Genomic DNA, 51,024 nt, shown 5'->3' with positions numbered 1-51,024 from the left:
ACGGACTGGGAATCTGTGTACCCCAGGTCCTTGGTTGGTGGGACGGACTGGGAGTCTGTACAGCCCAGGTCCTTGGTGGGTGGGACGGACTGGGAATCTGTGTACGCCAGGTCCTTGGTGAGTGGGACGGACTGGGAATCTGTGTACCCCAGGTCCTTGGCGGGTGGGATGGAATGGGAATCTGTGTACCCCAGGTCCTTGGTTGGTGGGACGGAATGGGAATCTGTGTACCCCAGGTCCTTGGTGGGTGGGATGGACTGGGAATCTGTGTACCCCAGGTCCTTGGTTGGTGGGACGGACTGGGAATCTATGTAGCCCAGGTCCTTGGCGGGTGGGACGGACTGGGAATCTGTGTACCTCAGGTCCTAGGTTGGTGGGACGGACTGGGAATCTGTGTCGCCCAGGTCCTTGGTGGGCGGGACGGACTGGGAATCTGTGTACCTCAGGTCCTAGGTTGGTGGGACGGACTGGGAATCTGTGTAGCCCAGGTCCTTGGTGGGTGGGATGGACTGGGAATCTGTGTAGCCCAGGTCCTTGGTGGGCGGGACGGACTGGGAATCTGTGTACGCCAGGTCCTTGGTGAGTGGGACGGACTGGGAATCTGTGTACCCCAGGTCCTTGGTTGGTGGGACGGACTGGGAATCTGTGTACCCCAGGTCCTAGGTTGGTGGGACGGACTGGGAATCTGTGTACCCCAGGTCCTTGGTGGGTGGGATGTGTACCCCAGGTCCTTGGTGGGTGGGATGGACTGGGAATCTGTGTACCCCAGGTCCTTCTCTGACATGTAAGCTCTGCGTTACATACCACTGAACTAGGTTACTTCCTACTCACCCGACCTCCGCAAAAATCGATCTTTGTAATGGGGCCTCGCTAGGCGATCTCCATGCAGTCTGGGCAGATCTCCACCTCTCCAGGGTTGTCTATCTCTGCATCGAGGCGACTGGACTACAGGTCACAAACGTGAAAAAAACAAAAAAAAAAAAACCCACAAAAAAAAAACAAAAAAAAAAAAAAACACAAAAAACCATAAAAACAAGAAAACCACAAAAACAAAAATCCACAAAAACAAAAAACCACAAAAACAAAAAAACACAAAAACAAAAAACCACAGCGTTGGTGGAATTAATTTAAGTCACACAAGTTTAATACTCGCAGAACATGAAAAAATAAAACCTGAAATGGGACTCGCGGTATTTCCGGGCGGGACACAAAATGGAGTCACAGTAGTCAAGACAAAACAAGAATCATCTTTGCATCGGCACAACCGGCCTGCAGATGGCGCTCCCCGCAGACCGTCCTCCCCCTAGACAGCCGCTCCCCGCAGACCGCCCTCCCCCTAGACAGCTGCTCCCCGCAGACCGCCCTCCCCCTAGACAGCCGCTCCCCGCAGACCGCCCTCCCCGCATGCTCCACCTCCTCAGGATTGATGTTGCAGAAGACCTAGCCGGGTAATCTACGTAAAAGTTCGTTCCCCTACAGCCGACCGATGTTACAGAAGCCCCTCCATCTCTTTCATGAACGCTTCGTACATATCGTCCTTGGTTTGTATCGCCACCGGAGCCCCGAGCTTGGGTCCGGCTTTGGTCACCGACCGCGTCACCACTTCCTCCTCGGGTTTCTTCAGGGCCTGGCCGGTCGTCGTGGGTTTGTTCTCCCTGCGAACGCGGAGGGCGGTGGGTACGAAACGCGTAACTTCGGCTTTGGGGTTGGTGATCTGGGGTTTGGCGCTGATGGTCGCGGTGGCCTTCTTCTCGATGGTGGCCCCGCTTTCGTCCGATTTGGGTCTCTGTATCAAGCTGGGGGGCGCACTCAGCACGCCTGGGTTTGCCAGCGGGGTTGGTGGGTAGATGCCGGGGGGAGCGGTGCCGGGTGGGGGAACCATTGGGGGTCGCATCATGGGCCGAGGAAGAGGGGGCATTCCTGCGGGAGAAACAGGACAAAGGGACATTAATAACAGTTAAAAATGTTAAAGCTGAAGGCTTGCCTTTAATCCCGATCCCCCCCCCGACACATGTACCAAAGTCCTCCCTTGTGCTGAAACCGGATACTCCATTCCATGTAAACGAGCTACGGTGGCCTCCCTCCCACAGCTATTATCATTTTTGGGCTGGCAACAGTCACTGTACTGCTGTTCCCAAGCATCGTATGAAAGAACATATCCTGAGCATCCCTTTAGACATGCATAATTCCAATTAGCTGTGTAATCTGCTCATCAGTTGCTTGGTTACAAAGCAACTGATCAGCAGATTGCACAGCTACAGCCTGCAGCACCCAGTGGGCAGCGAGGAGGAGCGTGCACGTCTAAATGGAGGCCGTCTTCTTCCGTATAAGGCTCCCTTATGGGGAAGTGCAATTACAAGCACAGGCCAAACCAGTTGCTGAAAAGGCCTGTGTGCTTGTAATCACGCTTGAAGAAGTAACATTCAAGGTCCATTCCGATGCTTGATGAAGGGGGCGTTTTTTTGGAGCCCCCAAAATGCGTTGTCTGCTCTCTGGATTGTCCCCAAGTTTCATTGGAAAAAAATGGTATCTGGACCTTTTAGCAGCGGTGTGGCACTCTTCAATTTCCATTTTTGGCTCCAAGACCTTGCCCCTCCTCTCCCAGTCTGAGCTCTGCTGTGCAGGGGTTGCAAGAGACTGACACCACATAAATTCAGGTACTTGCACTGCTTGTAGGGATGCACGAAAATTTTGGTGGCCGAAACGGTTTGGCCAAAATGAAAAAAAAAACAGGTGCCAAAAAAACCCCGCCCCTCGCCAGTTCTCAGCCTTACCTGAGAAACCATCGATCCCAGCGCTGGGCATAGAGATGGAGGGATATGGGGTCAATCCGGAGGACACAGTGGAACACCGAGCGCTGTACGGGACCTCTGTGTGAGGTCCCGATCATGTGATCACTGACTGGCCAATCAGTGATCACATGAAGGGTAGTAAGCAAGATGTCACTTCTGACATCATCGCTTACTACGTGTGAAATCTGTGAATGATCACAGAGATCACATGGTACAGAGCTATACACAACAGCCTTGTACCATGTGACAAGCTGTGACCAACCAAGAATGCAGCCAGAGAAAAGGAGAAATGATTGCTTTACAGCCTTAATGGGTGTAAAAGCAATCAGTGTAAAAAAAAAAAAAAAATCTTCATCACCCCCCACAAGTACAGTGTCACCATGGTGACCCTACTGCTAGGGTGTCAGTATGTAAAAAAAAACAAATAATAATATAGAAAAATAAAATAAAAATTTAAAAATATTTTTTTTTAAATTATAACTTTTGGTTATAAACTAATTTGTTTTTGTTTTTGTTTTTTTTACTAAAAAGATATCTGAATAAATTTTGGCCAAGATTTATGATGAAAGATTATTTATTTGCAAAATTTTATAAGGAAAAACACTTTTTTTTACCTGGAGGTGCCGGTGGAGGCAGGCGGGGTGGGGGTCCACGTGGAGGAGGACCTGGTGGTAAGCCTGGAGGTGGCCCTGGGGGAGGGCCAGGAGGTCGGCCCGGTGGAGGTCCTGGCGGTAAGAGACGTGGTGGGGGGCCGCGAAGACCCGGTGGTCTCAAGAACGGAGGCGCTCCTAAAACACAAATATGGTGTTCAGCGGAAGATCCAAACAATGAGCAACAGCTGTGAGAACAGATTATTCCATATAGAAGAAAAGGGCAGAAAATATACAAAACATTTATGATCATTCAATTCATTTCTTGACAGGCTGTCCCTTCACTCTATATATTCCAGTAATTGCTGATTGTGGCTATGGAATGAACTGCTCACAGCCCCTACCCAACCAAAATGACCCCGAACCCAACCAAAATGACCTCCACTCAACCAAAATGACCCCCTACTCAACCAAAATGACCTCGAACCCAACCAAAATGGCCTCGAACCCAACCAAAATGACCTCGAACCCAACCAAAATGACCTCGAACCCAACCAAAATGACCTCCACCCAACCAAAATGACCTCCACCCAACCAAAATGACCTCCACTCAACCAAAATGACCTCCACTCAACCAAAATGACCCCCTACCCAACCAAAATGGCCCCCTACCCAACCAAAATGACCCCGAACCCAAACAAAGTGACCCTGAACCCAACCAAAGTGACCCCGAACCCAACCAAAATGACCCCCTACTCAACCAAAATGACCTCCACCCAACCAAAATGACCTCGAACCCAACCAAAATGGCCTCGAACCCAACCAAAATGACCTCGAACCCAACCAAAATGACCTCCACCCAACCAAAATGACCTCCACTCAACCAAAATGACCTCCACTCAACCAAAATGACCCCGTACCCAACCAAAATGACCTCCACTCAACCAAAATGACCCCGTACCCAACCAAAATGACCTCCACTCAACCAAAATGACCCCCTACCCAACCAAAATGGCCCCCTACCCAACCAAAATGGCCCCCTACCCAACCAAAATGACCCCCTAACTCAACCAAAATGACCTCCACCCAACCAAAATGACCTTGAACCCAACCAAAATGACCTTGAACCCAACCAAAATGACCTTGAACCCAACCAAAATGACCTTGAACCCAACCAAAATGACCTTGAACCCAACCAAAATGACCTCCACTCAACCAAAATGACCTCCACCCAACCAAAATGACCTCCACCCAGCCAAAATGACCTCCACCCAACCAAAATTACCTTCTACTCAACCAAAATGACCTCCACTCAACCAAAATGACCCCCTACCCAACCAAAATGACCTCCACTCAACCAAAATGATCCCATACCCAACAAAAATGACCTCCACTCAACCAAAATGACCTCCACCCAACCAAAATGACCCCGTACCCAACCAAAATGACCCCGTACCCAACCAAAATGACCTCCACTCAACCAAAATGACCCCCTACCCAACCAAAATGACCCCCTACCCAACCAAAATGACCCCCTACTCAACCAAAATGACCTCCACCCAACCAAAATGACCTCCACCCAACCAAAATGACCTCCACCCAACCAAAATGACCTCCACTCAACCAAAATGACCTCCACCCAACCAAAATGACCTCCACCCAACCAAAATGACCTCCACTCAACCAAAATGACCTTCTACTCAACCAAAATGACCTCCACTCAACCAAAATGACCTTCTACTCAACCAAAATGACCTCCACTCAACCAAAATTACCCCCTACCCAACCAAAATGACCTCCACTCAACCAAAATGATCCCATACCCAACAAAAATGACCTCCACTCAACCAAAATGACCTCCACCCAACCAAAATGACCCCGTACCCAACCAAAATGACCTCCACTCAACCAAAATGACCCCGTACCCAACCAATATGACCCCGTACCCAACCAAAATGACCCCCTACCCAACCAAAATGACCTCCACTCAACCAAAATTACCCCGTACCCAACCAAAACGATCAATACACAACCAGAATGATCAATAACCAACCAATGCATTTCTTGATGAGCTGTTAATCTATGGAATAAACCATTCACAACCCCCACTCAATCTGAATGACCCTTACCCAGCCAAAATTGCCTTTACTCAACCAGAATGGGCTTTTCCCAACCAGAATGACCCCTACCCAACCAGAATGACCCCTACCCAACCAGAATGACCCCTACCCAACCAGAATGGCCCCTAACCAACCAGAATGGCCTTTACCCAACCAGAATGGCACCCATCCAACCAGAATGGCCTTTACCCAACCAGAATGGCACCTATCCAACCAGAATGGCACCCATCCAACCAGAATGGCCTTTACCCAACCAGAATGGCACCTATCCAACCAATTCTTTTCTTGGCGGGCTGCACATTCACTTCTTTATTTTCAAGCAACTGCTATGTTGACTTATAGAATAAACCATTCCCAACCACAATGACCCCGATTCCCATCCAACCAATTATTTTCTTGGTGGACTGTACCTCCACTTCTTTATATTCAAGCAACTGCTAAGTTAACCTATGGAATAAACTGTTACCAACCCCTACCCAACCGGAATGACTTGTACCCAACCAGAATGACCTCTACCCAACCAGAATGGCCACCATCCAACCGGAATGACCCCTACCCAACTGGAATGAACCCAACCAAAATGTCCACCATCCAAACAGAATGACCCCTGCCAAACCAATATAGCCCCCTATCCAACCACAATGACCCCCCTAACCAACCAAAATTACCTTTTTCCAACCAGAATGGCCCCCTCTCCAACCAGAATGGCCCCCTCTCCAACCAGAATGACCACCTATCCAACCAGAATCCACACGCTCCACTGTACTTTGGATCATGGTAACTTTGGATCAATAGCAAGGTAGAGTGAGCCATAGACACAGCAATTTTTCAATATGATTTGAAGCATTGAAGTACACAAGGGTTGGCAAGGCTACAGAGGATAGATGGACCTGCAGATCTTTGCTACCACTAATGATGTAGAGAAAGGCGCTATCCTGATAAACGGTTAGCATCATGAAAATTCAGTTAACCAAGAGGCACACAATGGCTTACTGCTTTGTAAACAGGACACTCACCTCCTACCTCCCTAACCTCCTTCACAGTATTACATTCCACTGACTGCAGTACAGGTGCCCTTTAATAGAGGAGAGACCTATGACCTGTCCTTACAATTACCAGACCAAACATATTACCTGGAGGAGGTCCAGGCGGCATTCCAGTAGGTGGTCCAGGAGGCCGTAGTGGCGGAACAGGCGGCGGGCCAAGAGGAGGAGGTCCCGTCATTATTGATGGCGGCATCTGCAGCGGTGGGGGTGGAACAGTAACAGGAGGCGGAGCCGACACCTGTGTAGAGGAGGAGCCGGATTCTGTGCTCTCTCCCTTTGACTCTTCAGTCCGCTGCTCATTCTCCGGCTCAGACTCGTCCTCGGATGATGAGGGAGACGAATAGTCTTCAGCTTCATGTTCATCGTCCTCCTCCGTCATCTCCTGACCTGCAAGAGTGAGAGACCCCGGTCACATGACCTGCCCAAGTAACTGGCTGTCCTGGCCGTTCAATGCGGTCAGAGTATATCGGACACTGACAACCCTTGTAAATGGTGCAGGAGGAATCCTCCTCCTATGGATATCATCGAATTACAATCCCCCTGTTGTGCTCATAGCTGGAACTAACGGTAAGTAGCAGGGTGACCTACCTGCCATTCGTAACATCATGGCTTGAAGGGGCGTAATGTCCTTCACTGGCTTCTTCTTCTTCTTATGGGATTTCTCTGAAGATTCAGCGAAGCGGACGCTGTGCCCTGAGGAGACGAAGACAGAGCTGAAACCACAGATGAGGAGAGATCTTTATATAAAAAAAGAAGATGGCGGGTCCCCTCACCTCCTTTCTTTTCACCGCCGCCTTTTTTGTCCTCGTCCCGCTGTGCGTACTCCCCTTCGTCACTGTCCCGGACATCCGACTGAATGCTGTCGCTGTCCTCGTCGCTGCTCCCCTCCTCCTCCTTATCTTGCTCCATCTCGTTGGGGTAGCCCTCGTCCTCGCTGGAACTGGAGGCGTCATGGCGACCTCTGTCACCTGCAGGGAACACAGAAGATGAAGAATGGCGGAATTTAGATACGCTTGAGACAAACATGGATCTACTCTCAGACAAACAGATTACCAGTTCAGGCATTTTAAAACAACATGCACCTATGCTTTTTGCCCCCTTCCCCTGACCTGACCTAACCACCATCCCACCCTTCCCCTGACCTAACCTCCATCCCACCCTTCCCCTGACCTAACCTCCATCCCACCCTTCCCCTGACCTAACCTCCATCCCACCCTTCCCCTGACCTAACCACCATCCCACCCTTCCCCTGACCTAACCACCATCCCACCCTTCCCCTGACCTAACCACCATCCCACCCTTCCCCTGACCTAACCTCCATCCCACCCTTCCCCTGACCTAACCGCCGTCCCACCCTTCCCCTGACCTAACCGCCGTCCCACCCTTCCCCTGACCTGACCTAACCACCATCCCACCCTTCCCCTGACCTGACCTAACCACCGTCCCACCTTTCCCCTGACCTGACCTAACCACCGTCCCACCTTTCCCCTGACCTGACCTAACCACCGTCCCACCCTTCCCCTGACCTGACCTAACCACCGTCCCACCTTTCCCCTGACCTGACCTAACCACCATCCCACCTTTCCCCTGACCTGACCTAACCACCATCCCACCCTTCCCCTGACCTAACCACCGTCCCACCCTTCCCCTGACCTGACCTAACCGCCGTCCCACCCTTCCCCTGACCTAACCGCCGTCCCACCCTTCCCCTGACCTAACCGCCGTCCCACCCTTCCCCTGACCTAACCGCCGTCCCACCCTTCCCCTGACCTAACCACCGTCCCACCCTTCCCCTGACCTAACCGCCATCCCACCCTTCCCCTGACCTAACCACCATCCCACCCTTCCCCTGACCTAACCGCCATCCCACCCTTCCCCTGACCTAACCGCCATCCCACCCTTCCCCTGACCTAACCGCCGTCCCACCCTTCCCCTGACCTAACCTATTCACCATCCCACCCTTCCCCTGACCTAACCGCCATCCCACCCTTCCCCTGACCTGACCTATTCACCATCCCACCCTTCCCCTGACCTGACCTAACCGCCATCCCACCCTTCCCCTGACCTAACCGCCATCCCACCCTTCCCCTGACCTAACCGCCATCCCACCCTTCTCCTGACCTAACCGCCATCCCACCCTTCCCCTGACCTAACCGCCGTCCCACCCTTCCCCTGACCTAACCACCATCCCACCCTTCCCCTGACCTAACCTATTCACCATCCCACCCTTCCCCTGACCTGACCTAACCACCATCCCACCCTTCCCCTGACCTAACCACCATCCCACCCTTCCCCTGACCTAACCACCATCCCACCCTTCCCCTGACCTGACCTAACCACCTTCCCACCCTTCCCCTGACCTGACCTAACCACCATCCCACCCTTCCCCTGACCTGACCTAACCACCATCCCACCCTTCCCCTGACCTGACCTAACCGCCATCCCACCTTTCCCCTGACCTAACCTACCCGCCATCCCACCCTTTCCCTGACCTAACCTACCCGCCATCCCACCCTTCCCCTGACCTACCCATCATCCCACCCTTCCCCTGACCTAACCACCATCCCACCCTTCCCCTGACCTAACCTACCCGCCATCCCACCCTTCCCCTGACCTAACCTACCCACCATCCCACCCTTCCCCTGACCTAACCTATCCGCCATCCCACCCTACCCCTGACCTAACCGCCATCCCACCCTTCCCCTGACCTAACCGCCATCCCACCCTTTCCCTGACCTGACCTAACCGCCATCCCACCCTTCCCCTGACCTAACCGCCATCCCACCCTTCCCCTGACCTAACCGCCATCCCACCCTTCCCCTGACCTAACCACCATCCCACCCTTCCCCTGACCTAACCACCATCCCACCCTTCCCCTGACCTACCTAACCACCATCCCACCCTTCCCCTGACCTGACCTAACCACCATCCCACCCTTCCCCTGACCTGACCTAACCGCCATCCCACCCTTCCCCTGACCTGACCGCCATCCCACCCTTCCCCTGACCTGACCTAACCGCCATCCCACCTTTCCCCTGACCTAACCTACCCGCCATCCCACCCTTTCCCTGACCTAACCTACCCGCCATCCCACCCTTTCCCTGACCTAACCTACCCGCCATCCCACCCTTCCCCTGACCTACCCATCATCTCACCCTTCCCCTGACCTAACCTCCATCCCACCCTTCCCCTGACCTAACCACCATCCCACCCTTCCCCTGACCTAACCACCATCCCACCCTTCCCCTGACCTAACCACCATCCCACCCTTCCCCTGACCTAACCACCATCCCACCCTTCCCCTGACCTAACCTCCATCCCACCCTTCCCCTGACCTAACCGCCGTCCCACCCTTCCCCTGACCTAACCGCCGTCCCACCCTTCCCCTGACCTAACCGCCGTCCCACCTTTCCCCTGACCTGACCTAACCACCATCCCACCCTTCCCCTGACCTGACCTAACCACCGTCCCACCTTTCCCCTGACCTGACCTAACCACCGTCCCACCCTTCCCCTGACCTGACCTAACCACCGTCCCACCTTTCCCCTGACCTGACCTAACCACCATCCCACCTTTCCCCTGACCTGACCTAACCACCATCCCACCCTTCCCCTGACCTAACCACCGTCCCACCCTTCCCCTGACCTGACCTAACCGCCGTCCCACCCTTCCCCTGACCTAACCGCCGTCCCACCCTTCCCCTGACCTAACCGCCGTCCCACCCTTCCCCTGACCTAACCGCCGTCCCACCCTTCCCCTGACCTAACCACCGTCCCACCCTTCCCCTGACCTAACCGCCATCCCACCCTTCCCCTGACCTAACCACCATCCCACCCTTCCCCTGACCTAACCGCCATCCCACCCTTCCCCTGACCTAACCGCCATCCCACCCTTCCCCTGACCTAACCGCCGTCCCACCCTTCCCCTGACCTAACCTATTCACCATCCCACCCTTCCCCTGACCTAACCGCCATCCCACCCTTCCCCTGACCTGACCTATTCACCATCCCACCCTTCCCCTGACCTGACCTAACCGCCATCCCACCCTTCCCCTGACCTAACCGCCATCCCACCCTTCCCCTGACCTAACCGCCATCCCACCCTTCTCCTGACCTAACCGCCATCCCACCCTTCCCCTGACCTAACCGCCGTCCCACCCTTCCCCTGACCTAACCGCCATCCCACCCTTCCCCTGACCTAACCTATTCACCATCCCACCCTTCCCCTGACCTGACCTAACCACCATCCCACCCTTCCCCTGACCTAACCTATTCACCATCCCACCCTTCCCCTGACCTGACCTAACCACCATCCCACCCTTCCCCTGACCTAACCACCATCCCACCCTTCCCCTGACCTAACCACCATCCCACCCTTCCCCTGACCTGACCTAACCACCTTCCCACCCTTCCCCTGACCTGACCTAACCACCATCCCACCCTACCCCTGACCTGACCTAACCACCATCCCACCCTTCCCCTGACCTGACCTAACCACCATCCCACCCTTCCCCTGACCTGACCTAACCGCCATCCCACCTTTCCCCTGACCTAACCTACCCGCCATCCCACCCTTTCCCTGACCTAACCTACCCGCCATCCCACCCTTCCCCTGACCTACCCATCATCCCACCCTTCCCCTGACCTAACCACCATCCCACCCTTCCCCTGACCTAACCTACCCGCCATCCCACCCTTCCCCTGACCTAACCTACCCACCATCCCACCCTTCCCCTGACCTAACCTACCCGCCATCCCACCCTACCCCTGACCTAACCGCCATCCCACCCTTCCCCTGACCTAACCGCCATCCCACCCTTTCCCTGACCTGACCTACCCGCCATCCCACCCTTCCCCTGACCTAACCGCCATCCCACCCTTCCCCTGACCTAACCACCATCCCACCCTTCCCCTGACCTAACCACCATCCCACCCTTCCCCTGACCTACCTAACCACCATCCCACCCTTCCCCTGACCTGACCTAACCACCATCCCACCCTTCCCCTGACCTGACCTAACCGCCATCCCACCCTTCCCCTGACCTGACCGCCATCCCACCCTTCCCCTGACCTGACCTAACCGCCATCCCACCTTTCCCCTGACCTAACCTACCCGCCATCCCACCCTTTCCCTGACCTAACCTACCCGCCATCCCACCCTTCCCCTGACCTACCCATCATCTCACCCTTCCCCTGACCTAACCTACCCACCATCCCACCCTTCCCCTGACCTAACCTACCCGCCATCCCACCCTACCCCTGACCTGACCTAACCACCATCCCACCCTTCCCCTGACCTGACCTAACCACCATCCCACCCTTCCCCTGACCTGACCTAACCGCCATCCCACCTTTCCCCTGACCTAACCTACCCGCCATCCCACCCTTTCCCTGACCTAACCTACCCGCCATCCCACCCTTCCCCTGACCTACCCATCATCCCACCCTTCCCCTGACCTAACCACCATCCCACCCTTCCCCTGACCTAACCTACCCACCATCCCACCCTTCCCCTGACCTAACCTACCCACCATCCCACCCTACCCCTGACCTAACCGCCATCCCACCCTTCCCCTGACCTAACCGCCATCCCACCCTTTCCCTGACCTAACCACCGTCCCACCCTTCCCCTGACCTAACCTAACCGCCATCCTACCCTTCCCCTGACCTAACCACCGTCCCACCCTTCCCCGGACCTAACCGCCATCCCACCCTTCCCCTGACCTAACCACCGTCCCACCCTTCCCCTGACCTAACCGCTGTCCCACCCTTCCCCTGACCTGACCTAACCGCCATCCCACCCTTCCCCTGACCTAACCGCCGTCCCACCCTTCCCTGACCTAACCACCGTCCCACCCTTCCCCTGACCTAACCACCGTCCCACCCTTCCCCTGACCTGACCTAACCACCATCCCACCCTTCCCCTGACCTAACCGCTGTCCCACCTGTCCCCTGACCTAACCGCCATCCCACCCTTCCCCAGACCTAACCTAACCGCCTTCCCACCCTTCCCCTGACCTAACCGCCATCCCACCCTTCCCCTGACCTAACCGCCATCCCACCCTTCCCCTGACCTAACCGCCATCCCACCCTTCCCCTGACCTAACCTACATCCTACCCTTCCCCTGACCTAACCTAACCGCCATCCCACCCTTCCACTGACCTAACCACCGTCCCACTCTTCCACCGACCTAACCTACCTGCCATCCAACCCTTCCCCTGACCTAACCGCCATCCCACCCTTCCCCTGACCTAACCGCCATCCCACCCTTCCCCTGACCGAACCTACATCCTACCCTTCCCCTGACCTAACCTAACCGCCTTCCCACCCTTCCCCTGACCTAACCGCCATCCCACCCTTCCCCTGACCTAACCGCCATCCCACTCTTCCACCGACCTAACCTACCTGCCATCCAACCCTTCCCCTGACCTACCCATCATCCCACCCTTCCCCTGACCTAACCGCCATCCCACCCTTTCCCTGACCTGACCTACCTACCTGCCCTCCCACCCTTCCCCTGACCTGACCTACCTACCTGCCCTCCCACCCTTCCCCTGACCTGACCTACCTACCTGCCCTCCCACCCTTCCCCTGATCTGACCTACCTGCCGTCCCACCCTTCCCCTGACCTAACCTACCTGCCGTCCCACCCGGCTAGACCCAGTGATCGACAGCTGTAGCCGCCAATGGCAGCACAGGTAGTGCGGCACACACGTGTCCCTACACAGTGATACAAAATCATGTATGATCGTCTGTCAGCTTTCCCAGACGATCACTGGGTGCCGGCGGACCCGATGATTGACATCCCTAGCTGCCAATAGCGGAGCAGGTACGGTGGCGCTCTTGCGACGCACGATTTCCTCTCAAGCAGAACACGACACCCTCACCTCTATCAGGGCTGTATCTCACGTCGTCATCCTTCTTCCTCATAATGTTGTCCAAAGCAAAGCCGACTTTCCGGCCGTACATCTGTAGAACCTGGGGTGGGGGTGGACCTGAGGGCGGCCCGGGCGGTTTCTTGCCGGGTGGTAAGCGAGGAACACCGTGCCCCGGGGGATAGGTCACAGATACTCCACGCCCCTGAGGTCTGGAAAAAAAAAATTTAAAGATTCGTCTATGATCTTCGAAAGCACACCTGTTTCCTTTATTACTATATTTTTAGATAGCAAGTACCTGGTTTATCCTGTCATCTTCCTCTGCTTCCTTATCCACAGGGGCAACACTATGCCAGCTAATCCCATTTTCTGTGTTGGTACTGTCATACGCATGCTCCAGGTTTCCCCCGGAAGAAGCCATGCTCTAACAGTTTTATGAAAGAACATAACCCTGGCATCCCTTTAGACATGCATGTTTCTCCCTGCTGGCTGTTGCAGACATTAGCTGTGCAATTTGTTCCAGAAGCAGGTCTGATAGATTGTAATCAAGCAGCTGATCAGCAGATTGCACCGCTAAGATATACACCACCCAGTGGCCAGCAGGGAGAAGTATGCATATCTAAGGGGATGCCAGGAATGTGTTTTTTTTTTACTTAATGTTTGTACATAGAGCTTCACTACAAGCTGCCTGAATTCTTCTTTGCTGGAGTACAGAATTTCACCTTTTGTCCTCATCTCTAACATAAAGTGGAAGTCCAATCAAATCCTAACTATACATAAACCTGCCACAACCCCCATTCTATGCCCATTCTAACTACCCTGCAAAAGGGAAGATGTCTATACCTGTTGAGGGCGCTCCGCTCCTCTAGTCACATGATCTCTCCAGCAGCGGGCTTCAATGAAGAGGAGTGACGGCTGCAAAGCCTATGCGGTGATATCACCCATAGGCTTACTATGGGGTATACAGTCAGCTGTCCAACTGAAGCCGGTTCTGGGAGCCAATCGTGACCGGACCAGAGCGCCCTCAAAGCATGTCATACTTACCTACTCTGTGCAATGGTTTTGTGCAAAGCATCCCCGATCCTCCTCTTCTGGGGTCCCCTGGCTCTCCTGGCTTCTCCTCTTTGGTGAGTTCCCCCCAAAGAAAACCGCTTTCTATGGGGGCACTCGTGCAGGCTCGATCCTGAGCCACCCTGTCTGTGTCTATATACAGGGAGTGCGGCTCAGCTCTGCCCCCACCTCACAGACAGCAGTGGGAGCCAATAACTCTCGCTGCCATCAATCTGCCCTGTGAGGAGAAAGATGCGGCTCCTGGGCACAGCACTGGATCTATATCAGGCTCAGGTAAGTGTAAGGGGGGGGGGGGGAGGGGGAGATCCAGTAGCACATACAATGCATTAAGGTAAAATAAAACCTTAAAAGGAGAAGTATAGCCATAGCCTTGGCCCTACTATAATGGATCGTTCTGCAGTTCCTTCTGCACCCTTGTACCCCGTTTTCAGCCAGCAGCTGGCTAGAGCCCACTGTTGGCTGACTTCACAGACCCAGTCCAGGCTTTAACCACTTCAAGTCCGGACACTCCCCCCCCTTCCAGTCCGGACACTTCCCCCCCCCCCCCCTTCCAGTCCGGACACTTCCCCCCCCTTCCTGTCCAGGCCAATTTGCATCTTTCAGCCCCTTCCAGTCCGGACACTTTCCCCCCTTCCAGTCCGGACACTTTCCCCCCCTTCCAGTCCGGACACTTTCCCCCCCTTCCAGTCCGGACACTTTCCCCCCCTTCCAGTCCGGACACTTTCCCCCCCTTCCAGTCCGGACACTTTCCCCCCCTTCCAGTCCGGACATTTTCCCCCCCTTCCAGTCCGGACACTTTCCCCCCCTTCCAGTCCAGACACTTTCCCCCCCTTCCAGTCCTGACACTTTCACCCCCTTCCAGTCCGGACACTTTCCCCCCCTTCCAGTCCGGACATTTTCCCCCCCTTCCAGTCCTGACACTTTCACCCCCTTCCAGTCCGGACACTTTCCCCCCCTTCCAGTCCGGACACTTTCCCCCCCTTCCAGTCCTGACACTTTCACCCCCTTCCAGTCCGGACACTTCCCCCCCCTTCCAGTCCGGACACTTTCCCCCCTTCCAGTCCGGACACTTTCCCCCCCTTCCAGTCCGGACACTTTCCCCCCCTTCCAGTCCGGACACTTTCCCCCCCTTCCAGTCCGGACACTTTCCCCCCCTTCCAGTCCGGACACTTTCCCCCCTTCCAGTCCGGACACTTTCCCCCCTTCCAGTCCGGACACTTTCACCCAATTCCAGTCCTGACATTTTCCCCCCCTTCCAGTCCTGACACTTTCACCCCCTTCCAGTCCGGACACTTCCCCCCCCTTCCAGTCCGGACACTTTCCCCCCTTCCAGTCCGGACACTTTCACCCCCTTCCAGTCCGGACACTTTCCCCCCCTTCCAGTCCTGACACTTTCACCCCCTTCCAGTCCGGACACTTCCCCCCCCTTCCAGTCCGGACACTTTCCCCCCTTCCAGTCCGGACACTTTCACCCCCTTCCAGTCCGGACACTTTCACCCCCTTCCAGTCCGGACACTTTCACCCCCTTCCAGTCCGGACACTTTCCCCCCCCCTTCCTGCCCAGGCCAATTTTCAGCTGTCAGCGCTATCACACTTTGAATGACAATTGCGCGGTCATGCAACACTGTAACCATATGAATTTTTTTGCATTTTTTGAGACAGATAAAGCTTTATTTTGGTGGTATTTATTCACCGCTGGGATTTTTATTTTTTTTTGCTATATAAATGAAAAAGTCCAAAAATTTTGAAAAAAAGTGTTTGTCTTAGAAAATTTTGCAAATAAATAACATTTTATCATAAATCTTGCCCAAAATGTATCCAGTTATCTTTTTAGTAAAAAAAAAAATAACCCAAATTAGTTTATGACACTGTACTACTTGTGGGGTGATGAAGATTTTTCTTTTTTTTTTTACACTGATTGCTTTTACACCCATAAAGGCTGTACAATCATTTCTCCTTCTCTCTGGCTGCATTCTTGCAGCCATTGAGAAATACTGTAAGAGCTGTGATTGGTCACAGCTTGTCACATGGTACAAGGCTGTTGTGAATGGCCCTGTACCATGTGATCTCTGTGATCATTCACAGATTTCACACATAGTAAGCAATGATGTCAAAAGTGACATCTTGCTTACTACTCTGTATGTGATCACTGATTGGCCAATCAGCGATCACATGATCGGGACCTCGCACAGAGGTCCCGTCTGACGATCAGTATCCCACTGTGTCTGAAAGACACGGCGGGCAACGGATCGCGATGCTGCGCTCCCAGGGAGCGTGCACAAGCAAAGGGTGGGGAGGCCATTTATAAACGTCCACCCGACCCTGCACTGCCACCCTCCGGCCCTTTATATACATGAGCGGATGGGAAGTGGTTAAAAGGATCCCGACCATATGGTCAGGATCCCCTGAAAAGCCTGGACTGGCAGGTGGCTCAGCCCCTTGGCAATCCGCTGAGAGCCCGAACCAGCTGCTCCCGCCCCCTCCCCAGGCAAGTGCTCCAGTGAGCACTGGAGGGGCAGAGGCTGAAGACGGAGAGCTGAGCCACCAGCCATCCTTGATCGTTCAGGTCTTCATGGCGGCGGGGGTTGGGGGGCACTGCAGATGGGACCGGTGCTGCAGCCATCTAGGCAAGCATGATTGTTTTCTAATCCCAAACTTCTCTTTTTCAGGCTTCAGGACCATTTTCAGTTCGGCAGAGAAGGGATAACATGGGGACGGCGTGTGTATTATAGAGGCTCATCTTACCCATAAGCGGAGGTCTTCTTAAGAATGGAGGGTGGCTGAGTCCCGGGCAGAGGAATGTCTTGAATGAGAATGTTAGAAGGAGCGTGAGGAAGGTCCGGCAGCGGAATGCTCTCCACCTCCACATGCTGAGCGTTCTGCACAGATAACAGAAATCACATTACCATCCGGGCAGTGCAGGGCAGCTAGCCAACATCATGAGCAGGTCCATGACAGAGCTCAGGGTGGAGATCACTGGAGATGGATGAGAAGGCAAGAGACAGGGCCATGGGTGACGTCCACATAGCTGCCAGGTTTAGAAAATGTTGTCACCCTCTTAGTACTGTGCATCACGCCCGGGGGTGTCCGTGTGACTGGACCAGAGCGCCCTCATTAGGTCATACTAACCTGTTCTGTGCCATGGTTTTGTGGAAAGCATCCCCAATCCTCCTCTTCTGGGGTCCCCCGGAGCTCCTGGCTTCTCCTCTTTGGCCAGTTACCTGTAATAAAACCGCTGTCTATGGGGGCGGCGACACCCCCTGGCAGAAGGGACATCGTGGGTGTCAGCTGGGGGAAGATGTCAGGGGGTGTGGGCGGTATACAGCCATGCCAAGCCGACACACAAGTAGGAGCGACCCAGGGGACCAGCTGCAGAGGAGGGCGGAGTAGTGGGTGGATCCCCGAGGGCCGAGCCCCACTGTCAGTGTGCTATGGGCTGTGCGAGGTGGACACCATCTGGAGGAGCCACTGCTGGACAGGTAAGAGCTTGGAGGGAGGACTGGTGCTTCCCCCCTCCTGTCACACTACCCCTACCCCCCCCCCCGCACCCAATCACACTGTGCCCCACCCCCCCTTCCCACTGCCCCCTCCTATCCCACTGCCCCTACTGCCACCCCCCCATCATGCTGCCCCACTCCAGTCCCACTTCCCCTTGTCATGTTGACCCCCCCCAATCATGCTGCCCCGCTCCTGTTCCGCTTCCCCCTCCTGCCCCCCCATCATGCTGCCCCACTTCCCCTTGTCATGTTGACCCCCCCCCCCAATCATGCTGCCCCCCCTCATGTTAAGCTTCCCCGTCATTTTGCCCCCCCCATCATGGTGACCCCCTCCTGTCTCGCTTCCCCCTCCTGTCCCCCCGCCCATCATGCTGCCCCCCTCCTGTCCTGCCCCCCCGCCCATCATGCTGCCCCCCTCCTGTCCTGCTTCCCCTTGTCATATTGACCCCCCATCATGCTGCCCCCCTCCTGTCCCGCTTCCCTGTCATGTTGACCCGCCTCCCTCCTGTCCCCCCCATCATGCTGCCCCCTCCTGTCCCACTTCCCCTTGTCATGTTGACCCCCCCCATCATGCTGCCCCCCTCTTGTCCCGCTTCCCCCTCCTGTCCCCCCCCCCCCATCATGCTGCCCCCCTCCTGTCCCGCTTCCCCCTCCTGCCCCCCCCCCCATCATGCTACCCCCTCCTGTCCAGCTTCCCCGTCATGTTGACCCGCCTCCTCCTGTCCCCCCCCATCATGCTGCCCCCCTCCTGTCCCCCCCCATCATGCTGCCCCCCCTCCTGTGCCGCATCCCCGCCATGTTGACCCACCCCCCTCCTGCCCCCCACCCCATCATGCTGCCCCCTCCTATCCCGCTTCCCCTTGTCATGTTGACCCCCCCATCATGCTGCCCCCCCTCCTGTCCTGCTTCCCCCTCCTGTCCCCCCCCATCATGCTGCCCCCCTCCTGTCCCCCCCCCCCATCATGCTGCCCCCCTCCTGTCCCGCTTCCCTCTGTCATGCTGACCCCCTATCACGCTGCCCCCCTCCTGTCCTGAAGGGGTGGATCTTATACAGCAAGGGGTAGGACAAATTTAGATGGGGGGGGGGCATATTTTAGCCTTGCCTAGGGCAGCACAGAACCAACACACACCGCTGGTCATACCATCTCCTATATCTGCAGTTTTCATGTTGATGATTGGCTGGAGTTTTGCTGGATCTCACCTTCACGGCATCGAAGTATTGGCTGAGCTGGGACCTCTTGTGTTCGTACTCCAGCTCGATCTTGCGCAGCTCTTTGTAGGTCTCGGGGTTCTCCTTCTCGTAAAGACGCAGAATGCGCTCGAAGGTCTCCCGCAGCTTCTTCCGCTTGTCTTTCAGGACTTTCTCATTGAGCTGCGGCTGCTGGACTGGGTTGAATTCTGCGGAAAGTTCGAGTTGATAGATTTCATTCTACACACAACTATGACATCACAAGAGTTACAACGCAATGAAGAAACACCACCATGGCCACCGGACTCCCATACCAGGCCCCCTCAGGGCAGCAGGGGGCCCCTTGCCTGGCACAGTGCAGGATCCACAGCTCGGTGTGGGAACGCCTGCCCTCGGGAGTTGGGGCCCGAGCCGGCTCCACCTTACATTGGTGTCACTCCTCAGTGACCACCGGGCTGTTGGTCAATGGCGTGACTTCAGTGTGGAAAAATCCCGACTGCCAGTTCATATGACTGGTGGCATTCCTCCACTACGCGCTTCAGGGCTCGCCACAAGGACAGCAGCTTCACCATGTCCAAAGCTTGGGGATCCCTGCCAGGTAGGCTGTGCGGGGCCCCAGGATTCCCAATGGTGGCCCCTGTGTGCCACACAAACAATTCTGCAGCCACCGGGGGACTTATGAATTCTGCAAAAGTAAAAAGTTGTCACTGCAGAGCTGTGTAATGCAGATGAAGGAATCAAGTGATTTCCCTCATTCAGACAATTCTCTCTCCCCGAGTTCACTGATGGTGCGACCTGCAGGGGACGTCATTGTCGTGTTGCAGCAGGACGTCATTGTCGTGTTGCAGCAGGACGTCATTGTCGTGTTGCAGCAGGACGTCACTCTCCTAATCGGCGTGGACCAATCCTCACCCTGCTTGCCTTAGTAATCAGAGAGGAAAGTATTAGATTTACTGGGTTTGAACTTTTTGTTTACATTTCTCCAGTTACTTTCTGGTTTCCATGTCTAGGCAAATGATGTCGTCATCCCAGAAGTCTTCAGGAGAAGAGGCGGGGCTTTATCAGCTAAACACACCCTCCTGCCTGCATACCTGAGCTAAGGACAGCCGAATTCCAAGAAGTAAATGCTACGAGTCATTGGCCCTTACTCAAGAAATGCTAGGGGGGCGATTTCCTAGCAAAATAGAGCATGGAGACATGAATGGAAGAATGGAGATATGGATGGATGGAGATATGGATGAATGAATGGAGACATGGATGGATTGATAGATGAATGGATGGAGACATGGATTGAGGAATGGAGCTATGGATGGATGGATGCCTGAATGGATGGAAGGATGAGGCATGAATGGATGGATGGAGACATGGATGGATGGAGACATGGATCGATGAATGGAGCTATGGATGGAGGCATGAATACATGGATGGATGGAGGCATGAATGGATAGATGGAGGCATGAATGGATAGATGGATGGAGGCATGAATGGATAGATGGAAGGAGGCATGAATGGATAGATGGAAGGAGGCATGAATGGATAGATGGAAGGAGGCATGAATGGATAGATGGATGGAGGCATGAATGGATAGATGGATGGAGGCATGAATGGATAGATGGATGGAGGCATGAATGGATAGATGGATGGAGGCATGAATGGATAGATGGATGGAGGCATGAATGGATAGATGGATGGAGGCATGAATGGATAGATGGATGGAGGCATGAATGGATAGATGGATGGAGGAATGAATGGATAGAGTAATGGAGACATGAATGGATAGATGGATGGAGGCATAAATGGATAGATGGATGGAGACATGAATGGATAGATGGATGGAGACATGGATGGATAGATGGATGGAGACATGAATGGATAGATGGATGGAGACATGAATGGATAGATGGATGGAGACATGAATGGATAGATGGATGGAGACATGAATGGATAGATGGATGGAGACATGAATGGATAGATGGATGGAGACATGGATGGATAGATGGATGGAGACATGAATGGATAGATGGATGGAGACATGGATGGATAGATGGATGGAGACATGAATGGATAGATGGATGGAGGCATGAATGGATAGATGGAGGCATGAATGGATAGATGGATGGAGGCATGAATGGATAGATGGAAGGAGGCATGAATGGATAGATGGAAGGAGGCATGAATGGATAGATGGAAGGAGGCATGAATGGATAGATGGATGGAGGCATGAATGGATAGATGGATGGAGGCATGAATGGATAGATGGATGGAGGCATGAATGGATAGATGGATGGAGGCATGAATGGATAGATGGATGGAGGCATGAATGGATAGATGGATGGAGGCATGAATGGATAGATGGATGGAGGAATGAATGGATAGAGTAATGGAGACATGAATGGATAGATGGATGGAGACATGAATGGATAGATGGATGGAGACATGGATGGATAGATGGATGGAGACATGAATGGATAGATGGATGGAGGCATGAATGGATAGATGGATGGAGGAATGAATGGATGGAGGAATGAATGGATAGAGGAATGGAGACATGAATGGATAGATGGATGGAGGCATGAATGGATAGATGGATGGAGGCATAAATGGATAGATGGATGGAGGCATGAATGGATAGATGGAAACAAACGGATGGAAGAATGATTGAAGACATGGACGGATGAAGACACGGATGGATGGATGGGGGAGTTTGCGTTCAATACTAACAATGAGCTGTCTGCTCTCCTGACATGGAGGTGGGAAGAGGCGGACTATTTCAGAGACAAGGAATGTCATCGTTGTGAGGAGACACAACAAATGGATTCTGCATGGGCTCCGGGATCCCGGGTGCAGCAGACATGTTTGTGTGTTGGCTCAGCTCACCCATCTCATCCAGCTTCTCCATGTCCCGGATGATCTGCTTGGGATCCTTCATCTTCAGCACGGCCGCCCTCACCATCATCCGCTGCTTCTTGTTCTGGAACACATTTGACAAACACGGTCAACAAGGCAGAACACAGAAACCTTCCCCTGACCCCGCAACCAGTCATGATCTGCACCTTCATCAGGACAGCTGGCTGTATAAAGACGGGTTGGGTTACAGGACAGCTCCCCAGGGCAGGGCCCTACAAATCCCAGGCGTCAGGTTGCCATGGCGACTAGCCGTTGTGTCCTAGCTCCTGGGCATTTGTCAGCCGTCCGCTTCATTACTGCGCAGTGGCATAGTGTGTGTGTGAACGCACGCCCCGGGCACAACATATAGAAGGGTGCAGACCGTACCAAATCTGTTCATCCCCGCTTCTCCCTCAGCACAGACCGGGGCCACACATCCCACGCGTCTCCCCGACACACTGCAGCAACAGTCGCAAGCACCCTGGAAACGCAAGTCCCGCCCTCAACCCAGAGTCGGCTGGAGAGAACGGTCGGTGGGCAGGGTTCGCTTGTGAGACTCTGTGTCAGGATTGGCCGCAGCTGTAGTCATTTGGCGTGGAACTGGTCGTGCCAGGAGGTTGAAGTAGAGTACACGGGAGGTCGGCAGCGGGGAGTACACGGGAGGTCGGCAGCGGGGAGTACACGGGAGGTCGGCAGCGGGGAGTACACGGGCGGTCAACAGCGGGGAGTACACGGGCGGTCAACAGCGGGGAGTACACGGGCGGTCGGCAGCGGGGAGTACACGGGCGGCCGGCAGCGGGGAGTACACGGGCGGTCGGCAGCGGGGAGTACACGGGCGGTCGGCAGCGGGGAGTACACGGGCGGTCGGCAGCGGGGAGTACACGGGCGGTCGGCAGCGGGGAGTACACGGGCGGTCGGCAGCGGGGAGTACACGGGCGGTCGGCAGCGGGGAGTACACGGGAGGTCGGCAGCGGGGAGTACACGGGAGGTCGGCAATAACAAAAGACATAAACATGACTGAACCCCTCTCACCTTCTTCAGTTCCCTCTTCCTGGCCTCCTTCCCTGCACAGAGCAGAACACAGCGATCAGTACAGATGAAGACGAACATACAAACCACAGACAGATCTCCCCCAACTCCTCCATCCCCCCCAACTCACCATCTCCCCCAACAAAAAGCCGAATTTGACCCATTCCATGCAAAAACCCCAAAAACGGACTGGACAAAATTATTGGCACCCTCAATGTAATATTTGGTAAATATTTGGAAAGAATGCCTGAAATCTATGTCTTCCTGGAACCATCATTGAGTTTCTCCCCCCTTTCTACTGGAATTTTAGATTGCTCTTCTTCCTCCAACTGCTCCAGGTCTCTCAGATTGGAAGGGTTCCTTTCCCCAACTGCTCCGGGTCTCTCAGATTGGAAGGGTTCCTTTCCCCAACTGCTCCAGGTTTCTCAGATTGGAAGGGTTCCTTTCCCCAACTGCTCCAGGTCTCTCAGATAGGAAGGGTTCCTTTCCCCAACTGCTCCAGGTTTCTCAGATTGGAAGGGTTCCTTTCCCCAACTGCCCCAGGTCTCTCAGATTGGAAGGGTTCCTTTCCCCAACTGCCCCAGGTCTCTCAGATTGGAAGGGTTCCTTTCCCCCAACTGCTCCAGGTCTCTCAGACTGAAAGTGTTCCTTTCTCCAACTGCTCCAGGTCTCTCAGATTGGACCGGTTCCTTTTCCCAACTGCTCCGGGTCTCTCAGATTGGAAGGGTTCCTTTCCCCAACTGCTCCAGGTCTCTCAGATTGGAAGGGTTCCTTTCCCCAACTACTCCAGGTCTCTCAGATTGGAAGGGTTCCTTTCCCCAACTACTCCAGGTCTCTAAGATTGGAAGGGTTCCTTTCCCCAACTGCTCCGGGTCTCTCAGATTGGAAGGGTTCCTTTCCCCAACTGCTCCAGGTCTCTCAGATTGGAAGGGTTCCTTTCCCCCAACTGCTCCAGGTCTCTCAGACTGAAAGTGTTCCTTTCTCCAACTGCTCCAGGTCTCTCAGATTGGACCGGTTCCTTTTCCCAACTGCTCCGGGTCTCTCAGATTGGAAGGGTTCCTTTCCCCAACTGCTCCAGGTCTCTCAGATTGGAAGGGTTCCTTTCCCCAACTACTCCAGGTCTCTCAGATTGGAAGGGTTCCTTTCCCCAACTACTCCAGGTCTCTAAGATTGGAAGGGTTCCTTTCCCCAACTGCTCCGGGTCTCTCAGATTGGAAGGCTTCCTTTCCCCAACTGCTCCGGGTCTCTCAGATTGGAAGGTTCCTTTTCCCAATGGCTGGTCTGAGATCTCTCCACAGGAGCTCTATGGGATGGAGATCTGGACTCATCGCTGGCCACTTCAGTCCTCTCCAGCACTTTGTCCGAAACCATTTCTGGGGACTTTGTGACGTGTGATTTGGGTCATTGTCCTGCTGTAAGACCCATGACCTCTGACATTGGAAACCCAACTTTCTGACACCGGGCCCTACATTGCACCCCAGAATTCTTTGGCGTCTTCAGATTTCATAATGCCATGCACACGGTCAAGACATACAGTGCCTGAAGCAGCAAAGCAACCCCAAACATCAGTGACCCCCCACCATGTGTGACTGGAGGGACTGTGACCCCCCACCATGTGTGACTGGAGGGACTTTGACCCCCCCCACCATGTGTGACTGGAGGGACTGGATTTTTTTAAGGCCTCATTTTTGTTCCTGAAATCAGTAGAATGATGGGTTTTACCAAAAGGTTGCCATTTGGTTCCGTCTGCCCACAGCACATTCTCCCAGAAGGATTTTGGCTTCCTCAGGTAAGTTTTGGCAAACTATAATCTGGTTCCCAATATGTATCTGTGTCAGCGGTGGGGTCCTCCTGGTCTCCCCCATATTTCTGTGTCAGCAGTGGGGTCCTCCTGGGTCTCCTACCATATTTCTGTGTCAGCAGTGGGGTCCTCCTGGGTCTCCTCCCATATTTCTGTGTCAGCAGTGGGGTCCTCCTGGGTCTCCCACCATATTTCTGTGTCAGCGGTGGGGTCCTCCTGGATCTCCCACCATATTTCTGTATCAGTAGTGGGGTCCTCCTGGGTCTCCTACCATATTTCTGTGTCGGCAATGGGGTCCTCCTGGGGCTCCTACCATATTTCTGTGTCAGCAGTGGGGTCCTCCTGGGTCTCCCACCATATTTCTGTGTCAGCAGTGGGGTCCTCCTGGGTCTCCTCCCATATTTCTGTGTCACAGGTGGGGCCCTCCTGGGTCTCCCACCATATTTCTGTGTCAGCGGCGGGATCCTCCTGGGTCTCCTCCCATATTTCTGTGTCAGCAGTGGGGTTCTCCTGGATCTCCTCCCAAGTTTCTGTGTCAGCAGCGGGGTCCTCCTGGGTCTCCCTCCATATTTCTGTGTCAGCAGCGGGGTCCTCCTGGGTCTCCCTCCATATTTCTGTGTCAGCGGTGGGGTCCTCCTGGGTCTCCTCCCATATTTCTGTGTCAGCGGTGGGGTCCTCCTGGGTCTCCTCCCATATTTCTGTGTCAGCAGTGGGGTCCTCCTGGGTCTCCTCCCATATTTCTGTGTCAGCAGTGGGGTCCTCCTGGGTCTCCTCCCATATTTCTGTGTCAGCAGTGGGGTCCTCCTGGGTCTCCCACCATATTTCTGTGTCAGCAGTGGGGTCCTCCTGGATCTCCCACCATATCTCTGTGTCGGCAGTGGGGTCCTCCTGGGTCTCCTACCAAAGCACCCCTTTTCATTCAGATGGGACGTATAGTGCGAGGTTACACCATTGTACCCGGTGCCTGAAGGTCAACTTGGATTTGTCTCGAAGTTGATGGAGGTTCTTTATCCGCCATTCCAACAATTCTTTGTTGCAATCTTTGATCAATTTTTCTCTTTCATCCACATCCAGGGAGATCAGCTGCAGTGCCATGGGCTGTACACTTCCTGACAATGCTGCGCACAGTGGACACAGGAACACGAAGATCTCTGGAGATGGACTTGTCACCTTGAGATTCTCCATGCTTTTCCACCATTTTTGTTCTCCAATCCTCGGACAATTCTTTGCTGCTCTTCCTCCTCCATGCTCCATGTGACACACAGAGACACACAACAGAAAGTTGGAGGCCATTTGTCACCATTGTCCCCGTTTGTCGGTGGGATTTCTATATTGCCAGCACCTGGTCATGGATACGGGGGAGTTTAATGACAAATTACAGGAAAATCACAAACCTGGAATGCAATTATTTCTTACAATTTGCAGAAGGTGCCAATAATTTTGTCCATTTTGGGGGTTTTGGGTGGAATGGGTCAGATTTGGCTTTTTTTTTCTCTACACTTTTTGTGTGTCATCGATACAAACCAAAGAAATAAACACGAGAATGATGAAACATTTGTCATGGCAGCGATTTTCTGGGTGAAGCGGTGCGTTATCTGACGGAAATGCGGGAGGGCAATATTTTGGGTCACGACTATCTATAGAAGATTGTACTGTGTGGGGGTGATAATCAATCTTCCAACAGATTTGTTTTTTTCTTTGGTGGACTGAAAAGGTCGATGGTTTTGATGTGGTCTCTGTATGATCGGACATCGTTCAGTGTCACTGTCCTGGTGTCACTCTCTGATGGCTGATTGGGCGATACTCACGGGCTTGGTCGGTGGGGTTCATAAACTTCCCACTCTTGGTGGAAGATGTGGATCTCCGCCCCATGTTTTCCAAGTTCTACGTCCTCCTCCCCACTAAGAGAAAAAAAGGTAACCTGAAATATGGAAAGAAAAGACATTAAAGAGGACCCATTAACTAAACTTTTTGTCATTAACGACCCCCCTCCATCCCACCCGCACAGGAGGATCAACAGAGCTGGGGGTTACTACTGAGCGGGGGATCAGAAGAGCTGGGAGTTACTACTGAGCGGGGGATCACCAGAGCTGGGGGTTACTAATGAGTGGGGGATCAGAAGAGATGGGGGTTACTAATGAGTGGGGGATCAGAAGAGATGGGGGTTACTAATGAACGGGGGATCAGAAGAGATGGGGGTTACTAATGAACGGGGGATCAGAAGAGATGGGGGTTACTAATGAACGGGGGATCAGAAGAGATGGGGGTTACTAATGAACGGGGGATCAGAAGAGATGGGGGTTACTAATGAACGGGGGATCAGAAGAGATGGGGGTTACTAATGAGTGGGGGATCAGAAGAGATGGGGGTTACTAATGAGTGGGGGATCAGAAGAGATGGGGGTTACTAATGAACGGGGGATCAGAAGAGATGGGGGTTACTAATGAGTGGGGGATCAGAAGAGATGGGGGTTACTAATGAACGGGGGATCAGAAGAGATGGGGGTTACTAATGAACGGGGGATCAGAAGAGCTGGGGGTTACTACTGAGTGGGGGATCAGAAGAGCTGGGGGTTAAAATTGAGTAGGGGATCAACAGAGTGGAGGGTTAATACTGAGCGAGGGATCAACAGAGCTGGGATTACTACTGAGTGGGGGATCAGCAAAGCTGGGGGTTATTAATGAGCGGGGGATCAGCAGAGCTGGGGGTTAAAACTGAGAGGGGGATCAACAGAGCTGGGATTACTACTGAGCGGGGGATCAGCAAACCTGGGGGTTATTAATGAGCGGGGGATCAGCAGAGCTGGGGGTTATTAATGAGCGGGGGATCAGCAGAGCTGGGGGTTACTACTGAGCGGGGGATCTGCTGAACAAAGGTAACAAGGAGCTGGGGATCTGCTGAGTGACGGTACTAATGAGCTGGAGTAATAATGAGCCCCTTTAAAACAAATAGAAAACCCAGGCACGTGAAGCGGTAGGCGCTTGGTGGGCAGAAGTGTAAATCAGCCCTGAGTGCTGCATCGGCTTTCAGTGCTGTATGAAGTGTATGTGGCCCCAGCTAGCGTGTGTGGCCCCAGCTCCAATTGGCCGAGGCAGTCAGGCGGTCTGATGACATCACGCTCTCCGGCTCATAATGGAGAAGGAAATCCAGATTCATGAACAAATCTCAGTTCGGTCAATTCATGAAACTTTATGGAAAACAATGTCCAACCTGAACAAGTGATGTGATGGGGAAGACAGAGGATAAAGAGAACCTGTCAGAGCTGGAACTACCCCCCCGCTGGATGAACAGCCCGAGTCACTGACTGGTGGCCCCCCAAGTGGTTTGGAGGAACCACAACTGGGAGCCGAGCCCCACATAACACTCCATCCAGTGAGGGGGGCGCTCCGTGTACGTCCTATAATGGAGGTCAGGGGGTGGGTAGAGTGCCTTGAAGTTGAAATCCCTCCCACCTCCCCCATAGTTTACTGTATACAATGTCTGCTGGGTGTTGTGGTCCCCCCATAGTGTAACGTATACAGTGCCTGCTGGGAGTTGTAGTCCCCCCATAGTGTACAGTATGCTGGGCCTGCTGGGAGTTGTAGTCCCCCAGAGTGTACAGTATACAGTGCCTGCTGGGAGTTGTAGTCCCCCAGAGTGTACAGTATACAGTGCCTGCTGGGAGTTGTAGTCCCCCATAGTGTACAGTATGCAGTGCATGCTGGGAGTTGTAGTCCCCCAGAGTGTACAATATACAGTGCCTGCTGGGAGTTGTAGTCCCCTTAGTGTACAGTATGCAGTTCCTGCTGGGAGTTGTAGTCCCCCATAGTATACAGTCCCTGCTGGGAGTTGTAGTCCCCCCATAGTGTACAGTATACAGTGTCTGCTGGGAGTTGTAGTCCCCTCATAGTGTACAGTATGCAGTGCCTGCTGGGAGTTGTAATCCCCCATAGTGTACAGTATGCAGTGCCTGCTGGGAGTTGTAGTCCCCCCCCATAGTGTACAGTATACAGTGTCTGCTGGGAGTTGTAATCCCCCATAGTGTACAGTATGCAGTGCCTGCTGGGAGTTGTAGTCCCCCCATGGTGTACAGTATACAGTCCCTGCTGGGAGTTGTACTCCCCCATAGTGTACAGTATACAGTGTCTGCTGGGAGTTGCAGTCCCCCCACCACAGTGTACTGTATAGTGTCTGCTGGGAGTTGTAGTCCTCCAGCGTCCTCTCACCTCTCCGGCTACCTCTGCCTCGTCTTCCCCGCTCTCTCCACCATCAATCCTGCGCTCTACACATCCACTTCCGCCTCCGGGTCACCAAACATCCACTTCCGGCGTTAGAAGGTCTTTCCTTTCCCATGGCGATCCGCCACTAGAGGTAGAGTTCCCTGATGTCGCTGAGCGGCGGCCATCTTGTTGTCAGTCTATGTTGGCCGCACCGAGGACTCCAGAAAAATGGCTCCGCGTGAGCGGACACTGCCGTTCTACTACAGCGCTACACCCCTCCGGCCATCTTTGTACACCTAAGTCAGCAGGTACCATATTGGTGCTCTCATTCCGCTGACTGCAATTACTGGCAGTGTTGAGATTCTTGTATGAAACTCTGAGGTCAGCAGTGCAGCTCCTACAGCCAAGTTATTTATTGATCGATTCAAAGTTATTGATTTGTATGTCTATCGATAATTCGGAACTATAACCCCATCCCCCACCACTCCATAGAGAGGGAGATCTTTATAATAATTATTTTTGTATATAATAATCCTTGTTTGGGGGATTTATATTCATATTATTTTAATATCACTTAGATATTAAAATAGTATAATAAAATATATATGGATGATACTAGAAATATTATTCCTCCAATAAAAAGATGAAAAAGGCTTTAATGTATAATTAATTTTTCTTATATTCTCTGAGATCTTTACAATAATTATTTGTTAAGTATTAAATCTTGTCCGGGGATTTTATTTATTTTATTTTAATATCACTTAGACATTAAAATATGATGGATGGATGATACTAGAAAAAGTAATCCTTTAATAAATAGACCAAATAGCCTTTAATTTATATATATTTTTTATTTATAATTAATTTTTATATTTTATACAATAATTATTTTTTAACGTATTAACCCTTTTTTTTTTAGAGATTTTACTTTATATTATTAATCAAAGTATATAAATGGATGATACTAGAAAAAGTAATCCTTTATTAAATAAACCAAATAGGCTTTCATTTATATATATATTTACAATTAATTATTATTATTATGATATTCTATATAATAATTATTTTTTAATGTATGAACCCCTTTTTTTTTTCTCTGTCTGGCAATCCGATGGACATGTCTGGGTTTGGCGGTTGCCAGGAGAACGGTACTTGCCTGACTGCATTGTGCAAGTGCAAGCTGTGCAAGGGGGGATTATAGTGTGGGGTTGTTTTTCAGGGGTTGGGCTTGGCCCCCTAGTTCCAGTGAAGGGAACTCTTAAGGCACTATTTTGGACAATTTCATGCTCCCCACTTTGTGGGAGGAGTTTGGGGATGGCCCCTTCCTGTTCCAACATGACTGCCCACCAGTGCACAAAGCAAGGTCCATAAAGACATGGAGGAGCCAGTTTGGGGTGGAGGAACTTGACTGTCCTGCACAGAGTCCTGACCTCAACCCCATAGAACACCTTTGGGATGAATTAGAGCGGAGACTGCGAGCCAGGCCTCCTCCCCCGACATCAGTGCCTGACCTGACAAATGTGCTTCTGGAAGAATGGTCCAACCTTCCCATAGACACCCTCCTAAACCTTGTGGACGGCCTTCCCAGAAGAGTTGAAGCTGTTATAGCTGCAAAGGGCGGGGCCAACTCAATATTGAACCCTATAGACTAAGACTGGGGGGGCCAATAAAGGTCATGTGTGTGGAAAGGGCTTGGCCAACTCAATATTGAACCCTACGGACTAAGACTGGGGGGCCATTAAAGGTCATGTGTGTGGAAAGGGCGGGGCCAACTCAATATTGAACCCTATGGACTAAGACTGGGGGGCCATTACAGGTCATGTGTGTGGGAAGGGCGGGGCCAACTCAATATTGAACCCTACGGACTACGACTGGGGGGCCATTAAAGGTCATGTGTGTGGAAAGGGCGGGGCCAACTCAATATTGAACCCTAAGGACTAATACTGGGAGGCCATTAAAGGTCATGTGTGTGGAAAGGGCGGGGCCAACTCAATATTGACCCCTATGGACTAAGACTGGGGGGCCATTAAAGGTCATGTGTGTGCAAAGGGCGGGGCCAACTCAATATTGAACCCTAAGGACTAATACTGGGAGGCCATTAAAGGTCATGTGTGTGGAAAGGGCGGGGCCAACTCAATATTGACCCCTATGGACTAAGACTGGGGGGCCATTAAAGGTCATGTGTGTGCAAAGGGCGGGGCCAACTCAATATTGAACCCTAAGGACTAATACTGGGAGGCCATTAAAGGTCATGTGTGTGGAAAGGGCGGGGCCAACTCAATATTGACCCCTATGGACTAAGACTGGGGGGCCATTAAAGGTCATGTGTGTGGAAAGGGCGGGGCCAACTCAATATTGAACCCTACGGACTAAGACTGGGGGGGCCATTAAAGGTCATGTGTGTTGAAAGGGCGGGGCCAACTCAATATTGAACCCTACGGACTAAGACTGGGGGGGCCATTAAAGGTCATGTGTGTGGAAAGGGCGGGGCCAACTCAATATTGAACACTACGGGCTACGACTGGGGGGGCATTAAAGGTCATGTGCGGGGAAAGGGCGGGGCCCGATACTTTCGGTAAGGTAGGAGGAGGACGGGGTAAGTATAGCTTTTCCCTAGACTGGAGAGAAGGAACAATCGATGGCTGGAGGTCGGGCGCAGACTCACCACATGGGGCGATAACATGGTCACCGGCGTTCTGCTTCCAAGGACATCAGCAAGAGGCAGCAATATGTTGACAGTTCCACTTTGTTTCCAAATTCGTTTTGAGTTTGGTTCGTATTATTTTGGGTGAAATTTCTTTTTGTTATTTCACATTTTCGTTTAATTGAGTTCCTCATTCGGAAATTCGGATGCATTCGGGTTTATTTTTAAAAATGCAATTGGCATGTTGATGAGGGGGGAGGGGAACCAGGAAGGGCAAAATATAGGCAGAATAATGAAAAGAATGTTTCTAGGCAGAGAAAATTTTTATTTTTTTTTCTTGTACAGAGTCGGCCATCGCGTTCTGTGAAGGTGCGGCTGCGCTGCAAATATAATGAGGATTACAGCAAAATAAAAAGCTGATGATGCAAAAGCCAAAATGTCTGCCGTGGAAGGAGGAAAAAGAGGGAAAAAAAGAGGGAAAAGGGGAAAGAGGAAAAAGAGAGGAAAAAAAGAAGAGGAAGCAGGAAGAAAGGAGGAGGAAGAAGAAGAGGGAGAAGGAAGAAGGAGAAGGAAGAAGGAGAAGAAGGAGAAGAAGGAAGAAGAAGAGGAAGGAGAAGGAAGAAGGAGAAGTATTGCTGGCGCTGTCGGAAGGATTTCCTCATCTCCTCGTCCATCACACTCGTCCAAAGTAGGTCTGGTAAGCCGGGTGGAAGCCGAACCATTCAGAGAGCTGGTCACAGGGCCAATAATTCTCACACTGCTCCTTCTTCACCTCCATGGGGGACTTTATAGGAAGATAGAACCTGGAGAGGAGAGGAGAGTTATAGAGGAAGGAGAGGAGTCCTCCAGCAGTGCAGAGTATTTCAGGAGAGGAGAGGAAGGAGCGGAGTCCTCCAGCAGTGCAGAGTATTTCAGGAGAGGAGAGGAAGGAGAGGAGTCCTCCAGCAGAGCAGAGTATTTCAGGAGAGGAGTTATAGAGGAAGGAGCAGAGTCCTCCAGCAGTGCAGAGTATTTCAGGAGAGGAAAGTTATAGAGGAAGGAGCAGAGTCCTCCAGCAGTGCAGAGTATTTCAGGAGAGGAGTTATAGAGGAAGGAGCGGAGTCCTCCGGCAGTGCAGAGTATTTCAGGAGAGGAGTTATAGAGGAAGGAGAGGAGTCCTCCAGCAGCGCAGAGTATTTCAGGAGAGGAGTTATAGAGGAAGGAGCGGAGTCCTCCAGCAGAGCAGAGTATTTCAGGAGAGGAGAGTTATAGAGGAAGGAGCGGAGTCCTCCAGCAGAGCAGAGTATTTCAGGAGAGGAGAGTTATAGAGGAAGGAGAGGAGTCCTCCAGCAGAGCAGAGTATTTCAGGAGAGGAGTTATAGAGGAAGGAGCGGAGTCCTCCAGCAGAGCAGAGTGTTTCAGGAGAGGAGTTATAGAGGAAGGAGAGGAGTCCTCCAGCAGTGCAGAGTATTTCAGGAGAGGAGAGTTATAGAGGAAGGAGCGGAGTCCTCCAGCAGAGCAGAGTATTTCAGGAGAGGAGAGTTATAGAGGAAGGAGCGGAGTCCTCCAGCAGCGCAGAGTATTTCAGGAGAGGAGAGGAGAGGAAGGAGAGGAGTCCTCCAGCAGTGCAGAGTATTTCAGGAGAGGAGTTATAGAGGAAGGAGCGGAGTCCTCCAGCAGCGCAGAGTATTTCAGGAGAGGAGTTATAGAGGAAGGAGCGGGGTCCTCCAGCAGCGCAGAGTATTTCAGGAGAGGAGTTATAGAGGAAGGAGCGGGGTCCTCCAGCAGAGCAGAGTATTTCAGGAGAGGAGAGGAAGGAGAGGAGTCCTCCAGCAGCGCAGAGTATTTCAGGAGAGGAGAGTTATAGAGGAAGGAGCGGAGTCCTCCAGCAGTGCAGAGTATTTCAGGAGAGGAGAGTTATAGAGGAAGGAGAGGAGTCCTCCAGCAGTGCAGAGTATTTCAGGAGAGGAGTTATAGAGGAAGGAGAGGAGTCCTCCAGCAGCGCAGAGTATTTCAGGAGAGGAGAGTTATAGAGGAAGGAGAGGAGTCCTCCAGCAGTGCAGAGTATTTCAGGAGAGGAGAGTTATAGAGGAAGGAGCGGAGTCCTCCGGCAGTGCAGAGTATTTCAGGAGAGGAGAGTTATAGAGGAAGGAGCGGAGTCCTCCAGCAGAGCAGAGTATTTCAGGAGAGGAGTTATAGAGGAAGGAGCGGGGTCCTCCAGCAGCGCAGAGTATTTCAGGAGAGGAGAGTTATAGAGGAAGGAGCGGGGTCCTCCAGCAGAGCAGAGTATTTCAGGAGAGGAGAGGAAGGAGAGGAGTCCTCCAGCAGTGCAGAGTATTTCAGGAGAGGAGAGTTATAGAGGAAGGAGCGGAGTCCTCCAGCAGTGCAGAGTATTTCAGGAGAGGAGAGTTATAGAGGAAGGAGAGGAGTCCTCCAGCAGTGCAGAGTATTTCAGGAGAGGAGTTATAGAGGAAGGAGAGGAGTCCTCCAGCAGCGCAGAGTATTTCAGGAGAGGAGAGTTATAGAGGAAGGAGAGGAGTCCTCCAGCAGCGCAGAGTATTTCAGGAGAGGAGAGTTATAGAGGAAGGAGCGGAGTCCTCCGGCAGTGCAGAGTATTTCAGGAGAGGAGAGTTATAGAGGAAGGAGCGGAGTCCTCCAGCAGAGCAGAGTATTTCAGGAGAGGAGAGTTATAGAGGAAGGAGCGGAGTCCTCCGGCAGTGCAGAGTATTTCAGGAGAGGAGAGTTATAGAGGAAGGAGCGGGGTCCTCCAGCAGAGCAGAGTATTTCAGGAGAGGAGAGGAGAGGAAGGAGAGGAGTCCTCCAGCAGTGCAGAGTATTTCAGGAGAGGAGAGTTATAGAAAAAGGAGAGGAGTCCTCCAGCAGCGCAGAGTATTTCAGGAGAGGAGAGTTATAGAGGAAGGAGAGGAGTCCTTCAGCAGTGCAGAGTATTTCAGGAGAGGAGTTATAGAGGAAGGAGTGGAGTACTCCAGCAGTGCAGAGTATTTCAGGAGAGGAGTTATAGAGGAAGGAGAGGAGTCCTTCAGCAGTGCAGAGTATTTCAGGAGAGGAGAGTTATAGAGGAAGGAGCGGAGTCCTCCAGCAGAGCAGAGTATTTCAGGAGAGGAGAGGAGAGGAGAGGAAGGAGAGGAGTCCTCCAGCAGTGCAGAGTATTTCAGGAGAGGAGAGTTATAGAGGAAGGAGAGGAGTCCTCCAGCAGTGCAGAGTATTTCAGGAGAGGAGTTATAGAGGAAGGAGAGGAGTCCTCCAGCAGCGCAGAGTATTTCAGGAGAGGAGAGTTATAGAGGAAGGAGAGGAGTCCTCCAGCAGTGCAGAGTATTTCAGGAGAGGAGTTATAGAGGAAAGGGAGGAGTCCTCCAGCAGTGCAGAGTATTTCAGGAGAGGAGTTATAGAGGAAGGAGCGGAGTCCTCCAGCAGTGCAGAGTATTTCAGGAGAGGAGTTATAGAGGAAGGAGAGGAGTCCTCCGGCAGTGCAGAGTATTTCAGGAGAGGAGAGTTATAGAGGAAGGAGCGGAGTCCTCCAGCAGTGCAGAGTATTTCAGGAGAGGAGTTATAGAGGAAGGAGCGGAGTCCTCCAGCAGAGCAGAGTATTTCAGGAGAGGAGTTATAGAGGAAGGAGAGGAGTCCTCCAGCAGCGCAGAGTATTTCAGGAGAGGAGAGTTATAGAGGAAGGAGAGGAGTCCTCCAGCAGAGCAGAGTATTTCAGGAGAGGAGTTATAGAGGAAGGAGCGGAGTCCTCCAGCAGTGCAGAGTATTTCAGGAGAGGAGTTATAGAGGAAGGGGCGGAGTCCCTCCGGCAGTGCAGAGTATTTCAGGAGAGGAGAGCTATAGAGGAAGGAGAGGAGTCCTCCAGCAGCGCAGAGTATTTCAGGAGAGGAGAGTTATAGAGGAAGGAGCGGAGTCCTCCAGCAGCGCAGAGTATTTCAGGAGAGGAGAGTTATAGAGGAAGGAGCGGAGTCCTCCAGCAGCGCAGAGTATTTCAGGAGAGGAGTTTATAGAGGAAGGAGCGGAGTCCTCCAGCAGTGCAGAGTATTTCAGGAGAGGAGAGTTATAGAGGAAGGAGAGGAGTCCTCCAGCAGCGCAGAGTATTTCAGGAGAGGAGTTATAGAGGAAGGAGAGGAGTCCTCCAGCAGTGCAGAGTACTTCAGGAGAGGAGTTATAGAGGAAGGAGCGGAGTCCTCCAGCAGTGCAGAGTATTTCAGGAGAGGAGAGTTATAGAGGAAGCAGCGGAGTCCTCCAGCAGAGCAGAGTATTTCAGGAGAGGAGAGTTATAGAGGAAGGAGCGGAGTCCTCCAGCAGAGCAGAGTATTTCAGGAGAGGAGAGTTATAGAGGAAGGAGCGGAGTCCTCCAGCAGCGCAGAGTATTTCAGGAGAGGAGTTATAGAGGAAGGAGAGGAGTCCTCCAGCAGCGCAGAGTATTTCAGGAGAGGAGTTATAGAGGAAGGAGAGGAGTCCTCCAGCAGCGCAGAGTATTTCAGGAGAGGAGAGTTATAGAGGAAGGGGCGGAGTCCTCCAGCAGTGCAGAGTATTTCAGGAGAGGAGAGTTATATAGGAAGGAGCGGAGTCCTCCAGCAGCGCAGAGTATTTCAGGAGAGGAGAGTTATAGAGGAAGGAGAGGAGTCCTCCAGCAGCGCAGAGTATTTCAGGAGAGGAGAGTTATAGAGGAAGGAGAGGAGTCCTCCAGCAGTGCAGAGTATTTCAGGAGAGGAGTTATAGAGGAAGGAGAGGAGTCCTCCAGCAGAGCAGAGTATTTCAGGAGAGGAGTTATAGAGGAAGGAGAGGAGTCCTCCAGCAGTGCAGAGTATTTCAGGAGAGGAAAGTTATAGAGGAAGGAGAGGAGTCCTCCAGCAGCGCAGAGTATTTCAGGAGAGGAGTTATAGAGGAAGGAGAGGAGTCCTCCGGCAGTGACCTCTTCATGCTCCGTATGGTGGACTTACCTCTCATAATAGTCGTAGACTCGTTTGTGTCGTTTGATGAGGGAATGTGCTGAGCTCCTCGCCATCTTCACGTCTGGAAGAAGTAAAACGCGTCCAGAAATATCGATCTGATTGTAATCAATAATAACATATTTCACTTTTATATACACGGCCCAAAAAACATGAAAGGACGACTCTGAGAACCCATCAGATCCCAATGGGGAGGAATCTCCTGCTGGATCTCTATACTGACATGGACGGGGGATGGGTGAGGAATGTAAGGACGCCCCATCATTGGATGGAAATGATCGACCTACAGAGGACTGAATTCACAGACACCCCGAAGATCAAAGTGAAGAAATGATGCAGCAGGCGAGTCTATTTGGCTGAAATGTCATTGCAGCAACTCAGAATGGTCCTCAGTAGTCTGTGTGGCCCCCACGTGCTTGTATGTATGCCTGACAACGTCGGGGGAGGCTCCTAATGAGACCACGGATGGTGTCCTGGGGGATTTCCTCCCAGATCTGGACCAGGGCATCACTGAGCTCCTGGACAGTCTGAGGTGTAACCTGGGGGCGTCGGATGGACCGAAACATGACATCCCAGAGGGGTTCTATGGGATTTAGGTCAGGAGAGCGTGGGGGCCATTCAATGGTATCAATTCCTTCATCCTCCAGGAACTTCCTGCATACTCTCCCCACATGAGGCCGGGCTTTGTCCTGCACCAGGAGGAACCCAGGACCCACTGCACCAGGAGGAACCCAGGACCCACTGCACCAGGAGGAACCCAGGACCCACTGCACCAGGAGGAACCCAGGACCCACTGCACCAGGAGGAACCCAGGACCCACTGCACCAGGAGGTACCCAGGACCCACTGCACCAGGAGGTACCCAGGACCCACGGCACCAGGAGGTACTCAGGACCCACGGCACCAGGAGGTACCCAGGACCCACTGCACCAGGAGGAACCCAGGACCCACTGCACCAGGAGGAACCCAGGACCCACTGCACCATGAGGAACCCAGGACCCACTACACCAGGAGGAACCCAGGACCCACTGCACCAGGAGGAACCCAGGACCCCCTGCACCAGGAGGTACCCAGGACCCACTGCACCTGCGTAGGATCTGACAATGGGTCCAAGGATTTCATCCCGATACCTAATGGCAGTCAGGGTGCCATTGTCTAGCCTTTAGAGGTCTGTGCGTCCCTCCATGGAGATGCCTCCCCAGACCATCACTGACCCACCACCACAACGGTCATGCTGAACCATGTTACAGGCAGCAGAATGTTCTCCACGGCTTCTCCAGACCCTTTCATGTCTGTCACATGTGCTCAGGGGGACCCTGCTCTCATCTGTGAAAAGCACAGGGTGCCAGTGGTGGACCTGCCAATTCTGGTGTTCAATGGCAAATGCCAATCCAGCTCTATGGTGCCGGGCAGTGAGCACAGGGCCCACTAGAGGACGTCGGGCCCTCAGGCCACCATCAAACCCGCCCCGCAGGCCAGAGTACTTGGTGTCATTCTGGACTACAACATATCCTTCCAGCCCCAAGTCCAATCTTTAACAAACTCGTGCAGACTCCACCTCCGCAACATGCAGACTCCACCTCCGCAACATGCAGACTCCACCTCCGCAACATGCAGACTCCACCTCCGCAACATCGCCAAAATCCGCACGTTCCTAACCCCAGAAACCACTAAACAGCTCATCCACTCCCTCATCATATCACGACTCAACTACTGCAACTCCCTCCTCACTGGCCTGCCTCGCCACAGGCTATCCCCGCTTCAGTCCATCCTGAATACAGCTGCCAGACTCATACACCTTTCCAACCGCTCTGTCTCCACCACCCCCCTCTGCCAATCCCTCCACTGGCCTCCACTCAGTGTCCTCCACCCCCCTCTGCCAATCCCTCCACTGGCTTCCGATTGCGCAACGGATCAAATCAAAATCCTAACACTGACGTACAAAGCCGTCCACCATACTGCCCCGAACTACATCACTGACCTAATATCCAAGTACCACCCAACACGCACACTCCGCTCCTCACAAGACCTCCTTCTCTCTAGTTCCCTGGTGTCCTCCTCCCATGCCCGCCTCCAGGACTTCTCCAGGGTGTCCCCCATCCTCTGGAACTCCCTGCCCCAACCCATCAGATTATCACCTACTCTCCTCTCCTTTAGGCGCACCCTGAAAACCCATCTCTTCAGGGAAGCCTACCCCACCCCCTGATAACCTGCCAACCTCCTCCACTCTTCCTACCACTCCATCCCCCACAGCTATCTCCTCCTGTGCCACCATCCCCTCCCTCCTAGATTGTAAGCTCCAAGGATCAGGGCCCTCGAACCCCTCATGTATCACATTGTATTGGTATTGTTCTGTCACATGTTCTGTCCCCCTCTGTAATGTACAGCGCTGAGCGAACTATTTATAAATACTGTATAATAATAATAATAATAATAATAATAATGAAGTCTGTTTCTGATTGGTCAGAGACATTCACACCAGTGGCCTGCTGGGGGTCATTTTGTAGGGCTCTGTCAGGGCTCATCCTGTTCCTCCTTGCACAAAGGAGCAGATACCGGTCCTGCTGATGGGTTAAGGACCTTCTACAGCCCTGTCCAGCTCTCCTAGAGGAACTGCCTGTCTCCTGGAATCTCCTCCGTGCTCTCGTCTCCTGGAATCTCCTCCGTGCTCTCGTCTCCTGGAATCTCCTCCGTGTTCTCGTCTCCTGGAATCTCCTCCGTGCTCTCGTCTCCTGGAATCTCCTCCGTGATCTCGTCTCCTGGAATCTCCTCCGTGCTCTCGTCTCCTGGAATCTCCTCCGTGATCTCGTCTCCTGGAATCTCCTCCGTGATCTCGTCTCCTGGAATCTCCTCCGTGCTCTCGTCTCCTGGAATCTCTTCCGTGATCTCGTCTCCTGGAATCTCTTCCGTGATCTCGTCTCCTGGAATCTCTTCCGTGATCTCGTCTCCTGGAATCTCCTCCGTGATCTCGTCTCCTGGAATCTCCTCCGTGATCTCGTCTCCTGGAATCTCCTCCGTGATCTCGTCTCCTGGAATCTCCTCCGTGCTCTCGTCTCCTGGAATCTCCTCCGTGATCTCGTCTCCTGGAATCTCCTCCGTGCTCTCGTCTCCTGGAATCTCCTCCGTGATCTCGTCTCCTGGAATCTCCTCCATGCTCTCGTCTCCTGGAATCTCTTCCGTGATCTCGTCTCCTAGAATCTCTTCCGTGATCTCGTCTCCTGGAATCTCTTCCGTGATCTCGTCTGCTGGAATCTCCTCCGTGCTCTCGTCTGCTGGAATCTCCTCCGTGCTCTCGTCTCCTGGAATCTCCTCCGTGCTCTCGTCTCCTGGAATCTCCTCCGTGCTCTCGTCTCCTGGAATCTCCTCCGTGCTCTCGTCTCCTGGAATCTCCTCCGTGCTCTCGTCTCCTGGAATCTCCTCCGTGCTCTCGTCTCCTGGAATCTCCTCCGTGCTCTCGTCTCCTGGAATCTCCTCCGTGCTCTCGTCTCCTGGAATCTCCTCCGTGCTCTCGTCTCCTGGAATCTCCTCCGTGCTCTCGTCTCCTGGAATCTCCTCCGTGATCTTGTCTCCTGGAATCTCCTCCGTGCTCTCGTCTCCTGGAATCTCCTCCATGCTCTTGTCTCCTGGAATCTCCTCCGTGCTCTCGTCTCCTGGAATCTCCTCCATGCTCTTGTCTCCTGGAATCTCCTCCATGCTCTTGAGACTGTGCTGGAGACACAGCAAACCTTCTGGCAATGGCAGGTATTGATGTGCCATCCTGGAGGAGTTGGACTGCCTGTACAACCTCTGTAGGGTCCAGGTATGGCCTCATGCTACCAGTAGTGACACCGACCCGAGCCAAATGCAAAACTAGTGAAAAACAGAAAAGATGAGGAGGGAAAAATGTCAGTGTCCTCCACCTGTAAAACCCATTCCTGTTTTGGGGGTCGTCTCATTGTTGCCCATCTAGTGCAACTATTAATTTCATGAACACCAAAGCAGCTGAAACTGATGAACATTCCCCTCTGCGACTTCCCTGACCAGATCCATATCCCGGGAGTGTCATGGACTTCGGACTACAAAGTCTTCCTTTCAGTTTTTGGAGCCGTGTATATTATAAACGTATTAAACCCAAAACCAGAAATCTCATCTATCACACCTCACCGATCATTAGATGTGGTGGCTGCATTCGTTTTCTTTTTTCCCCTCTGTTGTCACCTGCTGATCTGGCCAGTAACACCCCTCCTACATTAGAGCGCCCCCACTCTGGAGGACGGAGCACAGGGGGCACCTTTGGACAGCAGCATTGTCAGCCTGGAGGGAGGGGAGTGTTACACAGACTAGCAGATTTAGATACACCAACACATCGAAGGCAAACTGCAGCTATTACTTTATAATCCCTTAGGGTCCGCTCACATGGGAGGTTCCGTTTTTTCCATCAGTTCAGTCACGTTTTTACATCCGTTGACATCGTTTCTTCATCCGTTTTTCATCCATTTTTCATCCGTTTACATTCATTGACATCGTTTCTTCATCCGTTTTTCATCCATTTTTCATCCGTTTACATTCACTGACATCTGTTTCTTCATCCGTTTTCTCATCTGTTTCCATTCGTGTTTGATCTGTTTACATCCGTTTCTTCATCTGTTTACATCCGTTTTACATCTATTTATGTCCGTTTCCCCCATTTACATCTGTTTTTGGTCCATTTACATCCATTTTCATCCGTTTACATCCAGTTTTTCATCCGTTTTTTGGTTTGTTTATATCCGTTTTTGGTCTGTTTAAAACCATTGACATCAGTTGACATCAATTTCTTCATCTGTTTTATTCATTTTCATCTGCTTTACATCCATTTATGTCTGTTTTCACCCCTTTACATCCGTTTACATTTGTTTTTGGTCCATTTACATCCATTTCCATCTGTTGACATCCGCTTCTTCATACGATGTTTCATCCATTTTTCATCTGTTTACATCCATGTTTGGTCCGTTTACATCAGTTGATATTCGTTTCTTCATCTATTGTTTCATCCGTTTACATCCATTTATGGCCGTTTTCCTCCATTTAAATCCATTTTTAATCCTTCTACATCTGTTTTTCATCCATTTCTTCATCCGTTTACATCCATTGACATCCGTTTTACATCAGTGTACATCCGGTTTTGGTCCATTTTCATCCGTTTACATCCATTTTTTACGTTTGCATCCGGTTTTGGTCCATTTTTCATCCGTTTACATCCATTGACATCCGTTTACATCCATTTATGGCCGTTTTCCTCCATTTACATCCATTTTTAATCCTTCTACATCTGTTTTTCATCCATTTCTTCATCCGTTTACATCCGTTGACATCCGCTTTTCATCCGTTACGGGTTTTTTGTGGAAGAAAAATAGGGTTTTCTTCCGTTAAAAAAAACAGATGTTAACGGATGCATTAATGGATGTATAAAGATGTTCATTCGTTTACATCCGTAAGTCCATAGAAATACATGGGGGGGGGTCGTTTTTCACCCGTAAACGGACAAATGAACACCGGACAGATGGAGCGCCCGGGGGGGGGGGGGGGGGGGGCCTGAATGTATTTATTCCGTTTTGGGATAAAAGGTTTTAAATCAATAAACGCTGATCATTGTCAGCCCCCCCCCCCCCCCCCCCGCCAATGTTTTGTCTCATCCCTGTAAACTGCTACATCTGCAGGACAGCTTGTTCTTCTGAAAACAACAGACTTACTGGCCGGATCGCCAGGTGAAAAATAAAAGAAAGAAAGCGAATGCAGCCGTCCCGTCTGAGCGTTTGTAAGCTGCATAATGAGGATATATATAATAAATGTTTGTTTTATGCGGCTTTCATGATGATGGATTCAGGGCAAAGCAATCATGGGAAAGGAAGGCTGTGATTGGTTCACCTTCAGCGTCGATCGCTTTTCTTGATTTCTGAGGCGCGGGACCTGGAGGGACATAAAAAGAGAAGGTTTCTGTTCTGGTTGTCATGCTGATCCCCTCGCTTCACTGAAACTCACCGCACACTGGGAGCTTCTCACAATGTGCATTAGAAGCTGCAGCCAGTCAGAGAGAGCTCCGCCTCCTTTCCTGGCTGGAGGACGTCCGGCATCATCTAGCGCTTTCCTCCCTCAGCCTGACTGTCCCTGGTCCCGCCCCTTTCATTCATAGGAGCCCGCCTCATTTCCTGGCTGGAAGACGTCCAGCATCATCTAGCCCTTTCCTCTCCCAGCCTGACTGTCCCTGGCCCCACCCCTTTCCTCTGCCAGCCTGACTGTCCCTGGCCCCGCCCCTTTCATTCATAGGAGCCCACCTTATTTCCTGGCTGGAGGACGCCCAGCGTCATCTAGCACTTTCCTCCCCCAGCCTGACTGTCCCTGGCCCCGCCCCTTTTATTCATAGGAGCCTGTCTTATTTCCTGGCTGGTTGACATCCAGCATCATCTAGCTCCTTCCTCCCCCAGCCTGACTGTTCCTGGCCCGCCCCTTTCATTCATTGGATTTCAGTCCTTCCAATCAGTGAGGCTCAGCATCACATGGGGGTGTTATGTATGCAAATACAGCCTACCTAGGAACACCCACTCCTCCATATTGATCAAAGCATTGTGATATTTACATAACTCCTCCCACTGCTTGTATCAGGACCGAGGGCTCTGGAAAGGGTTACTGAGGCATCCAGAGAACCCAACCAGCTCCTCCCAGGAGTTGTGACATGCCTGCCTTGCATAGAGAAGCACAGAGACCCAGTGATGACATCACTACATCTAAAATAGGATATGTCATGAAATTGGAACAGTTTTACTTAAATATGTTAACATGTTGGGGGAGGGGGTGCAGGGGAGGACCTGGGAAGGCAAAATACAAGCAGATTAAACTTCAGCTTTGACGTTTCCAGGAAGCTATAGCCAGCTGCATTGCATAGGGAAGCACAGAGACCCAGTGATTATATAATGATGGTATTGCATAGGGAAGCACAGAGACCCAGTGATTATATAATGATGGTATTGCATAGGGAAGCACAGAGACCCAGTGATTATATAATGATGGTATTGCATAGGGAATTTGGGGGCAGGCAGAGGGTTGGGGGAGGGTAAATGTGAGAGGAGGTGCTAGGATTGGTGATTTGGAGGGGGGGGGGGATTGTGTTGGGTGGGGGGAAGAAAATGTGTGCTAGAAGTGATTTGGGTGGTTTGTGCTAGAAGAGGTCATATGGTTGGGGGAGGGGGGATTTGTGCTAGGAGGGGGTACTGGGGGGTGCTAGGAGGGGAAGTTTGTGGGAGAGGATTTGTGCTAGGAGTCGAGATGGGTGGGGGGGAATTTGTGCTGGGAGGGAAATTTTCTTTTTTGGGGGGGGGGCAAAGATTTCTGTTGGGAGGGGTAATTTCAGCAAGGTGGCAGATTTGTACTGGGGAGGGAATTAATGCTTCGGGGGGGGGGGGGGGGGTAAGCATGCAGATTAGTGCTAGATTTTTTTTTTTTTGGGGGGGGTGGTGCAGTTTTGCATGTTCACCCTGTCCTCTCGGGTATAAATCATGACACATTCAGACTGCACTCCTTTACCCAATCATCTAAAGATTTGCAGTCCTGCCACTATTGATGACTTGTGTGCAGACAGTGCAGTCAGCATCCATGCTGAACGACTGCAGAAATAAAAGCAATGACATGGGGACTGCAGCGTGTTCCAGCCCTGATCTGATTGTCATTGACAGAGCAGTAAAGCGCAGCCGCCGTGACACAAAGCAGGAAGGATTAGCGACAAGCGAAGCTGCGACTATGTAACGATCAGCTCTTCCCGGCAAACATGAATTCCGATTAGGATTTTGTATCTCAGGGTGCGGGAAAAGGTGCTGAAAAAGGTGCGGGAAAAAGTTGAAATAAAAGCTGAGAGCTGCTGAAATCCTCCCACCTTGTTGGGTCAGGACGGCCGCCATCCCCAGCAGCGTCAGGACAATGAGCCCCTTCATGGCGGTGCGCGTCGTATCCCTCCTGTCGCTGCTCGTCGTATCCCTCCTGTCGCTGCGCGTCGTATCCCTCCTGTCGCTGCGCGTCGTATCCCTCCTGTCGCTGCGCGTCGTATCCCTCCTGTCGCTGCGCGTCGTATCCCTCCTGTCGCTGCGCGTCGTGTTCCTCCTGTCGCTGCGCGTCGTATCCCTCCTGTCGCAGCGCGTCGTATCCCTCCTGTCGCTGCGCGTCGTATCCCTCCTGTCGCTGCGCGTCGTATCCCTCCTGTCGCTGCGCGTCGTATCCCTCCTGTCGCTGCGCGTCGTAGTCCTCCTGTCGCTGCGCGTCGTAGTCCTCCTGTCGCTGCGCGTCGTATCCCTCCTGTCGCTGCGCGTCGTATCCCTCCTGTCGCTGCGCGTCGTATCCCTCCTGTCGCTGCGCGTCGTATCCCTCCTGTCGCAGCGCGTCGTATCCCTCCTGTCGCTGCGCGTCGTATCCCTCCTGTCGCTGCGCGTCGTATCCCGCCTGTCGCAGCGCGTCGTATCCCTCCTGTCGCAGCGCGTCGTATCCCTCCTGTCGCAGCGCGTCGTATCCCTCCTGTCGCTGCGCGTCGTATCCCTCCTGTCGCTGCGCGTCGTATCCCTCCTGTCGCTGCGCGTCGTATCCCTCCTGTCGCTGCGCGTCGTATTCCTCCTGTCGCTCGCTGCGCTCCCCCAGCTGGAGAGTGTCTGGCAGTCAGCAGGGACTGGGTCTGTTCTGCGTTACGTCCTCTTATATAACGGCACCGTGTGCTGGAGCGTCGCTCGCCAAATTCCTGGGGGGGGCGGCTCATGCTTGGAGAAGGGGGATCCGGAGGGTCTGGAAGCCGCCCTATCGCCCCGCGGCTCCTGAGGGATTCGTCCGTCATACGTGTGCTAGAAGACACCACATGTATAGGACAGAACTTATTCTGTTACTTTGTTTCTTTTTTTTTGTTCTTTATTATTTCGGTCTGGCGGACGTGTCACGGGAAGGGGGGGGGGGGGGGGACACGTAGCAAACAAAAGTCTTCATTACAGAGATGAGATTACAGCCAGCAAAGGAAATCTCCTCCCGATGGGGAATACAGATGTGAAAAGGCGAAATAATCAGCAACTTGCAGTAATAAAATGTACTTCGTTCTGCGATCAACGCGTTTCAGGGTTCCAGGCGGTGCCGCTTCCTCGCTGCAGAGATGAGATTGCAGCCATCAAGGGAAATATCCCCCCCGATGGGGAAAACAGATGTGAAAAGGTGAAAGAATCAGCAACCTTTAGTAAAAAAAAAAAAAAAAGAATTACATGTTGCTTTATTTGTACTGCGAGCAACGCATTTCAGGGTTGTAGGCGACGCCGCTTCCTCATTGCAGAGATGAGATTGCAGCCATCAAGGGAAATTTCCCCCCGATGGGGAAAACAGATGTGAAAAGGCCAACCAATAATCAGCAACCCTCAGGGAAAAAAAAAAAAAAAAAAAAAGTTCCATGTTACTTTATTCATAATGTGAGCAACGCGTTTCAGGGTTGTAGGTGACGCCGCTTCTTCGTTGCGGAGATCAGATTCCCCCCCCCCCCCGATGGAGAATACAGATGTGAAAAGGCGTCATTATAATTAGCAACCTTCAGTAAAAAGAAGTGTTACTTTATTTGTATTTTACAGCAACCTTCAGTAAAAATTAGTTACATGTTACTTTATTCGTACTGCGAGCAACGCGTTTCAGGGTCGTAGGCGGCGGCGCTTCCTCATTGCAGAGATGAGATTACAGCCATCAAGGGAAATCTGCTCCTGCTGAGGAATACAGAAAAGGCGTCGTAATAAAATGAAAAATGTTTAAAAAGCGGGATTTTTTACTTTCGGTTATAAAACATCAAATACATTTTTTTTTAAAATCAAATTTCTTTATCAATTTTGGCCCCAGTGTATTCTGGTCGGTGTCTTTGTAGTATATATGGATTGGGGTGTGTTATCGCGTCTACAAACCGCGGTATATACTGTATACTGGAATTATTATTTTTTTTATACTAGTAATGGTGGTAATCAGCCATTAGTGTGGAGGGAAATGTGGTGCAAACTGACACCGGGTGGGAACTTTTGCTTTGCAGGGAGAAAACAAAAACCAGACATCCCTTCTCCGTGTACAGAGCCGTGTGTTAGTAAACGTGGGACTCTCTACTGTCATTCGCTAAGCCAGGTGGCAGGGCGTGGGGCGCTCCTTCCGGGCGGCAGGGCGTGGGGACGCTCCTTCCGGGCGGCAGGGCGTGGGGACGCTCCTTCCGGGCGGCAGGGCGTGGGGACGCTCCTTCCGGGCGGCAGGGCGTGGGGACGCTCCTTCCGGGCGGCAGGGCGTGGGGACGCTTGCTCTGGGCGGCAGGGCGTGGCTACAAGGGCCCACGCACACTGCATCGCTTCCACTTGTACGGAAGACCTCAATTTTCTTACCGCGGATTCCTGCCGTTAGGATTTGAATAACAAACAGACAACTTGTAGAACTGAAATGGTTTTCCTTTTACTGAATACAAGTGACCCCCGAAGAGGACGAATTTATATTCCAAAAAGAGACAAACAAAAAACAGCCCTTCCTGGGATGGGGGGGGGGGGGGTCCACTTGGTCCAGGGGTCCCTCTTGGCCGTGTCCTATGTGGCCTTGTTGGCATGTTCCTTTGCTGGTATGCGGTCCCCGGGCCCCTGGGGGGTCCCTCTTGGCCATGTCCTATGTGGCCACGTTGGTGTCTTCCTTTGCTGGTATGCGGTCCCCGGGCCCCTGGGGGGATCCTCTTGGCCGTGTCCTATGCGGCCACGTTGGTGTCTTCCTTTGCTGGTATGCTGTCCCCGGGCCCCTGGGGGGATCCTCTTGGCCGTGTCCTATGCGGCCACGTTGGTGTCTTCCTTTGCTGGTATGCTGTCCCCGGGCCCCTGGGGGGATCCTCTTGGCCATGTCCTATGTGGCCACGTTGGTGTCTTCCTTTGCTGGTATGCGGTCCCCGGGCCCCTGGGGGGATTCTCTTGGCCGTGTCCTATGTGGCCACATTGGTGTCTTCCTTTGCTGGTATGCTGTCCCCGGGCCCCTGGGGGGATCCTCTTGGCTGTGTCCTATGTGGCCACGTTGGTGTCTTCCTTTGCTGGTATGCGGTCCCCGGGCCCCTGGGGGGTCCCTCTTGGCCGTGTCCTATGTGGCCACGTTGGTGTCTTCCTTTGCTGGTATGCGGTCCCCGGGCCCCTGGGGGGATTCTCTTGGCCGTGTCCTATGTGGCCACGTTGGTGTCTTCCTTTGCTGGTATGCGGTCCCCGGGCCCCTGGGGGGATTCTCTTGGCCGTGTCCTATGTGGCCACGTTGGTGTCTTCTTTTGCTGGTATGCGGTCCCCGGGCCCCTGGGGGGATCCTCTTGGTCGTGTCCTATGTGGCCACGTTGGTGTCTTCTTTTGCTGGTATGCTGTCCCCGGGCCCCTGGGGGGATCCTCTTGGCTCAGCCGAGTTCTGCCCTTGGCTGGGGCCTCCATGGGCCGGTCTCCCCCCCATCATGGCCATGGACTGGTCCATGGTGGAGTACACGTCTGTCACGGCGCGCTCCACCCACAGGCCTTGGCACCGGAACACACGCATCACGTTTTGTAGACGGCGGTTCTGCCACAGATGGTTGCGGCGAACTTGCCTGACCACAATTTTCAGCTGCCTCTCTACAGCCAGGAGGTGGCGCCGCGGCTCCCACTTCATGCGGTTCAGGGTGCGCTGCGGTCTGCACTGCAGGTTAAGGAGCTGCTGCAGGACTTCCAAGGATTGTTCTAGGAGGACGACGCCATTGTGTGGGGGGTGGGGAGATCAGTGCCTGGATAGGGGGCGCATCTTGATTCCGGGGCTCTAGGCTGGATTCAGGCATGGGGGGGGAGGGGGGGGGTCACCAGCCCTCTAATACAGAGGATGGATCTGAGGTGGAGCCCGGAATCAAATAAATGCCTTCTGGGGGGGAAAAAAAAAAAAGGTAAATTAATTAGAACAAGGAGTGAATGGGTTAGTCGGGGGGGAAGTAGGGGAATAGAGGTTAGTGGGGTGGGGGGGGAACAAGTAGGGGAATTTAAGTTAGTGGGGGGGGAGTAGGGGGAATAGAGGTTAGTTGGGGGGGCAAGTAGGGAAATAGAGGTTAGTGGGGGGGGGGAGTAGGGGGAATAGAGGTTAGTTGGGGGGCAAGTAGGGAAATAGAGGTTAGTGGGGGGGGGGGGGAGTAGGGGGAATAGAGGTTAGTTGGGGGGGGGAGTAGGGGGAATAGAGGTTAGTTGGGGGGCAAGTAGGGAAAATGTAGGTTAGTAGGGGGGGACAAGTAGAGGTTAGTGGGAGGGGCAAGAAGGGGAAAAGAAGTTAGTGGGGGGGGGGTGGAAAGTAGGGGGAATAGAGGTTAGTGGGGGGGGGGGATAGAGGTTAGTAGGGGGGGAATAGAGGTTAGTGGGGGGGAATAGAGGTTAGTGGGGGGGGGGTAAAGGTTAGTGGGGGGGGATAGAGGTTAGTAGGGGGGGAATAGAGGTTAGTGGGGGGGGGGGGTAGAGGTTAGTGGGGGGGAATAGAGGTTAGTGGGGGGGGGGGTAGAGGTTAGTGGGGGGGGGTAGAGGTTAGTGGGGGGGAATAGAGGTTAGTGGGGGGGGATAGAGGTTAGTGGGGGGGTAGAGGTTAGTGGGGGGGGATAGAGGTTAGTGGGGGGGGGGAGAGGTTAGTGGGGGGGGGTAGAGGTTAGTGGGGGGGGATAGAGGTTAGTAGGGGGGTAGAGGTTAGTGGGGGGGGGGGTAGAGGTTAGTGGGGGGGGTAGAGGTTAGTGGGGGGGGATTAGAGGTTAGTGGGGGGGGGTAGAGGTTAGTGGGGGGGGATAGAGGTTAGTAGGGGGGTAGAGGTTAGTGGGGGGGGGGTAGAGGTTAGTAGGGGGGTAGAGGAGCCCACCCCTCCCCCCAGGGACAGGTAGAGGAGCCCCCCTCCCCCAGGGACAGGTAGAGGAGCCCACCCCTCCCCCCAGGGACAGGTAGAGGAGCCCCCCTCCCCCAGGGACAGGTAGAGGAGCCCCTCCTCCCCCCAGGGGACAGGTAGAGGAGCCCTCCCCTCCCCCCAGGGACAGGTAGAGGAGCCCTCCGCTCCCCCCAGGGACAGGTAGAGGAGCCCCCCCCAGGGACAGGTAGAGGAGCCCTCCGCTCCCCCTAGGGACAGGTAGAGGAGCCCTCCGCTCCCCCCAGGGACAGGTAGAGGAGCCCTCCCCTCCCCCTGGGGACAGGTAGAGGAGCCCCCCCAGGGACAGGTAGAGGAGCCCCCCCTCCCCCCAGGGACAGGTAGAGGAGCCCCCCAGGGACAGGTAGAGGAGCCCTCCGCTCCCCCCAGGGACAGGTAGAGGAGCCCCCCCCTCCCCCCAGGGACAGGTAGAGAAGCCCTCCGCTCCCCCCAGGGACAGGTAGAGGAGCCCCCCCCTAGGGACAGGTAGAGGAGCCCTCCGCTCCCCCTAGGGACAGGTAGAGGAGCCCTCCCCTCCCCCTGGGGACAGGTAGAGGAGCCCCCCCAGGGACAGGTAGAGGAGCCCTCCCCTCCCCCCAGGGACTGGTAGAGGAGCCCTCCCCTCCCCCCAGGGACAGGTAGAGGAGCCCCCCCAGGGACAGGTAGAGGAGCCCCCCCTCCCCCCAGGGACAGGTAGAGGAGCCCCCCCAGGGACAGGTAGAGGAGCCCCCCCCCCCTCCCCCCAGGGACTGGTAGAGGAGCCCTCCCCTCCCCCCAGGGACAGGTAGAGGAGCCCCCCAGGGACAGGTAGAGGAGCCCCCCCCCCCTCCCCCCAGGGACTGGTAGAGGAGCCCTCCGCTCCCCCCAGGGACAGGTAGAGGAGCCCCCCCCCAGGGACAGGTAGAGGAGCCCTCCCCTCCCCCTGGGGACAGGTAGAGGAGCCCCCCCAGGGACAGGTAGAAGAGCCCTCCCCTCCCCCCAGGGACTGGTAGAGGAGCCCTCCCCTCCCCCCAGGGACAGGTAGAGGAGCCCCACCAGGGACAGGTAGAGGAGCCCCCCATCCCCCCAGGGGACAGGTAGAGGAGCCCCCCCAGGGACAGGTAGAGGAGCCCCCCCCCTCCCCCCAGGGACAGGTAGAGGAGCCCCCCTCCCCCCAGGGACAGGTAGAGGAGCCCCCCCAGGGACAGGTAGAGGAGCCCCCCCCCCTCCCCCCAGGGACAGGTAGAGGAGCCCCCCTCCCCCCAGGGACAGGTAGAGGAGCCCCCCTCCCCCCAGGGACAGGTAGAGGAGCCCCCCTCCCCCCAGGGACAGGCAGAGGGACGCCCAGCTATAGATAGATGACAGTGAAGCCATCCAGCGCCTCCCAATGATCCAACTACACAAAGAATGGCGACCGACCCGACCAACAACCAGCAGTGGCAGGAAGGTGCACATGGACGGGATCTG

General features: G+C 53.4%; 2 protein-coding genes across 3 annotated transcripts; both read right to left on the bottom strand.

Annotated features, from left to right (window-relative positions):
* Positions 1 to 1,122: 1,122 nt before the first annotated feature.
* On the bottom strand, positions 1,123 to 29,189 carry LOC149430866 (WW domain-binding protein 11-like). The gene is made up of 12 exons (XM_089665979.1): positions 29,102 to 29,189; positions 26,705 to 26,817; positions 23,099 to 23,130; positions 22,058 to 22,151; positions 19,193 to 19,389; positions 17,240 to 17,373; positions 13,436 to 13,635; positions 7,322 to 7,516; positions 7,137 to 7,241; positions 6,636 to 6,935; positions 3,407 to 3,580; positions 1,123 to 1,920 (listed from the first exon to the last, which is right to left on the bottom strand). The coding sequence occupies exons 2-12, from the start codon at positions 26,766 to 26,768 to the stop codon at positions 1,490 to 1,492; spliced, it is 1,926 nt and encodes a 641-aa protein (XP_089522105.1). The 5' UTR covers positions 26,769 to 26,817; positions 29,102 to 29,189; the 3' UTR covers positions 1,123 to 1,489.
* Positions 29,190 to 32,043: 2,854 nt separating this feature from the next.
* Positions 32,044 to 45,338, bottom strand: LOC149430865 (osteocalcin-like). 2 transcript variants are annotated; one of them, XM_089665975.1, is made up of 4 exons: positions 44,567 to 45,334; positions 42,568 to 42,609; positions 36,674 to 36,746; positions 32,044 to 32,542 (listed from the first exon to the last, which is right to left on the bottom strand). In XM_089665975.1, the coding sequence occupies exons 1-4, from the start codon at positions 44,622 to 44,624 to the stop codon at positions 32,413 to 32,415; spliced, it is 303 nt and encodes a 100-aa protein (XP_089522101.1). In that variant the 5' UTR covers positions 44,625 to 45,334; the 3' UTR covers positions 32,044 to 32,412. The 2 variants fall into 2 exon arrangements, with proteins under 2 accessions (XP_089522101.1, XP_089522102.1); XM_089665976.1 differs by lacking the exon at positions 42,568 to 42,609 and having other exon boundaries at positions 44,567 to 45,338.
* Between the last annotated feature and the right edge of the window lie 5,686 nt (positions 45,339 to 51,024).

This window comes from Staurois parvus, unplaced genomic scaffold (genome assembly GCF_062004578.1).
Source record: "Staurois parvus isolate SC_StPar_1 unplaced genomic scaffold, SC_StPar_1.0 ptg002447l, whole genome shotgun sequence".
NCBI classification, from domain to species: domain Eukaryota; kingdom Metazoa; phylum Chordata; class Amphibia; order Anura; family Ranidae; genus Staurois; species Staurois parvus.
Note: the sequence above shows the minus strand (reverse complement) of the source record. Positions and strands in the feature narration are given on the sequence as shown.

What these genes read in the sequence shown, in the direction of transcription:
- LOC149430866 (XM_089665979.1), bottom strand. Translation starts at nt 26,768, where the DNA reads ATGGGGCGGAGATCCACATCTTCCACCAAGAGTGGGAAGTTTATGAAC. An exon ending in GAGATACAGCCCTGATAGAG is followed by an intron (nt 7,517 to 13,435) that starts GTGAGGGTGTCG and finishes TGTTCCCTGCAG; the next exon opens with GTGACAGAGGTCGCCATGAC. An exon ending in CGGCGGTGAAAAGAAAGGAG is followed by an intron (nt 7,242 to 7,321) that starts GTGAGGGGACCC and finishes TCGTCTCCTCAG; the next exon opens with GGCACAGCGTCCGCTTCGCT.
- LOC149430865 (XM_089665975.1), bottom strand. Translation starts at nt 44,624, where the DNA reads ATGAAGGGGCTCATTGTCCTGACGCTGCTGGGGATGGCGGCCGTCCTG. An exon ending in GGCCGTCCTGACCCAACAAG is followed by an intron (nt 42,610 to 44,566) that starts GTGGGAGGATTT and finishes ATGTCCCTCCAG; the next exon opens with GTCCCGCGCCTCAGAAATCA. An exon ending in AAAAGCGATCGACGCTGAAG is followed by an intron (nt 36,747 to 42,567) that starts GTGAACCAATCA and finishes TACTTCTTCCAG; the next exon opens with ACGTGAAGATGGCGAGGAGC.